Here is a 68,217-nt window from a genome sequence, read left to right on the forward strand (position 1 = left end):
TTGACCCGAAGGTCAACTTATTAGCAAAATAATAACGGCCTTCCCACTTAATGCCGTGCCACTGCCATAAGTCTGGCTGTAAGGGAAGTAATTTAAAGGCGTCTGTGATGTCTGCTTTCGAAAACCATGTGCCTTGACCTAAAAGAAGTATCACCTGGATAGCCAGGTCAATGGAAGCGTACTTCATAGAGAACTCCTCCGATGGTATCAAGGAGTTCAGGGTAGAGATAGGCAAGGAATGTGGTGCTGACCGATCATAAATAAATTAATCTTTTTTTATGGGAGAATTTTCCGGTTACTACACCCACCCCCAACAGTCGAAGGGGGGCTGACCAAATAACCCTTCTCCAATTCTGACTGTATCAGTTCAGAGACTGACACCGGGTCTTTGAAGGCTGAGAGCATGTTCCTACACTCATAGGAGCCCTGAGGTAGTGCCACCAGCCCCGTATGGAAACCATTAACCATACCGTTCACCACATATTTAACCCAGCCTAGCTCTGGATGATCTCTTAAATAATAATCAAGCAGTTCTGCGTCTACCACGCCTAGTCATGCCGTATGGTTATTCCTCTGAGGACAAGTCACACGGGGATGAGCCCTAAAACAAATCGAACATAAGTGTAGCAACCTACACTGGCTGTAGTGACATGCCGAGAAATTAAAGTGGTTACACACCTGTGACCTGCCCAGATATTTAATTGGTCGTCCTAATTTGTCCACCCCTGACACAACCCTGCCACTGCTGGTCGATGGACACGGAATGTTCCTAATCTGTGAGGCCTCTGTTGGTATGCTAAGACTGGAACACCAATCCGTAGTGTGTGAGTAGGAACTACACGTGGCACACGTCGGGGCTCTGAGACCCGCAAAGTGGCGGCAGAATAGTTCCGTGTCGACGACTGACCAGTCAACATGTTGGCTCTGCGCCAGGGTTGCCGCTGCCTTGGCCGAAAACGAACGGTGGTAGTCATTGAATGCTGTACCAATGTATTTATAACCTAAATCCACCACCTTGTTCAAGTAAAGATCCAACTCCTCCCTCCTCTATGGGCTGACAGACGCAACCACGTCCCGAAAAAAACTAAAGGAGAGGACAAATTCTGCCACACTTAGCTTTCTGTTGAGCCTGGCATCTTTGGGACTTAAGGACAATGGACACTTCCCCACAGGCTATCGTCTAATTATCGGGCACTTCATGCGTAGCTATAAGCAACGACGCTAAATTAACTTCCTTACCCCGCAAGGATGTCCTGGTGAATGTTGGCTGGGATGAAATGTGATGGCGCCACAGAGGGAAGATTAACTACCCCAGTAGCCACACTGGTCTGTGATGTTGAGACCCTTGAAGGTCCCTGCATCGCTAACCCAGCTGCCACCTCCCTACTTTCCACCATCTCCCGCCTAGCCTGGACGTCCGAAATAGACGTAGCCATCGAATTGATGACTGCATGCAGCTGAGTCAAGGAAGTCTGTATCGTGCCCATGGACACTACGTCCTGACCAGGACCTGCTGACTCTGAAGAGAGTAGACGGTACAGTTCCGCTTTCCTGGCTGTTGCTGGGAAAGGAATTCCTCTCTTCAGTAATTCCACTGTCAGCTTGGGGATGGTCCAGAATCTTAACGAAGGTACGGTGGTCCGTACAGACTGCCGATCTATGCTCCCATGCAATGAAGACGTGCCCTCGATGTCCGCGTTATGAGACATCGTGCAACTAAAACGAGACAGATGACAATATGACCAACCGAAACCGCCGCCTAGTGCCGACACCTGTAACTGACCCAGCCACCTATTGCTTATGACGTGACAAGCTTCATGCACGGTTAGTGCCTATTGAATGTGATGTGACCGTTCCGTAACATGCCTATGCTCTGCCAACTGCTAGTGAACGACGTGATCGGACTGTTGTATCCAGTGCCTGTTAATCGTGGTTAACCTTGTAACGTCGTAACAGACTTCGTAATCTCGCGCCTGCAGTCATGACAGACTTCGTAATCTCGCGCCTGTAGTCGTGACAGACTTCGTAACCTTGCGCCTGTAGTCGTGACAGGACTTAAACATAGTGTCTGTAGTCGTGACAGACTTATAGTAACGTGCCTGTAGTCGTGGCGGACACTGTAATACCGTGCCTATGGCCGTGATGGATTAGAGCAACCCTAGTGCATCCGGGTGCCACCTAGTGCCCCCAATAGACCTGAACCCTCCGGACCATACCTACCCACTGATCAGCCGTATGCTAAGACGACACTGGACTGCCCGAGCCCGGTGTCCATGGGCCTAACTGAACTATGGACAAACAACCAAAAACAAAAAACTTTATTATCCCCCTTTTTTTTTTTATTTATAAACTTTTTTTATTATATATATATATATATATATATATACACACACACACACCTAAAGAATTATTAGGAACACCTGTTCTATTTCTCATTAATGCAATTATCTAGTCAACCAATCACATGGCAGTTGCTTCAATACATTTAGGGGGGTGCTCCTGGTCAAGACAATCTCCTGAACTCCAAACTAAATGTCAGAATGGGAAAGAAAGGTGATTTAAGCAATTTTGAGCGTGGCATGGTTGTTGGTGCCAGACGGGCCGGTCTGAGTATTTCACAATCTGCTCAGTTACTGGGATTTTCACGCACAACCATTTCTAGGGTTTACAAAGAATGGTGTGAAAAGGGAAAAACATCCAGTATGCGGCAGTCCTGTGGGCAAAAATGCCTTGTGGATGCTAGAGGTCAGAGGAGAATGGGCCGACTGATTCAAGCAGATAGAAGAGCAACGTTGACTGAAATAACCACTCGTTACAACCAAGGTATGCAGCAAAGCATTTGTGAAGCCACAACACGCACAACCTTGAGGCGGATGGGCTACAACAGCAGAAGACCCCACCGGGTACCACTCATCTCCACTACAAATAGGAAAAAGAGGCTACAATTTGCACGAGCTCACCAAAATTGGACTGTTGAAGACTGGAAAAATGTTGCCTGGTCTGATGAGTCTCGATTTCTGTTGAGACATTCAAATGGTAGAGTCCGAATTTGGCGTAAACAGAATGAGAACATGTATCCATCCTCTGATGGCTACTTCCAGCAGGATAATGCACCATGTCACAAAGCTCAAATCATTTCAAATTGGTTTCTTGAACATGACAATGAGTTCACTGTACTAAAATGGCCCCACAGTCACCAGATCTCAACCCAATAGAGCATCTTTGGGATGTGGTGGAACGGGAGCTTCGTGCCCTGGATGTGCATCCCTCAAATCTCCATCAACTGCAAGATGCTATCCTATCAATATGGGCCAACATTTCTAAAGAATGCTATCAGCACCTTGTGGAATCAATGCCACGTAGAATTAAGGCAGTTCTGAAGGCAAAAGGGGGTCCAACACCGTATTAGTATGGTGTTCCTAATAATTCTTTAGGTGAATGTATGTATATATACAGGTCCTTCTCAAAAAATTAGCATATTGTGATAAAGTTCATTATTTTCTGTAATGTACTGATAAACATTAGACTTTCATATATTTTAGATTCATTACACACAACTGAAGTAGTTCAAGCCTTTTCTTGTTTTAATATTGATGATTTTGGCATACAGCTCATGAAAACCCAAAATTCCTATCTCAAAAAATTATCATATTTCATCCGACCAATAAAAGAAAAGTGTTTTTAATACAAAAAAAGTCAACCTTCAAATAATTAAGTTCAGTTATGCACTCAATACTTGGTCGGGAATCCTTTTCGATAGCGGCCTTAAGCTCATCCAGAGTGTTGGGTCTTGCGTCTCTCAACTTTCTCTTCCCAATATCCCACAGATTCTCTATGGGGTTCAGGTCAGGAGAGTTGGCAGGCCAATTGAGCACAGTAATACCATGGTCAGTAAACCATTTACCAGTGGTTTTGGCACTGTGAGCAGGTGCCAGGTCGTGCTGAAAAATGAAATCTTCATCTCCATAAAGCTTTTCAGCAGATGGAAGCATGAAGTGCTCCAAAATCTCCTGATAGCTAGCTGCATTGACCCTGCCCTTGATAAAACACAGTGGACCAACACCAGCAGCTGACATGGCACCCCAGACCATCACTGACTGTGGGTACTTGACACTGGACTTCAGGCATTTTGGCATTTCCCTCTCCCCAGTCTTCCTCCAGACTCTGGCACCTTGATTTCCGAATGACATGCAAAATTTGCTTTCATCCGAAAAAAGTACTTTGGACCACTGAGCAACAGTCCAGTGCTGCTTCTCTGTAGCCCAGGTCAGGCGCTTCTGCCGCTGTTTCTGGTTCAAAAGTGGCTTGACCTGGGGAATGCGGCACCTGTAGCCCATTTCCTGCACACGCCTGTACACGGTGGCTCTGGATGTTTCTACTCCAGACTCAGTCCACTGCTTCCGCAGGTCCCCCAAGGTCTGGAATCGGTCCTTCTCCACAATCTTCCTCAGGGTCCGGTCACCTCTTCTCGTTGTGCAGCGTTTTCTGCCACACTTTTTCCTTCCCACTGAGGTGCCTTGATACAGCACTCTGGGAACAGCCTATTCGTTCAGAAATTTCTTTCTGTGTCTTACCCTCTTGCTTGAGGGTGTCAATGATGGCCTTCTGGACAGCAGTCAGGTCGGCAGTCTTACCCATGATTGCGGTTTTGAGTAATGAACCATGCTGGGAGTTTTTAAAAGCCTCAGGAATCTTTTGCAGGTGTTTAGAGTTAATTAGTTGATTCAGATGATTAGGTTAATAGCTCGTTTAGAGAACCTTTTCATGATATGCTAATTTTTTGAGATAGGAATTTGGGGTTTTCATGAGCTGTATGCCAAAATCATCATTATTAAAACAAGAGAAGGCTTGAACTACTTCAGTTGTGTGTAATGAATCTAAAATATATGAAAGTCTAATGGTTATCAGTACATTACAGAAAATAATGAACTTTATCACAATATGCCAATTGTTTGAGAAGGACCTATAAATATATATATATATATATATATAAATAATTCTTTAGGTGAGTGTATATATATATATATATTTATTTATTTTATCTTTTTTTTTTTTTTTTTAACGTTAAGTGCGTAGGGCCCGCAACACCCACCCGCTTAACGTGACTCCAAATGCTGCTGCCTTGTCCTGGCAGACCGACCAACTCTTACTCTGTCAGAAGCCGAAAAAAAGCGAAGCGTCTCCCTGTCGAAGTCAGACCAACTGCCGATACGCCCTGTGAATTTGAGACATCGTCCGGAATGTGTATTGGGCCGAGGGATAGGGCTCACCACACGACCGTAACTTATATAGCGTTGCATGATTTCTACTCAATTCCCCCTGCACCGTTCCTCCGTGCACCTTGTTTCTACTTATTTATTTATATTTCACATATGTATTAATTTATTTATGTTTTCCCTTCCTATTTCATGCCCCATCGCTCCCTCTGCGCATGCGCTGCGTGATGTCGTGCAGCGCAGAGCCTCAGAACCGGAGCGCTTGCTCTAAACACCAGCACCCCCCCCCCCCCCAGTGTGCATGTTCTGCGCAGTGCCCAGCTGTGCGTACACTTAGAAGCCGGCCCATTGGACCCCCCCCCCCCCCCTGTGCAATGATCGCCACAAGAACCCCTCCTCCCTCGCCCACCCGGATCCTACCTCACCGACCGTGGCACCCGATTCGACTGCTGCTTCCTCCGCTGCACCCTCCGTAACCGAAATAAAACACTGCACGCTGCTGCCTGAAATCCCGGAAAGAAGATTACCGAGCTGACGTCAGCCTGAGGACGCAGGTGAGGCTAAATAGGGTCGTCAGTCAGCCTCCCCTCCCACAAATCCGGCAAACACCTTTGCTTAACACATGCGCTACTATATTTCGCAGCGCTTTACAGACATTAGAATCCAGCTGTCCCCAATAGGGCTCCATTGCATAACACTACTTTTCTCATTTTTATTTCAGAGCAATAAGAATCTAAAATAATAGCACAAGTGTACACATCTTTTAAGGGGGTTATCCAGCTTTGGGGGGGCCTTTCCACCAGACCTTACTCCCCCAGCCTCGCCAGACTGAATGAGCAAAGCATACTTACCTGCTCCCTGCCTTCTGACTCCTTTGGTCCCCCACTGATTGATGCGTTCCAATGCCCGCTAGCAAAAAAAATCTGGTTTGAAGGGGGTCACGTATGCCGCTACAGCGGTGGCATCTCCCCTCCATGTGTAGTGACTGGGTCACTGTTGCAGCCAATGACCATCCATCAAACCGGATCTTTTAGAAGCAGGGACTTCAGCGGGGGATTGAAGAAGCCAGAACCCAGCAGCAGGAAGAATTTAGGCATTCTTCGCTCCTTAGGTCCGGTGGGGTGCGTCTAGCAGAAAGACTCCCCAAAGCTGGACAACCCCTTTAATATGTCCGTTATACTTCACATTTATACTTTGCCTTGCCTCATAGAATAAATGATGCAAAGTCATTGGCTTTCAAAAGAGCAGCATAAATAAGATTTATTGAGTTTTTACAATCAGACGTCTGCATGGAGCAGTCAAAGTGTCTTCCGAAGGACAGACAGGGCATCACACACACATTGTTCCCTTGCTCTTCATACAAGGGGGTTAGTTTCGCAATGAGGGTCATGTCAGTGCCGACCATGCTCAGCTGTGCTTACAGAGCACATACATTCACTTCAGCCTTTGGAAGCTAAAGTGTTAACTATTACTCCCTAGATGACATTCCTTAAAGCTCCTGGTCCCTCCATCTGGGCTTTCAGTAGAGCTAGAAGGAAATGCAGGAGTAGGGCTACCAGTCCATGTGATGTAAAGGCAGCGGTCACAACGACAAGCCCATGGTTTAGTAATAATAATTCCCTTCTCTATTGAAATCCCTTTAAGCCTTAGTGTCCGATTCTAACAAAAAAAATAAAAAATTGCATTGTTTCAAATCAACATAGTGCTCAACATAATTTCCATTCCAGCAGTAGAACAATTAGGGCAATATTACAAATCATCATGTAGTAGATCCCCGCTGTGCCTCGTACAAGTTTTAGTGTGCAGTTGTCAGTGGTAGATCTTGATTTCAGTGCAGTCACTCCCAGGGTAGAATGACGGAAGTAATCCCAGAAGGCGGGACGGGTTAATGGTGGGCATCGACGGTTAGACAGTGGAGGAGACTGGTCATCGGCACGGGATAAGCTGGTTATAAAAGTCCTGCCAAGAAGGGATTGAACGGGCGGATAATTCTCACACTGAAATGGTTAGACAGATGTAGACGTTGGTTCTTCTGCTAAGGAAAGTGCAAGTCTGGGCTAGACACCAAAAGTAGAAGTCACAGACGGAAAAATTGGTCAGGAGGGCAAACTGTGCATGGATGGACAGGGGACATCACAGGACAAAAGACATCTGAGAATGCAGGCAGTGTCTGCAGTCTGTGGAGAGGTCTCACAGCAAACTGTGTGATGCTTAAAAGGACGGCTTGTCTCATCTCAGACACTGATAAACCATTAATTTTAGACACCTCCAGAACGGTGCCCCCAAAGTGAACAGCCAGCATCGCCACCCTCCATTCACCACTATGGGAGTTCTGAAAATAGCCGAGTGCCAGCTCTGCTACTTTCGGCAGTGCAATAGCGGTGAATGGAGTGGTGGTCACGCTTACACCGACTGCGCTCGCTCGGCTCTTTCCTGAGCTCCCATAGCAGTGAATGGAGAGAAATACACGCAGGCATGGTGGGCTCTCCTTTACTTATGGAGCAGAGTTCTAGAGAAAGAAGTGGGTCCCATCTGATTTTGTCGGCATATCCAAACCATATGCCTTCAATTTCTGCGACGGGTCTACCACTGTATGTTCTTCTATACTACGACCTCTTCTGGTGTCTGCTGGAAATGACTGAAGCTCAGGAAGACTTGCTCCAGCGAGATCTGACTCACGCAGTAATCTTCAAGATCAAATTTCTCTTTGGCTTTTTCTAAAGTTCCAAACACCTGAAAAAGATGAAAAAAAAAGGATCATTAATCTGAAAGTGTGGAGTAGATAAAACACAAAAACACCAAAATCAAGTTAGAAAACCGTTCCATAATCCACCATAGCTTCTCATGGATGTCTCATTACTATAGAGAAGTTAACATTGGACTGGTGGGGGGATACAGAAGGACCACAGTGGTCATACTTCTAGTGGAGACTTCTATCTTTGTAGTGCGTCCACACTGCAAGGGTCTGAATGTTGGAAAACCACTTTAATACATTATTCTGGGCAACAAACTGGAAGTTTGGCTTTTGGCCAGAGCTTTGGAGTTCTATATGCTCAAAGTCCCTTGCAAGATGTTAAGGGTGTTAGTAGGTGACTGGGTGTATGCAGACTGTAAGATTATGGATAGCATACATAAGAACAAGAAGATATGATTATGACCCTCTTCTTACCTGTGGCCAACTCAGGTCCTGGTTTGTTATGTGGTAATGGACCATACCCTGGTGCTCGTGCTTCAGCTGGCTGCCTGCATGAGACAAAACATACCACTGCTTACAGAACAACATGTTACCGGCAGTGCCACCATCAGGGAACTACAGAAGGTCCTCAGATACCCGCCCAAACCATGAGCCCACCTGCCAGCTCATTAACGGGAGTGGCAGCCATAGGACCCATGCACACAACTGTATGTATTTGGCGGATCCGTAAAACATAGATACCGTCCGTGTTGCATCCACATTTTTTGTGGACCTATTGACTTCAATGGGTCCATGGTCTGCATTTTTAGGCCAAGTATAGGACATGTCCTTTGTGAAACTGGCATACGGATGTGGACCACAAACCCATTGAAATCAATGGGTCTGCAAAACAGAAACGGTTGTGTCCATAAGGCCATACAGCCAGAGTAAGAGGAATAAATAATTTGGCAATACACCACCGGAGGGGCTCACCACATAAGAATTTTTGGAACTCTGCAGGAGTGGTGTCCGCCGTCATACTAACCTGGGAAGACTGTCTCCACAAAATCTTTGAAAGCAACCAGATCGTCTCCACCTCTAGAAGTCTTGGCTAGCAGTGTGTATCCACTACCAAATTTGCATTTCAGGTGCTGAGGACTGCCGAGGCACTTGAGCTGACCGTTCACCATGATGGCGAGCCGTGTGCAAAGAGCTTCGCACTCCTCCATGCTGGAAGACATTATGTAGTTAGAGACAAAAACTTCTTCATAAGAACGTGCCTTCCGTCCTCCTCACACTTCATGGTTTACAATAGTGTCTAACCTGTGAGAAGTGATTATTACAGCCTTTCCATTCTCTCGTGTTCTGGTCACTGCGTCCCACAGTAATCTCCGAGCCACTGGGTCCATTCCAGTGGAAGGTTCATCCATGAAGATGACTGGTGGACCACCAATCAGAGCAATGCCAGCACTCAGCTTCCTTTTGTTTCCACCGCTGGATACATGGGAGATAAATAGCCATCATAATAGGGAAGAAACTAAACAAGACTACAAGACTACCCAGCAGTGCGACCTACTCACCTGTATGCCCTGACTAGTTTATTAGCGTGTGGTTCCAGGAGAAGCCCCCGCAGCATGTTCTCTACACAGCTATTAATGTACATCTCAGGGACGCCCCGTAGACGGGCATACATGCACAGGGTTTCTCTGCCAGTCATATGATCCAGTAAGGGGTCAAACTGTGGGCAATAGCCAATCCGCTGCTGGGCCTTAATAATGCAAGGAAATTATCATAAGACAAGGAGATGTTTATAAGAAATTAAAAGGAGACAAATGAAAGAAGAAAGGTTTGGCCCGTGCATTGGCCCAGTTACCTTCTTGGTGTTGTTCAGGATGCTGTACCCGTCGATGTAGGCATCCCCCGAACTGATGCTTTCATCTCCCGTCAGCATTCGGAATGTGGTCGTCTTACCAGCTCCGTTGAAACCAAGCAACCCAAAGCATTCTCCACGGCTCACAGCCAGAGACATGCGGTCGACGGCAAGAAGTAGAGCGCGGTGGCCATAAACCTTCAGGATGAAAGCAATATTATTTATTTGAAAGCGGCATTAAATCCATGGTGCTGTACATCAAGATGGGAATACACATATATAATATAAAATGCAATAAACAAGGAACCATTAACTGGTACAGAGGACCCTCACAATCTACAAGGGAAGGGGGGGGGGGGGGAAGAGCACACAGTAGGCGAGGGTCAATGCTGCTCATTTGGCCATGTGGTAGCAGCATACTTTTTGCAGGTGGTAGGCTTTCCAGGTTACTTTTGAATGTTTGGATGTTGGGGGAGCGAGTTACAAAAGTAGGGGAGAGGCACGTCAGAAATCTTGTAGTCGACTGTGTGAAGAATAGATGAGAGGAGAACAGAGGAGGAGGAGGTCCTGTGAGGATCGGAGATTACGTGTGGGCAATGGGGACCCAGTGAACAGTTTGGTAGAAGGGGGGTGGGCAGAGGAGAAAGAGTTGAGAATAGATTGGAGGGGAGCAAAAGTGCTAGATGAAAGGCCACAGAGGAGAATGTTGCAGTAGTCAAGGCGGGAGATGATGAGGGCATGCACTAGCATTTTAGGCTACTTTCACACTCGTGTTTTTTGTGGATCCGTTCAGAACGGATCCGTTTGCATTATCTTTGACATAGCCAAGACGGATCAGTCTTGAACACCATTGAAAGTCAATGGAGGATGGATACTTTTTCTATTGTGTCCGTGAAAACGGATCCGTCCTCCATTGGCTTTCAGTGGTGTTCAAAACGGATCCCTAGTATAATACTCCCCCTCAATTATGGATGCATATGTCCCCTAGTAAGTGCCAACCACGGACTGCAGATTCCCCGGACGGACCCCAAATAGCCTCAAATTTCAAGAGGCGGTTTCGCTTGAGATAGACCGACCCCCCCCCCTTCCAGTCTTATAACAACATCCAGTCCTGCTATGTACTCTGCTATAACAGGAGGCAGTATCCACTTGGCTGCCAGGGTTTTACGTGCCTGGTACAACATCCTATTTATTCCTATAATAGACGTCTGTAGTTGATAAGATTCAAAAATGCCGAGTGGGCACATTTTAGGATCAAGAGGGAAATCTGCACTATACACTTTGATAAGCTGTATTACCTCACTCCAATATTCTCTACCATATCCATAACCTATGTAACAGATCAGCCTCTGACTTGCTGCATTTTGGACAACAGGAGTCTCCTCTATATCCAATCTTAAACAGGAATAGCGGGGTTTTATACACCCTATGGATCAAAACCAGCTGGGACAGTCTAGCAGCTTCACTCAGGGATAGGCTCGGGGTCAATGCCAACGTCTCCTCCCACTAAGTATCAGTAATACTCCCAACATCTTTTTCCCATTGTGCCTTTACCCTAAGAGGAAAGGCCTTCAGAAACTCCCCTATGCAGTCGATTTTATCTTTGAAATATAAGGCAAAGTCTTCAGCTGAGAAGAGGGTTGGGATTCCAGGACCCAACGTATATCACTTTTCCACGGCTGTTTGTGTAACCCTCATAGAGATGGCAAGCAGACTCGGCCACTGCTCCTTACAACTCAGCTCCCCACTGTGGTCATCTGAGATTTTCATATTGATGGCCTATCCTTAGTTTAGGTCATCAGTAGGAGAACAACGAGGAACCGACTCCAGACGCCCTAGACGTTTGAGAAAGACGCAATGCTCACCTGAGCTCTGGCGAGTGCCACAGCCTCCTTGCATCTCACCAAGCACAACTCTGTACATTGGATCCTGGTTGCGCTTGCTATTGTAGCTCAGCCCCATTAATTTGAATGGGCCTAGGTCGTGTGGCCAATGAACGGGACATCATATGGCTTAAGCGTCGTGGCCTCTTCATACAGCTAATTGGCATCAGACTCCCTGCTGAACTGATATTGATGACCTATCCTGAGGATAGGCCATCAATATCAAAACCCAGATGATGGCTGAGATACCTCCTTCCCTCATGCTTATATGAAGATAAACCCCATTTCTAGTCTTGACCTTTAAATCCAGCTCTGACTTGACAGGCCATAGGTCAGGGACCCCCCCACCATTAACCAAGTACCCTTTTCCCGCTAAAAAAAAGGCGGTGCTCTAGCAGCCACTCTCCACAGAAATGAATCAGCACCAACTAGAAATTAAGGTTTGGGCCCTTTCCTTCATGGTAATATTGGGGCCCCCACCTATTCATTAGATGACCTGTCGTAGCCACTATAACCGACCTTGCTGAGTTCCCGGATAACCAGTGGGCTGCAAAGTGCCGAGAGCTGCTCCGCTGGAGACTCCAACACCTTCTTCCTCTCATCTGCCACATCCCGGTCCTCTGAGGGAGGCACAGGAGAACGAGGACGTGAAGACTGCAAAGATGAAGATAGATAGCAAACATTACATACAGGGTAAACCCAATGACTCCCTCACATCACTGATGAGGGTCAAACTAAGACTAGCGGATCAATCATAGCATAAGCTGAACACCATTATATTGCCTTCAACCCTTCCCAAATTCCGTACCCAGTGTTTGCGCCTGAATCTGCAAAGCTGGCAGAGGACTTGGCTCTCAATAATGAAGAGAAGGCAAAGGAAGGCGAGTCCCTGACCAGCCATGGATGTCAAGTAGCGCCCCACACCCGGCGAGGAGAAAGAGTAATAGTTGGTTTGATAGGTGATATCTGGAAAGGAAAAATATGGGTGAACTTCATAGACGACTTCATCTTCAGTGGTAGAACATGTGATAATTAACAATTATTTAATAACTGTAATGTTCAGAGGTGATCCTATAAGTGACAACCCCCTTTAAGAAGTTATCACTGGAGGATACTATGGCCGGTAACAGTCATGACCTCAAGCAATTTATTATTATCAAGGTTTTAGTTATAAAGGGTCTGTCAAGGATTAGAAAAAAAAAAGGAGATTTTTGTAAAACTTACCAGTAAAATCTCTCTCGCTCTTCATTGGGGGACACAGAGACCGTGGGTATAGCTATGTCCTCTAGGAGGCGCTGACACTAGATAAAGCTCCCCTGGCAGCTATACCCCCTCCAGCCTGGAGAGAGAGCTTCAGTTTGTGTACAAGTAGTAGGAGAAGCAAGCCAACCAAGAAAAAACATGGAACACCAACCATGCCAAAAGACCCAACAGGGTTCTAACCAGCAACAGCCCCAACTGTGGCCGAACAACAATACTGGGTGGGTGCTGTGTCCCCCAAAGAAGAGCGAGAAAGAGATTTTACTGTTAAGTTATACAAAAATCTCCTTTTCTCGCCCTCCCCTGGGGTACAGGGAGGGAAAAACCACAGGCCCATGGAAGCAAGCGTCTCCGCTGGTATCTAAGAAACTGCCGCCTGCAAGACCATGCGGCCTAAGCAGCGTCGGCCGATACATAAGTATGCACCTGGTAAAATTTTGTGAATGTGTGTAAGGAGGATCGGTAGCCGCGTTACACAACTGCTCAGTCGAAGCGCGATGCCTCAGAGCCCAAGAAGCGCCCACCGCTCAGTGGAGCGAGCCGTGACACTTAAGGGCGGAACCCCGCACCGGGTGCGGATGGTACAGCATTTGCAGACCGAATCCATCGTGCAATTGCCACCTTGGAGGCCGCCAATCCCTTGCGTGGAACCTCCGGATGACAAAAAGGGGTTCCGTACGCCAGAAGGGACTGGAGGCCGCCAATAATGATCAGAGCCGGGGGCGTGGCCAACTGCCGGCATGAGCACACGCACTTGAGAGAGGCTCCGGTCCCTGGAATTAATCCTGACTAATCCTGTCAAGCTGCATTCCTCAGATACAGAGTGGCAAGTGCAGAGGAGAAGGAGGAAGCCCAGGCACCAAGATATGGGTCCCAGCAAGGCACAGTCCGCGGCTGATAAACTCAAAGAATATGCCCGCCAGGAAAACCAACATGGCGCCGCAGCTCCCGCTACTCCACGTGCAGCGGTGACGCGTGGGCAGGCCGCACAGTAGATGGAGACCGACGATGCTGGGGAACCTGAGATAACGCTGAAAGTGGTCTCAGAGCAGCGCCTTACAGCAATATCCTCCTGTCAATCCTCGCTTACCTGTAAGATTGAAGAGGTGCGAGTCGACCTGGGACTGCTGAGACAGGACGTGCATCAGCTGAGAGAGAGGGTCAAGCAAACAGAAGTCCGGGTATCGGAGCTGGAGGACTACACTAGGCCGCTGGATTCGAGACTGACGGAGGTGGAGAGAGCTGTAGGTCTATGGCGGCAGAAGTGCGACGACCTGGAGAATTGGGCCCGGCGCAACAACGTGAGGATCTTGGGGATGCCAGAGAGAGCGGAGGGGAGAGATCCTGCCGGTTTCCTGGAGTTGTGGTTTAAGGCCCAGTTCCCTGATGCCACATTCTCCATGGCCTATGCAGTGGAAAGGGCGCACAGAGTCCCAGCTAGGCCACCACCTCCAGGCGCACCACCAAGACCCCTGCTAGCCCGCCTATTAAACTGGAAGGATCGGGACCTAATACTCAGCCAAGCAAGGAGCAAGGGTGCATTGATGCATGAAAATACCAACGTGTCGCTTTTTCCAGATTTCTCTGCGGATCTGCAGAAGAAAAGAGCCACCTTTATTTTGGTCAAGAGGCGCCTTAGGGAGCTAAATCTGCAGTACTCGATGGCTTATCCTGCGCGACTTCGGGTTGTGGATGGTGAACGGCCTATATTTTTCACTGACCCAAAAGAAGCTGAAGACTGGATCGCCAGACGTCCCAGGCCGTGCTAACCAGAGACATCGGGACTGAGCCGCAAGTATTGCTGAGTTTATGGACCGGCATGTTATGGGTGCCTTGCCACTGAGTTAATGTTCTTCCTCTTTGTCTTACGGTGCAAACCATACCTTACCTGCTAGCAATGCAATAGTATGGGGTTTTCAGATCAGTGGAGTTATTAAGCTAACTAGGATGTAGACGTGGTTTAATGAAGGTCTGAAAGGCATATCTACTTCTAGAGAGGTTTGGTTGTACCTGCAGCTGTATCGTTTACATTAAACAGGGTGAGACCGGCTACCGGTACGGGCATAACACCTTATTTGCCGCACTGGTCCCCGATTAAGCCTGCCATGTTACTAACACTATAACGCATACATTAAATGTCTGTATTGATGTGTTAGATGTTCAACTGTTATGTTACATGTTTATGAGGTTACTGAAAGCATGGTTGCATCAATTCAGCAGGGGGAGTGTAGCTGGGAGGAGAACTACTATACTGAGCGAGGCTTATATCCACTTGTTGGATGTGGCCCTGCACTATTGGAAGGATATCCCTATACCTGAATTATGGGTTCGCTGGTGGTGATGTCCTGGAACGTGAGAGGCTTGGGGAATCCAAATAAAAGAATAGCGGTATTTTCTCATATACGACGCTTTTGCCCTCACGTTCTGGGACTTCAAGAAACGCATTTGACGCCTGAAACTGGACACAGAATTGTTAAACAATGGGTGCAGTGGTCGCTGCAATCATATGGCACATCAAATTCTAGAGGTACGGCTATACTGGTGCGTAAGGGACTCCTGTGGGAGCCACAGCAGTCAGCTGCGGATCCGGAGGGACAATACTTACTAGTATATGGCTTTATTAATCATATCCCTTATGTGCTAATTAATATATATAACCCCCCCCCCCCGGCTAGTCTTTCAATCCTCCATGTTATTCTGGGGTTCGCGGCACAATACCCCTCGGCCAGGTTGATCTGTATGGGAGATTTCAATATGGTCATGCAGGTGGAGGTAGACAGATATAGACCACCTGAGGGAAGGGGGAATGGGACCCACTCGACGACCACGCTGTTCAGAATTGCTGCAGAAATGGGCTGGGTGGATTTATGGAGACTTAGGAATCCGCAGCTGAGGGAATACTCCTGTTTTACTCCCGCTAGGGGGGCACTTTCGAGGATCGACTATGTTCTGGGCAATGCCGCTATATATACAGATTTGATAGCAATAACTTATGAACCACAGGGCCCATCAGATCATGCTGCGGTTGTAGCGCGTTTTGGTATTCCTGGGGCTACCTCTGGAGGGGGGGGGGAAGATGAGAATCCATCCTTTTTGGCTCTCCCTATTGACACAGAATGATAGGATTCCTGACCAGCTGAGAGTATTTTTAGAGGTACAGGGAGATGAGACGGAAGGGTTACTACTATGGGACACCCTGAAGGCCTACCTGAGGGGATGTTTGAAGTCCTCAATATCTTATGTAAAAAGGGAGGCATCTCGCCAGGAATCAGACCTGCATAACAAGTGTAGGGAGGCCGAGGCCTCTTTTTGTTCTGATCCAACAGAAGGGAATAGGTTAGAATGGATGGCTAGGGGCAGGGCGTATATGCTATACCTTAAGGAGAAAAGTGAACGTAAGTTATTCTTCATGAAGCAACAATCATTTGAATCGGGAGACAGAGCAGGTAGGTTACTGGCTCAGATTGCTAGAACCAATCAATCGTCCCCCCCGGTACTACGTATTCTGAACCCGGAGGGACAGTTGGTAGAGTCCTGTGTTGGAATACTTGACGGATTCAAGCGGTTCTACCAGTCACTGTATAGCTCAGATGCTCAATACTCGGATAGGGATCTGAATGACTACATTTCAGAGGTGGACCATCCCAGGTTGAATGGGGCGGATAGAGCTCTCCTAGATAAGGACATAACCCTGGAAGAAATCCAGTTGGCTATCCATGATATACCAGCTGGGAAGGCGCCGGGCCCAGACGGGATCCCAATAGAAGTTTATTCAAAGTACAGTGAGAGTCTTAGCCCTCAACTCCTTAAAATGTTTTTAACATCATTAAGGCGGCATCAGCTACCTGAGACCATGTATGATGCCACTATTGTGGTCTTATTAAAGCCGGATAAAGACCCAACTGTGTGTGGCTCCTACAGGCCAATATCATTGCTAAACTTAGACTACAAAATCCTGACTAGGTTACTAGCCTCCCGATTAAATAAAGTGATTACGTCTATAATACATCAGGATCAGGCAGGGTTCATGCCGGGGAGGACCACCTCTGACAATATCAGGAGAGCACAGGTTATTGCTCAGATAGGAGTAGCGGAGGGTCGTGAATGGGCCCTGGCGTCACTTGATACGGCCAAGGCCTTTGACTCTGTGGAGTGGCCATTCTTGTTACGGATCCTGAAGGAATTTGGCTTTGGACAGGGGTTCATGAGATGGGTAGAGATCCTGTACCAGAGACCTAAGGCAAATATATTAGTGAATGGAACCCAGTCAGACTCATTTACCTTACATAGAGGTACAAGACAGGGATGCCCCCTCTCCCCCCTCCTGTTTGCGGTGGTGATCGAGCACTTAGCCTTGCGTATTAGACAGGATGGCTCCATCAAAGGGATATCTAAAGGTAGAAGGTTGGCCTGTACGCGGATGATCTCCTCCTGTTTATGGATGAGCCTGAACGGACCCTTCCCAGGGCAATTGAGGTAATAGAGAGGTTTGGCACATACTCGGGCTTGCACATAAATTGGATGAAATCAGCTATTATGCCTCTTTGGGATCATGGCTGGCCAGAGTGTATAAATAATCTACAAGTAGTGGATCAGTTTAAGTACCTTGGCATAGTGGTCACAAAAGACCCATGCGCGTCGGTGGAAAAAAATATAACCCCGATTGAATCCCTATTTATTGATAAATTTAAAACTTGGAAGGCATTACCGATCTCTGTAATGGGAAGACTGAATCTAGTTAAAATGATTCTGCTTCCCAAAGGTCTGTATCTTTTGTCGCACGCATGTGCCCCGGTACCCAAGACATTCTTTGACAGATTGCATTCCCTGACTACGGCTTTTGTTTGGGGCAAGGCTAGGAGGAAGCTGTCACAAAAAGTGCTACAGAGATCCAAGACAAGGGGTGGGGCAGCCTTACCTGACTTTTTCCTTTATTATCTGGCCAGTCAGCTGAAGTATATAGCGGCTTGGGTTGGGCAGGGAGATCTACCTGGGCCGGAATACTGGTTGAGGGAACATCTTAGTTTGTCTACTCTGTGGCCGGTGTTGGAATCTCCAAGCACTGTTTCTACGAGGCTACTTCTCGCTCACAGACTAGCTAATCAGGTCTGGAAAGCGGCTAAATTCAACTCCTATGTAGATTTACCAGATGTGGTCCCACTCTGGGATAATCCCATGTTTTCACACTTGATGACGCTGGAGGGCTCGATGATATGGAAGGGGTGTGGGGTGAGGACATTAGCTGAGCTTTATGATGGAGGTGTATTGCGGACTATGCAACAACTACAGGAAAAGTTTGAGATTCCCCACTCTCTATTCTATAGGTATCTTCAATTAAGACATGCCCTGAATGCGCAGTTTAAAGGCATGAATCGCAGTATCTCCAAGTATCCATTAGTAGGGGTGTTGAGATCGCAGGGTCCTAGGGGTATCATTTCTATATTGTACACATACTTGCTGGGTGATCGCATGATTCTACAACCACTGGAGGTTGAGGCGAAATGGAAAGCTAACATTCCAAATCTTGAAGCTGAAGAGTGGGAGGAGGCTATGTTAGTTCCCAATAAGGTTTCCCCATCGGTAAATAATAGGTTGACACAATTGTTCATATTGCATAGGAGCTATTTGTCCCCCCTTCGACTATATAAGATGGGAAGATCGCCTAGCAGCGGGTGTCATAGATGTCAAGAAGAGAGTGCTGATTTCTGGCATTTGATGTGGGGGTGTAGATACCTACAGGTTTTCTGGAGTAAAGTGGTGGAAATCCTCTCTACAATATTACCTGTCTCGATAGGGGTCTGCCCAAAGATATGTATCCTTGGGATATTAGAGGAGGAGCAGTGGACACATTATCAGAGAGTATTTTTGGGGGAGGCTCTATTTCTGGCCAGAAAGGCGGTAGCTTTGAGGTGGATGGCGGAAAGAACTCCCACAGTGGGCCAATGGAAGACCTTAATGAATCATGCCATGTCGATGGAAAAAGTGGTATACATTCACAGAAAATGCCCAGGGAAATTTCAGAAGGTATGGGGGGAGTGGTGCTCTTCTACTCATTCTTTGCAATCTGTGCACTTGCACTCTGTATCGGAGGACCCCACTGCGTTGGGTGTCTGAATGCTACTATGTAGGTATATGCTGCTTCTTGTTGTCGGGTGGTTGAATAATACGATAACTTACCCACTACACTATGTAATGTCATTATCTGATGTGGAGTTAGTGGCTCTCCTGCGTGGGTTGCCATTGCTCCAGACTGTGATGCACCATGCTGTTGTTAATACTTCAATAAAACTAGTTTAAAAAAAATAATGATCAGAGCCCTGACGTCATGACGTAACTCCCTTCCCTAGGGAGTGAAGGAGAGGGACAGTGAGGGAAGGACAATTTCTACATTGATGTGGAAGACAGAGACCACCTTCGGGAGAAAAAGAAATGGGCCGGAGAACGGCCTTATCCTTGTGAAGACCCAGGAAGGGTTCTCTGCAAGAGAGCACCCCCAACTTAGACACCCGTCTGATGGAGGTGATAGCCACAAGAAAAAAAAAAAGAAAAAAAACTACCTTCTAGGACAGGAGCCGGAGAGAACTCTCCCCAAGGGCTCAAAGGGAGAAGACTGGAACGCTGAGAGAACTATATTCAGATCCCAAGGCGGTAAAGGATGGTACGGAGGAACTGAATGTGCCACTCCCTGAAGGAAAGTTTTCCATGGGCACCAGAGGACGCTGGAAGCTGCCCCAGGATAGAAGCGCCAAAACCTGACCCATCAAGAAAACTAAAGGGCTAAACCAAGGTCCAACCCTGATTGTAGAAAGGATAGGATCGTGGAGAGAGGAAAAAAAACGGAGTGAGGGAATGTCCCGGCTTTCACAGAATCCCAGGAGGACCGCCAGGTCCTATAATAGATCTTGCGCGGTGCAGGCTTCCCGACCTGAATCATAGTGCAGATGACGTCCGCCGAAAAATCTTCTCCACATCAGGATGACTATTTCAATAGCCACGCCGTCAACCAAGACCCTAAATGCTGATGCAAGACCGGACCCTGAAAGAAGGTAGTCTCTGAGTGGCAGTGACCAAGGGAGGGAGAACTCCCGCCGAGGAGATGTCAGGGCGTCCATGCCGTATGCTTCCGGAACTCCTGCTCAGGAGAGAAGGTGGGGAGCTTTCGTGTAGATACTGTTAGCACTCCTAGACCAATGGAAGGAGTCCCCATAGGAGGAGGGATGTGGAGGGCGCCACAGCCCACCAGTCGGGACCGGAGCGTGTCTGGAATGGAAGGCCACCAAAAGAATACCCCGTGCAAATGCAGATGAGGGAAGGTAGCAACATAGGAACTACCAAGGCATGCGGGGTGTCTATGAACCATGATCCAGAGGAGGAAAAGGACAAGGGAAGAATAGGCTAGGTCCTGTCTGAGACTGGCGCTACACAGAAGTAGCCAAGGATTAAGTGGCTGCGCAAAAAAACAAAAAAAAAAAAAAAACACCTCTGCCTGAGGAGGAAGCCAGGCAAGGGGAGTCACAATGTATTGCTAGCCCCATCCCCAGCATAGGAGGGGGTCACCCGCAAAGGCCACCGAACACCGTGCTAGAAGAATCCATCACCTGATGAAAGAGCTGAACGACAGAACCCAAGTATGTAGTGGCAACGCAATACCACTCCTACAGTAGTAGCCAGCGCTTACCCCGTCAGCGCAAAACTGAGGGGGAGGCCTGAGACTATCCGTAGAAGCCACGTACTGTACTGCCCCAGTTTAGGTAGAGCAACCTTAAAAACTCTACCTGCAACAGCACTGAACAGGAGCAACTGCCAAGCTAGTGCCAGGGTAGGGCCCCTACCTGAGGGGATGTCACACTGCAGCGACCACGAACTCGAGCATTAGCGAAAGGCTGCACCTGTGGAGGAGAACACGCTGCAGCTGCTACCAGAGGGCCAGCATAACCACTTTCCCAGAGAAGGAGGAGGGGTGGATAGAGAATACAATCAGTGAAGCACTTGACTCGCTGGGACGTACTCACCACGTACTCACCATATATGTGCAATGGTGTACGCACTACTACTGATGCAGACAATATCATGACCGACTGGAACAATGGAGGCCCATGGAGATGGGAGTCTCTAGGACACAAGTGATGCTAGTAAACCTCCTGAGAAGACAGAGGAGTTATAATCATGCCCAAAAACAGCACCAAAAGAACACAATGAACACAATGAGGAATATCCACTGGCGGCACTCATAGCACTAGAGTAAGAGTACTGGGCACCGCCGAGTACCGACTGTTGCCACGCCCCCTTGTGAAATAAGCGAAGGCCGTGGCGCAGTTGAATTGCCGTATATGAAGATGTTCAGTTATTCCCCCGCTAGTGGATCACTTGCGAAGGGGGTAAGGCAGGCAGGAAGCACAGTGATGTGCAACACTCCGCCTATGGAAGGATAACGCAACAGTCGGACCGTATCCAATGGTGGTGCAATTACCCTACCTATGGAAGGTGGAATGCGTACGGAGTACTTAACCAGTGGTAGGGAAAAATATCCAACCTAAGAAAGGGGGTTAATGCCCACGGCAAGAACTAGTGCATATGGCGAGTCCTGTACACTGTGGGAGTGCAATTAGCACCTGAGTAAGGGGGTAATGCACACAGCACACCTTGTAACTAGCGAGAATGTCATCGCGCCACCTATGGAAGGAGCTAAAGAATACGGCAGGTACTGAACCCAATGGAGTTGCAAGAATTTGCACCAGAACCAAGCCCCTGTGCACAGCCGATTAGGGCATTGCTAGCCCCTGCATCGGCCGACAGAGACCAGAGCAGCGCGCGAAATGCGCCCGCCCGGCAACGGATGTGGGCTGCACCCCGCGGGCTGGGCGGACACCAGTACGGGCTGGGCAAACATCGCGGCCGGAACACCGTTGCGGTGCCGGCTGAACACATGGCAGTTAGCCCCCTCCGGAGCAGAACGCCCGGTGTCCGCTCCGAAAGGGGTGCATAATGGCGGAAGATGACGGCCCCAGGAAGAGATCGGGAGCAACATAGGAACTACCAAGGAACTACACCTCATCTTCTGACTTGCCGCCATCTTCACCCCTCCTCTGGTCCAGCAGGGTCACCCCTTCAGCTACTGGCACCGTAGTGGCAGGACGCTGGAAAAGGGGGGCTTGGATGGGTGACCCCTTGGCTGGCGGGATGCAGGGGAGCGAGGCTGCCCTGGTCCACCTTGTCTTCTGTGGGGGCACGCCGCAGTGCGGGTGACTGGCACTGGTCCAACTCGACCCTGGGAGAACAGGGAGGCGAGGCGGCCACTGTTTTCCCATCTGAAAAAGAAGGAAAAAAATAAACTAAAATAAGAAATCTTCAGGAGATCCCTGCAGAGCAGGGAGGTCTTGCCTCCTATTGACACTAGAAAAAAACGGAAGCTCTCTCTCCAGGCTGGAGGGGGTATAGCTGCCAGGAGAGGAGCTAACAGCTTTTACTAGTGTCAGCGCCTCCTAGAGGACATAGCTATACCCATGGTCTCTGTGTCCCCCAATGAATATGGGCGAGAAACATAGCCGCTTTCTTCCAAAAACAGCGCCACATCTGTCAATTACTTCAACAGAGCAAGATCCTCTTATCTCTGGAAGATATGTGGTACCAAGTGTCTGGATACCCCTTATCCTATGACAATAAACCTGACCAGACATGGACAGGAGAGGATGGCGCATGGGTTACATGTCAACTCAACCTCATTCACTTCAATGAAGAGCTGCAATCCTAGACACAACCCCTGGACATGCGAAGCCTGATGAAGGAAAGCAGCCATGTTTTTCCAATCCTGAACAACCCCCTTTAAAAAGGGGTTATCCGAGACTAACAAGTGCCCCTACATATACCGGGCCCCTCACACTGAATCTACTTACCTGACTCCCCGCTCCTGGGCCCCGCACCGCCACAGCTGCTTCTCCCCGTGCGCGGGTGAAAACATCCGGTGTCAGGGAGAGCAGCCAATGGCAGACGGGGACTAACCCCCCCCCCCCAGCATCGCGGGTGACGCTAGGGAGGCTCATGCCCATCACCGCGGATGTTGTCATCTGCGCACGGGAGAAGCAAAAGTGGTGGGTGCAGGGACCAGGAGCGATGCAGGGAGCCAGGTAAGTAGATTCAGTGCGAGGGGCCAAGCTTATGGGGGGGGGAAGGGAATTTGTTAGTCTCGGATAACCCCTTCAAGGTCATGAATAAGGACTAATGCAGTCCAAAACTTGTCGACCATAGAGTCTCTCCTGTTCACACGTGCCTCTGTTGCACCCCATTTATGCGATTTGAATACTGCTTGAAGTCGGGTTGAACATTTGGAATAAAAGCTGTAAGTTTTATGAAGGATTTTGTGCTGGTTCTCATACACATGTGCTCCTACTGGAGATATGAAAATCCATGCACAGCTAGGTGAGCGGATCAGCTGGAAGGTCACTGCTATGTGGGTATTATTACTGTGCTGAAACTGCATGGTCAGGTGTGGGCACACAGCGCTGGGCATGGGGTGGAGTGTGGAGCCAGCAAGCCACTAAAATGGTAGAACTGCAAGTTACTTACTCAGCTTCTGGCAGATAATTTCAGATATTGGTACAAACGAAGTGCAGGTTTGCAGAAACTGGTAGTTCTGGTAGAAGTCACTTAATGATCGCCCCAGGCAATAGTTGGGTAGCACTAAAAATATGAGGTCCAGGGTGTGAGAAAGCTCCACCAAGCCAAGGGCTGCAAAAACAGAGATGTAAATGGTGAGACACAAACATACCAACCTGTTCTCAAAAGGTAAGTCATTCCTGCGATCAGATGATCATTACTGGTCAGATTGATGACCCATCCATAGGAGATGAGTGCAGGTCCGGTCTCTAGCACTGCAGCACAGCTTCCATTCACCTGGATTGGAGGTGTTCTAGCGCCAGTTACTTCCAGAACCTGCAGCTACCGCCAACTGTGGATGGGCAGAATGCCGGCTGACTGAACCCCACAGATCATATAGGTCATCAATATGTTGGTCCCCACAAAAGCCGCTTTAACATTATAGCCAATTAAAATGGGGGAGACATCGGCAGGTAAGGAAATCTGCTGGATGGTGCCCGATGCCTCTGGACTTACCTGGAATGCTCATGATAGTGACACATAGGAAGGTGGCAGTGCCCGACAAAATGTTGAAGATACTGAGCCGGACGTAGGCGGTGGCAGGGGACGTGAAGAGAAAGCTGAACAGGTACATAAGAGGAATGCTGGCCCAGCCGTACAGGAGAAATATCAGCATCACGTCTGCAAGGTGGTGGTCATCTATATACGCACGCACGCCAAAGGCATAGAAGACCACCTGTAAGTATAAAGAGGGCATGGTTATAGGAGTCTATACCGAGTAGAAGGAGGACATTTAATGGCTTCACATTCTGGGGGGGGGGGGCAGCAAACAGCAGTCCGCGACGGGAACAAGCCTACCTAGAGTCACCCGCAATGCTAGGGAGGCTCGTTCCCGTCGCGGTCTGTTTTGATCCACGCGACGGGAAGATGCAGCGGCGGCCGTGCAGGCATCACGCTCGTGCCGGGGTAAATATGACCAGTATGAGAAGCCTGGGCATTTTGAAAGGCATTATATTACCCCTTTAAGGAGGCCCCAATATACAGGATCCTTTCTTACAAGGATTCTTGTGAATTTTTGTTGTTTGTATATTGCACTGCAATTATTATAATTTTTTGGTCAGAGGCAGATCTAACACAGATGTACAAATCCCCTGCAGGGAGAACGTCCTGCTCTACAGGGTGGGCCATTTATATGGATACACCTTAATAAAATGGGAATGGTTGGTGATATTAACTTCCTGTTTGTGGCACATTAGCATATGTGAGGGGGGAAACTTTTCAAGATGGGTGGTGACCATGGCGGCCATTTTGAATCCAACTTTTATTTTTTCAATAGGAAGAGGGTCATTTGACACATCAAACTTATTGGGAATTTCACACGAAAAACAATGGTGTGCTTGGTTTTAACGTAACTTTATTCTTTCATGAGTTATTTACAAGTTTCTGACCACTTATAAAATGTGTTCAATGTGCTGCCCATTGTGTTGGATTGTCAATGCAACCCTCTTCTCCCACTCTTCACACACTGATAGCAACACCGCAGGAGAAATGCTAGCACAGGCTTCCAGTATCCGTAGTTTCAGGTGCTGCATATCTCGTATCTTCACAGCATAGACGATTGCCTTCAGATGATACGAGATGTGCAGCACCTGAAACTACGGATACTGGAAGCCTGTGCTAGCATTTCTCCTGCGGTGTTGCTATCAGTGTGTGAAGAGTGGGAGAAGAGGGTTGCATTGACAATCCAACACAATGGGCAGCACATTGAACACATTTTATAAGTGGTCAGAAACTTGTAAATAACTCATGAAAGAATAAAGTTACGTTAAAACCAAGCACACCATTGTTTTTCGTGTGAAATTCCCAATAAGTTTGATGTGTCAAATGACCCTCTTCCTATTGAAAAAACAAAAGTTGGATTCAAAATGGCCGACTTCAAAATGGCCGCCATGGTCACCACCCATCTTGAAAAGTTTCCCTCCCTCACATATACTAATGTGCCACAAACAGGAAGTTAATATCACCAACCATTCCCATTTTATTAAGGTGTATCCATATAAATGGCCCACCCTGTACATTACAGGACATGCTGACTATCTTCGCCTTTTGTTTCTGCAGTCTGGAGGGGGGCCTGCCTCCATTTTGGTTGTGCACTCCCAACAAAACCATCTTTTCCACAGGCCGCCTTTAATAAGTGCAAATTATAGCTGTAGTCTGCTTTTATTAGAGGCGGCTGGCACAAACAGCAAATTCAGTATGCATAAGGAATCAGCTTTCCCAGAATTAATTTGGGGCCTATTGGCACAGAGAGTGGTATCATATAGAGAAGGAGAGGGGGGGGGGGGGGGGGGGGGGGGGGTGTCATTAACGACCAGAAATATGCTTATATTAAGTGCATTTCTGGCGCAAACTGCAGCGCAAAGATTATTTACGCCGTAATCTACGACTTCTCCCTGCTCACGCCAGGTCTAAAAAAAGTGGCCGTGGAACGGGACGGGTTGGCAGGATTCATCATAGAAAATGGTCTAAATGTAAGACAGCAATGGCGCTAGCTTACATTTAGACTGGCGTTTGATGCGCCAAGGTATGTAGAGGCCGGCCCCTCTAGATAACTTCAGCTGATCCACCGCCAGCGCAGGGGCTTGTTAACACCGGCGTCTAAAAGGCTGATCCTAATAAATGACCCCCTAGGTTCCCATCCAAAAAGAGGTCAACTTGCGGTGGTGTACGAGCACAAATAATTTTGATAAAAATATATTCGCCAAGTACCCGATTTTAAATAGCGAGTATGGCATTAATTGATATAGTCCATGTTTGCAGAGTGCTGCTGCATTGGGTTTGCTTGTACTTCTGTAGTTTCAACCATGGCAACATGCACTTACGCATTGACTTCATTTTACAGGATGTGCCGACTAAACTTTTGGGGAGATTTATCAAACTGAAGGAGAACTGGCTTAGTTGCCCATAGCAACTATATTCCACCTTTCATTTTCCAAAGGAGCTGTGAAAAATTAAAGGTGGAATCCGATTGGTTGCTATAAGCAATTAAAACTAGTTCTACCCCTTTGTCTTTTGTTTTTGCAGAACATTCTGGATGTCTGCAGCAACCACTAGAGGGCGCTCACTGCATGGTTCCCACTAGTGGGTCAAGGTAGCTCGAATTTTATTATTTATGCACAGAAGGTTAGACCTCAAAATGACACGTTTAATAGTGGCGATTACCTTAAGTGTTTTGAGTGAAGGAGACGAATGGAAAATAAAGATGTAAAATGAAAAAGATGCAATACATGGGTCACTTACAAGCATGAGAGCACATGGGATTAGGAAATTCAGCAGGTCCCACGTCAGTGCAGACAGCCAGTAACTGAAGGAGGATGCTCCGCTCACAAACTGCACGTGTTTAGACTTTACCGCCCTCTCACCGACAAGCAGAAGGGAGAACGTACTAGCCAAAGATGCCATTCCGTACAGCAGATTAATGGCTATGGTAAAACCCATCTGACTCCTGCAGCAAGCAATAAACAGTAATTCTGTCAGCACTTAGTACATGGTATACCTTATAACAATCCCTTAAACTCCCATACATCCCCTTAGCGAAAGCTGCATGGACAAAGTGGCTACCTGCAGCCACCACTAGGGGGAGCTCACTGCAAACAGATTTATACCATTTGAAGTATAAGTTCCTCTTATTGTTGGCTGTAGGCATACTGGAGAGTGGTGAAGCACAGCTTGACTTCCACTAGTTCAAGAACACCGAATTATAATAATTTTAATAGTAAACTTGAATAAAATCAGATAATTTAACTAAATTAAATAAGCTTACACGACAAGCTGATCCTGGGCAGTCTCTGTGGTGTTTCGTGGTTGAGGGTAGTTTGTTACTGAAAGAGAAGCGTTGGCGCCAGCCGCCAATCTGAACAGAGCGTTATCAGCCAGTGCCAGTGCGACAGCCACCACATGGAAGGCCTGGTTATTGAAACGGGCAACGATATTGTAACGGGAGCCGACACGAAGGAGCTCTGCGGCACAGAGGCAGTGTTCGGCAAACAGAGCGCCTTCCTCAGTTGCCTTTGCCAAAAGGTAGTCATCAAGGTTACCTGAAGACAGAAAAAGAACAATCACATACAGGGATGAGGCGCTCTATAGACCTGGTATGCAGCATCATTTGGGGAGGATGAACCTTTTAAATATTTAATGACTCAGACGGCCATATTTTTCAGCCGTGGACCGCACATCGGAGATATCGGCACAATGCACACCTTCATTATTGTGCCCTCAGCAAATACACTACTTTGGTCCACGTCTCAGAACATGGACCAGGAGACAACCGTCTCTGGTGGTCGCCATGTCAGTGTTCTACAAAGGACATACGGACCACACTGTAGTAGTTTCTGTTTTAGTGAGTATTACATTCAGCAGAAGACTTATTTTATATTTCTATGCAGGTTTATATTAAAGTTTTTAGCCATAATATATCTACATATATTATATATTCTAAATATATAATATATTATAATATATGTAAATATATTATGGCTAAAAACATCAGTAGTAGTTTCCCACATATTATCCATTCATATATAGCAGAAGTATGATTTTATCTAAATATAAATAATATTATACATTTAATTTTGTGCTATACATTTAAAAAATAAATTATAATATATATATATATTATATCTCTATTTCTAAAATGTTTCTGCCGGGATTCGAACTTCCAAGCTTGTACATTAGAGGCAAGGACGTTAACCACTAAACTATACAGCTACATGTTAACCTGCACAAAAATATAAAATAAGTCTTCTGCTGAATAGAAATACTCACTACATCAGAAACTATGAGTTTTTTCTGACACGGTTTAGCATTCAGCTTTATAGCTGAGTGGAGAAGGTCCTTGCGAGTTCAAATCCTGGCAGAAACTTTTCAGAAATAGATGCTAAATTACATTTAAATACACTCGAGAATTGCGCTCGAGCACACGTGGTGTTCGGCCGAGCATGCTCACTCAACACTAAGACTTCAACCTTCAACAATCTGGACCGTGGTTGGTTTCTTGCACCGCGGGAGAATCTGTTACTTTGGAAAGTTTGCATCTCCTTGGGGATTTCAGGCATCTCTGATAAGACCTCCATCCATGGCTGCAGACCAACCGCTATCTGGGATTCCAGTACACATCTTGATGAGCCCTATCTAGAGTTGTGCCTACAGGTAGCACAACCTTTCAAGGGGAGCCTTATTCTGGAATCATTACTTACCTGATTTGAACGTCATCACCCTATAGTGCGCCTTTTTGTTCAACAGCATAAATAATGCCTGTGTATCTGACACTGACAAACGTTGTCAGTGCTACACATAAGGGGAAAAAAAAATGTCCTGTGAAGCCATAAATACCTATCACTTCCTGGGGCTCAGCGTGCCTCGTGTCCAGCTGGTCTCTGAAGCTGTCCGCCAGGGTCTGCAGCAGGAGGGAGGCATTAGGAGGCAGCGAGTATGGTACTGCTGTGTATCCATAAGGTGCCAAACTCAGCTCCAGCGGAGGAGAGTCTTGAGGTCCAGGGAACATCAGTTCTGCGGTCAGGCCCATTGTGGTGAACACCAAGGGAACCAAGAACTGTCCCACAACGATCTTCCAGTTTCTCCAGCTGTAAGACGCTCGCTTTACAAAGAGGGCATAGAACTGCTGGCACCAGAGCGAACACTGGGAGGGAAATACGGAAGGTGTAACGTACATAAAGATATAAAATGTGAGATGATATCTCATTAAGTTCACATTATTATTTAAAAGCTATTTTATTACCTCTTATACTATAATTCTAATGTATCTAAAATGGAATATAAATCCTGGAGACCAGACGCCAAGGGTCATTGTGGCTAACGTATGCCCAGCTGAGATCATTCGTACGTAGCTTATTTAACCAAAAGCAGTGTTCTGACATGACGGACTTTGACAGTCTATATGTAAAACCTGATACACATTATAGAACACTGTCTCAATTATACAAGATCCTACTGGACTTGAGTAATCCAGATGTAGCTCCTTACTTCCAAAAACAGGAAGCAGACTTAAAAAAGCGCACTTTTTCAACAGAAGATGTCCTCAAGATGTGTATGTTCTCTCATGGATTATCTATAGCAGCTCATGCCAAGGAAAAGAATTTCAAGATCCTATCTCGGTGGTATTATTGTCCTTCGACTCTCCATAAAATGTTTCCAACCTTTGTTGGAGATGTGGAAAAGAGGAGGGATCCGTTATACATATCTGGTGGTCCTGTCCGATTATAAAAAGATTCTGGGATCATGTATTCTAAGTATATGGCAAATTTACTGGGAGAACCATCCCTAACTCACCTAAACCATCTCTGCTATCACTAATACCAGGATCCATTGCTAAACTTAAGAACAACGCACTAAGGTTCTTCCTTACAGCAGCGCAACTGGTAATCCCGAGGCACTGGAAATCGTCAGAGGCACCCTCTTCTCTGAATGGGCAACCGAACTCAGACTTCTACTGAGAATGGAAGAATTGATTGCACAATCTCATGACCAAGAGGTTAGGTTCTATGCTAGGTGGAACTCTCTTTTAGAGAGTTCCTTCACTCTACAGAACTCTCCATTGCTGCTCACGAGGTAACAACGGAAGTAAACTAAGACTCAACCACACACACTCTACCCTTTCCCTTCTACCCTTTTTCTTTACCTTTGTATTTTTTATTCCACTTTCTGCTATATGTGGAAAGTATAGAATTACTATTATTGGCTCGACAAGTCATACACGTATGCTATGTGACATCAGACACCAAGAATATGTTCTTAAGGCTACATTCACACGTCCGCAAATGAGTCCGCACACGTTCTGCAATTTTGCGGAACGGGTGTGGGCCCATTCATTCTCTATGGGGACAGAATGGATGTGGAGAGCACACCATGTGCTCTCCGCATCCGCATTTCCGGAGTGCGCCCCCGATCTTCCAGTCCGCAGCTCCGAAAAAAATAAATAAATATAGAACATGTCCAGAGAATAGGCATTTCTATGGGGGTGCCTGCCGGGTGCATTGAGGATCCGCAATGCACTACGGACGTGTGAATGGACCCTTAGCTTGTACACCAGTTTATTGAAAGCTTTGTTCCTAATTACAATACTGCTTAATAAAATGAGAGTAAACATAAAAGGGACTATAAAGCAGTTCTGCAAACAGTCAATTAAAAAAAACAGGTTTGTATCTGCAGCTCCTGCGCAGACCTTTGTGTCTCCATGGTAACAGACTACAAACCCGAAATGTTGCTGTATGACATGTGTGAATAAATAGCACATTTTTTCACCTTTAAGGAGTGCCGTGGATTTTTGTAACTTTTCTACCACCCAGAATCAAGGGGTTACCGCTGGCACCCACTTTACAGTTGGCAAAGGAGTGCTGCCCTACTTTTGAGAGATTATATATATATATATATATATATATATATATATATATATATATATATATAGCGAACGTGGAGCTTCCCTTTAAAATTTCAGAGTCACACTGCCCAAGAACCATATACAGTATATAACACACATGGAAGACATCGCTCTCTACTGCAGTGCAATCTACTAACGCCTCCACTTCTTCACTCACCCCTCCATTGAGCTTGATGTTGGAGCAGTCCTCGGTAATCAGGGTCCCGCTGTCGTCGGTGCAGTCACTCATGGAGCTAGATTCGTCCACCGACCAGTCATTGGCCCGGCGCTCATGCTGATACTGGAGAGCAGGTAGCTGTATGGCCTGTAGGTCCAGGCTACTGTCCACTAGTTTCCCAACCCTGCAATGTAGAACAGGTCAAATCAGGAGATAAGACGCAAACCACTGCATGTGGAGTTGTGAAGACGTAAGGCAAAAAATCCTCACCGTAGAAATACTTCCTCCATAGTGGTGACCGACGCTCCGTAACTAGCGATACCCAGCTCATCACGACGAAGCTCCAGCTCGGAGAACAGCGGCTCAAACCTGAGGAAGAGGAGGAGGGGAGCACAGGGTGGATGGTATGCAAAAAAAGCCTGGCATAGAAACAATGGTGATATACATGTCATTGACGTGAGGCTTACCTGTGGGTACTCTCCTTAGGCAAGATGTAAGATAGTTCTGCCCCAGCATTGCTCTCCATAGTGGCAAGAGGGACGTAGCTGGTAACGAGGTCTGTGATTTCTTCTACTTGGCAGTGCGGATGCTTCACTATTACCATATGGTACCCAGCACCTGCAGAGCAAGACCAGAAAATAGGATGCACAACTGTTAGCTAGCGGGGTAAGGTGGGCTACGCAATTCTAATATATGTACAGTTTACAGGGGTATTCCCGTCAGAGTGCTATGGCATAACTCCACTGATGAAGAGAACAAAAGGTCGCTTTGAAATTTTCTCCTACACAGCAAGACTATTGGCAACCCACTAGGCCGTAAAATGCAATCAAGCCCCCTTCAAAAGGGGGTATCCAACGAATAATATTCTACCGTTTTCAAACCACCCCCTGGATCTGAATTATTTTATAATAATTGCATGTAATTAAACATTTATTATAGCTACTGAGTTATTCAATGAAATCCATCTGTACAGCGCCACCTGCTGTTTGATCTTTTTCCAATTTCTCTGTCCTGCTCACTTCGTTGGGAGCACATGCTCAGTTCGATCCTTCGACTGCCACCAGCTGCAGCAGACAGGACATGCCCCCTGAGAAAGGACACGACTCCTAAGCTGCCAGGTTGAAATAAATCTAGCAGAACAATTCGAGCAATGGGTGGGGAGATCTCTGGATCCATGTGAGGTACAGGGCTGGTTCTGGCTTTGTTAGAAAGAGATTGTCATGTACTAGAGTCAAAGGTTCCTTGCTGGGAGTGTGGCTATGCAAGATCTGCAGAACTTAGGCTCTGTTCACATTTCCTTCCCAGCCAACATGGGAGGAGGTCCAGTCATATATTTCCAATGGAAGGCTGCGACATATCCCTCTGTACAAACATACAGTGCAATACATAGCCAATGGGCTCCCATTTTAAACAACAGTATACCACGCAGTGTACTGTTTCTTACTTGGTCTTCTGCATAGGAAAGTGCAGTAGACTACGCCTTTACATATATAAAAAAAAAAAACAAGATTCCTCTCCCCCTCTCTCACCATATTTGCTTTTGAGGAAGAGCGGTGAACCGCAGCATTGCAGTTGGCCCTGAGCAAGTATGGCAACTCGATCGCCTAGGATATCGGCTTCGTCCATGAAATGCGTGGTGAGGAGGAGGGTGCGGTCATGTTTGTGCTGCTGTAAAAGCTCCCACATGTCCCTGCGAGATGCTGGGTCCATTCCTGAAGTAGGTTCATCCAGCATGACCACCTGCAAGGGATCACAATGTATGCAAGACCAGGTAAATACCGTACAATACGGCGTATGGAATGCTGCATGCAGGTGGTGTACAGTTATTATTACCTTAGACCCTCCTATCAAGGCGATGCCAATGGACAGCTTTCGGCAGGTTCCACCTGACAACTTAGTGATGAGAACTTTACGTTTCTCCTCAATTCTTAGGATCTGCAAAATCTTTTCCACCTCCTCGGGGCAGCGCCATCGGGGACATCCTTTCAGCTGCACATAAACATGCAGATCAGTATGTTTTAGGCACAGGGGGTTCATACAAGGATACGTTGTCTGCTTATTGTGTTATATGACCCTTACTGCTGCGTAAAAATATAGGTGCTCCTCCACAGTAAGACCCTGGAATAAGACATCATGTTGGGGGCAGAGCCCCAGATTGCGTCTGATAAGTGCAGTGTCTCTGGAGATCTCATACCCTCCAATGTAGCATTCACCAGAGGATGGGGGAAAAAGCCCTGAAAAAAAATAAAAATAAAGTAAAAAATAAATAAAATGAAATTAGCAATTATTAAAATGTTTTTTAGTTTAAATGTCAGAAAGCTAAAAATTGGTGGCAGCAAAGGGAAGACATCCAATGCATGGCAAATGTGACAAATCATGCAATGATAGAGCCCAAATTTTTGCACAGCTAAGCACATCCAGTATGTCATTCAGGGGTCTGGGAAAGCTAGGTGACCATTTTGATTGCCCCATAAAACAGATTTGAAAGGGTTCTCCAACATATGTGGCCACAAATGTCAAATAGCAGTGGGTCCCACGCCTATCTGCAAAACAGGGCCCCTGAAGTGAAGGGAGAGCAGCAGCGCACGCGCAGTGACCCTCTGCAACTTTCAGCAGTCCCATAGCACTTGATGGAGAAGATGCTGCACATGCATGGTTTGCTCTCCTTCTCTTCAGGGGCCCCTTTCTGACGATACGATCCCAGAGGTGGGATCTGCACTTATCGAAGGGGTGGACAGGCCTAATAGGAAAATTTCCCACGAGTCTAATGCCCAGGGGGCCACCAGAGCCCTTCTCATGGCCACCAGCTGGGCACCTAATGATCTGGTGCTCTTGGTAGTAATTAATGCTAGGGGCATCAGGCACTTATGCGCCTGGCCGGTGGCTGCAGGTTCCCTCCTGAATTGAGCAGTATCGCCATCCTCAGGACAGCGATACAGTTTAATACTGAAGTGGGAGGGCAGAATTTAGTGCTGCACTGCGGTATTTGGTTCTGCTGGAGTGGCGTTTTGCGCACCACTATGGCGTTGCTGGCCCTGACTAATTGTCAATTGGGACCCACCTACAACACAGGGCCACTTTTAGTTTTTAGGTTTTTTTTCCAGGGCCACTTTAAGCTTCCAGTCTGCCCCTGCACCAATCTGACATTTGCAGCATATCCTAACAATATACCACAAATGAAGAGGTGGGAAAAACTCTTGAATTAACACATAGCTGATTGGGATGTTCCAGGGGCATTTCGGTTTCAAGCAAGGCCTGCGTACAATGAAGTGGCCTCGCTTGCTGAGCTCAGAATACCTGTTCTATAACAATGCGACAGAAAACAAAGACTTGAAGTAAAAGCTCCTCAGGGCATACCTGTCAGCATAGACAGAGTTGTACTCTTGCCAGCTCCATTATGTCCCAAAAGTACAGTAATTTGTCCTTCATACATGTTAAGCGAGAGATCCTGCACAGCAACGCGCCTCTTACCGTTCACCGGGAATGCCTGAGGAACGAAGAACAGAAAATAAAAATAAAAAAAAATGGAGTGCTTAAAGGGCTTCTGTCACCCCACTAAAGTGATTTTTTTTTTTGGGCTAGTTAAATTAGTTATATTGCGATATATGAAAATATAATGGTGTTACTTACTTGGATTCTGCAGTTTCTTCCAAAAACGAAGTTTTATAATATGTAAATTTGGTCTCTACCAGCAAGTAGGGCGGCTACTTGCTGGTAGCTGCTGCAGAAAACCGCCCCTCGTCGTGTTGATTGACAGGGCCAGCCGGGATCTCCTCCTCCGGCCAGCCCTGTCGGCATTTCAAAAATCGCGCGCCTGTGTTCATTCGGCGCAGGCGCTCTGAGATGAGGAGGCTCGTCTCCTCAGCACTCCCTCAGTGCGCCTGCACCGATGACGTCTTCTATTTCGGTGATGTCATCGGCTGCGCCGAATGAACACAGGCGCGCGATTTTTGAAATGCCGACAGGGCTGGCCGGAGGAGGAGATCCCGGCTGGCCCTGTCAATCAACACGACGAGGGGCGGTTTTCTGCAGCAGCTACCAGCAAGTAGCCGCCCTACTTGCTGGTAGAGACCGAATTTACATATTATAAAACTTTGTTTTTGGAAGAAACTGCTGGATCAAAGTAAGTAACACCATTATATTTTCATATATCGCAATATAACTAATTTAACTAGCCCAAAAAAAAATAAAAAATCACTTTAGTGGGGTGACAGAAGCCCTTTAATCCCAATCTGCAGTCTAAGGACTTGAATTTGAACTTGTTCTATATTTTTTTTGCGGTGTGGACGGATCACGGACCCCTTCAAGTTGAATGTGTCTGGATCCGTCACGGAAGCCGCACAGATGTTGCCCCTGCATTAGGGACCGCATTGCGTTTCCCAATGCACGGAACGGCCGAATAACAGCCGTATACAAGAGCCTTAATGGAGTAGATTGCACAGTACATGTGGTATAATTAGCTTCACTACGTAAAATACAGGAAAAGAAAATGTGCATATGTCAGATATTTAAACTAGGACATAAGACAAGAAGTTATAGACAGAACTTAAAGGGGTTTAATATATGACCCATCCTCAGGATAAGTCATAAATATCTAAGTGGTGGGGGTCCCACTCTCGGGACCCCTGTTGATCAGCTGTCTAGGTAGAAACTGCTCAGAGAAGAGTGCTGCGGCCTCTTCCTAGGCCATCACGTTCATCGGTCACATGGCCTATGTGCAGCTTAGTCCCATTCAAGTGAATGGGCCTGGGCTGCAATACCAAACACAGCCACTATACAATGGATGGCGCTGTGTGATGAGGCCAGAGCGCCACTGCCTTTTCAAATATCTGGTCGGCAGTGGTGCCGGAAGTTTTTAATTTTTTTTCGCAACCAATCAGATATTGATGACCGGAGGAGAGGCCGTCAATATTGAACTACTGGTAAACCCCTTTAAAAGGATTAGAAAACTCACGGCCACTTGCTGCCAGTAACAGCACCTCACCTTTCTAAGGTTGCATCTGGTATTGCAGCCTGGCACCACTGAAGTGAATGGGGCAGAACTGCAATAACATACACATATCAGTGGAAAGGTGTGGCTGTGTTTTTCAAAGAAAGCAGCCATGTTGTTCTGAACCTGCACAACCCCTTTAAGAGAGAAAGAAGGAGACCGGTTTAGACAGCTCTCATATGGCTGTGTGAGATCCTGAGATCCGTAAAAACACAATCCGTGTGATGGAAGAATTTCCCGAACCAACCGGTGCTCTTCTGAGCCGAACTCATTGCATCAATTGAGTACGGGACATCAGACCCGCATTCAGGCTGGAACTCACAGCATCTCAGATCATTATGATGCCCGGCGTTCAGCTCAGATGAGCAGCAGTCGGTCCAGGAAATGCGTCTGTCACACGGACTGTGCTTCAGTTCACAGACTAAATACAGCCAGGTGAAAGCAGCCAAATATCATGTGGACAATGAGGTGTACCACAGTGACATCTAGTGGCCACAAGACAGAACTTCACCTTTGTTAAATGTTTAATACGAATGCCTGGTATTAGATCTGCTGGTTCTTCCTCCAAGTATTCCACTTTCAGGGCTTTTACAGGATCTTCATCGTCTTCCTTCTCTACGAATTCTGCATCTCTGGGAGTCCCACACCAATATGAAGGCTGCAAAGACACCCATAGGAGGTATCGCTTTAAGCAATGTAAATAAAGGACACCAAAATCCATTTTCACTTTAATGCTTCCAAGGTTAGACTTTAAGGGGGTAAAGGCTATGTCCACATTGTAACCAAATGCATGTAAAATTAAAAATAAAGCAACTTTGCAATAATTCTAAATAAATAAAAAAGTTTCTACAATTTAATTTCCGCAGCTGCTATGCAGACAATGTGTCTCCATGGTAACAGACAACAAGTGTAGTCATAGATCCCTCCATTTGCCTCGTAGTGTAGTCACCTCACCCCACTAAAATGCAAACAGTGAGTGGGGGAGCCTGGACTCCTTCTCTGGTTCCTGATTTTAAATTTGCTGAACTTTCTTGCAGCCACCACTATGGGTTGCTTAGTGCAAAGACATTTTACAGCTTCCATTGCGTTCAATGCTAATTGTATACATTTCTATGCAATGGGCTCCCAGGTAGCCATTTTTCTAATATACAATGGAAAGGGTAAAGGTGAGGCAGAGCACTTTATTTAAAAAATAAATTTGGCACAAATTGCATGGGAGTGGGGGTGGTGCATATCAAGTTATATTTGGTAGGTTCCCAAAAAGTAAAGGAAAGTTGGAAGGGAGGATGGTTGCAAGATCAGACAGCACAGAGTTTGTTGTCTGTTACCATGGAAACACATTGCCTGCATAGGAGCTGTTGAAGCCATACGAACTTTAATTCTAACCTGTTACAAAATTTCTTCATTTCTCATTCTAGATGCCTTGTGACTATAAAAATTGGTTGCAAAGGGTGGACAAAGATTTGGCAGACTGAGAAACTAAAGGTTTTTGAAAATGAAGTAGTAAGAGCAGAATGTGGTTCACTTGTGCAATGGGTTCTTACCAGAAAGCAGAAGTACCAAGGCTGGGGAACTCCATAGTCTCCTGGCATGACGGACTCCACATACCAGCCAATGATGGCGTACACCACAGAATCAAGGACCAGCATTCCCATGACTTGCCCCAGAGTGAAGTTGTCATCCACACTGACTGGGGTAAGCAAATTTGACCATTGAGCTCCGGTACCTAGAGAGGAACCAGCGACTTATTAAAATGGACTTCAGAGGCATCCTGCACAAGAAATGGAGAAGACGACGTACACCATAAAGGAAAAAGATGTGCTGGCTCATACTGACCTTTGCCCTCAAACATTCCGATAAGTTGGGCGCCCATGGCCATGCCCACGTTGGAAACGAGACAAGATGCCACTTTCTCGCCATGTGACATCATGTCGTAACGAGGGGAGATGAAAAAATAAGGGATGTAGGAGAAGAAATACAGGAAGCCGCTGGTAGCAGCTGCCACATTTGCTGTAGGAAATAAGAGAAGACCGGACAGAGGTCACCTTCACGTCCCTCCTCATCACTAATGGTTACAGAGGTGGACGGAGAAGGTCTTCCTACCTCGAGAAAAAAAGCTGCTGATCATAAAACTGAAGGAGATGGTGGACACAACAAATACCAGGAGATAGACGAAGATCACGGTGGGGTCACTTCGATTGAGTACTGCACCGTGGTCACTGGCCTGAAAGGAAAGGGAACGCTGATCAGGCAAAATCACACATCAGCCACCCAAAACCGTGATGCTCAAAGGGTCTTTTCAAGGGTGTAAGCAAGTGCAGGTTCCTTCCTGCAGGGTCAAGGAATTAAGGGTGCTGCTGCAAACTGGGAAGTCGCTGGGGGTCCGACGCCCGTCGTCCCTGCCCATAAGCTGTTGGGTGGGTTTGCAGCACCTGGACAGGCACAGTGGTCTCTTCCTTGGCTACGTGATTATTTTGTGATTGAAATGCAATACCAAGCACAGCCACAATACAACGTAAGGCACTGTGCTTGGTAGCCCCTTCAAACAGCTGATCGTTGGGCGTGCCAGGAGTCGGACCCCTATCTAGCAGATTAAATTTTTAATTTTATGCACTTCTATAGCGCTGACCTATTCAGCAGCGCTTTACAGACATCAGAATCATGCTGTCCCCAATGGGGCTCACAATCTAAGTTCTTGGAAACCGCAGTACCTGGAGGAAACCCACACAAACTCCATGCAGATGTTGTTCTTGTTCAGATTCAAACCCAGGACCCCAGCGCTGCAGAGCCACCGTGCTGCCTTTGAGATCAATATTCAATTCCCGGACTATACTTTTAATCTCATAAATGACAGATTTAGGTAACAGTCATACAAACGTATCCATTTTGCAGTCCGCAAATTGTGGATCGTGGTCCGTGTGCATCCTGCACTTTTTTTGTGGGCCCCATTGTAAAAAATGCCTATTCTTGTCGGCAAAACGGACATGAATATGGCATGTTCTATAATATGCAGCAGGGCCACGGACAGCACAAGGACGACACTTTTTTGCGGCCCTATAGAAATGAACGGGTCCGCGTGCGATCTGCACCGAAAATAAGGTAGTGTGAATGCAGGCTTACTCCGAGCCTTAAGGTATTACTGACCTGAATGCACAGAAGCAGAGTGACTAAAGAGATGGACACCAAGAGCAACAAGAAGAAATGGATGAACCAGGCAGTCGAGTGAAGCCAGGACTTCAATCCCATCACACGCATGTACTCCTGTAAGACATGTCACATGCAGGTCATTAAATACATATTTCCCAGCTAGAAAATTGTGTGACAATTCAGGCCTCCAAGAAGGGACCCGCCAGGTAATCCGTGCCCGCACCTTAAGCTTCCGCTCTTTCTCCAGGACCAGGGCACGCACAATGCTCAGGGAGGTATAGGTCAAGCTGAACATAAGTAGCAAAGGAAGCTGGTTCTGGATAGCCAGGATGAAGAGGTCATTGACGTAGGGTGGGAAGGGAAAGCGCTGGACGAAGACGTCAATCTTATCCAGGAGGGCCCGTCCCGTCTCGTTGGCGTGGTAGTAAATGATTGCCCGGTCCACAAAGTGCTGCAGAGCCAAAAAGCACTCTCTATAGTATCCTGGAGGGTGAAAATAAAATTAATACAATGAAGAGCCGTGGTAAAAGAGCTGTTAGGCTCGGTTGAATTAGGAGCGTCCATCGAGGGTTCCTTCAACCGTTCCGGCCTTTTTCATGGCGAGAACAGCAGAGTCTACAAAGCTATTCTTCCAGTTAAAAAAAACGGAAGGCTGATGGACCCTCGTTAACCCCTTTAACGCAAAATGCTGTACATTCACGGTACAGGCGCTAGGTAGTTGTATGTAAATATATGGCGCAGGAATTGGGCAGGAGCTGTACCTGCACCCTCCACAGTAGCCGTCAGCCGGCATCTAAGTGGTTAGACAGAGGGGGGGTGGGGGGGTTCCTTTGTCAACCCTCTGGCACCCTGTGATGCGATTACATGGAGTCAATGGGTTGCAGTGGGAGCCGGGGAAAAAAAAAAAAAAAGGCCCCCAGGTCTGCTATGTGTGCATATCCATTAGGCCCCACCAGAGGCAGTGAAGACCTTCAGAATAGATTTATCGCCATTTATACTGAATGGTGAACGCCAAGGCCAAAAAAAAAACAATGGTGTTTTTTTATTTTTTGTTTTTTTTAATTTAATTCAGTCTAAAAATTATTTTTAAGAGTTCTTCAGTGCGTTATATGAGCCCTATAATACAAGAATCTCACCTGGGTTGCCACCAGTGGCATCTCCTCGCTCACGAGGCCCCGGAAGCTGGAAGAGGGGATATAAGAATCTTGTGTGCCAGTTCCGATCCACATTCGGGTTAAGTGCAGATAGTTCACTCAGTGGAACGTTACGAGGGCTGTACTTTAACCGCAACTTGTAGCGGACCTGGGCAAAGTATAGATTACAGGGGTTATGCCATGATTGACATTTAAAATCATATAGTCCAGGACAATCTCTTTCTAACAAAGCTAGAACCAGCCCTGCACCTCACATGGATCCAGAGATCTCCTCATTCATTGCTCCATGTGGGAGGGGGAGTGTCCTTCCTGCTGCAGCTCTTTCCCTATCACAGCTCAGGGGGGCATATATTTTCTGCTGCAGCTTGGGGGGGTGGGGGCCCATGTGCTTTCTTTCTATAGTTACACTTCAAGGTTTAAACTGAGCGCGTGGAGAAATAAGGAAAACAACAAACAGCAGGTGGCGCCGTACAGATACAGTGGCTATAAAAAAAATGTTTTATTACAGGTGCTGGTTTGAAAAATGGTGAGTATTTTTCGTGGGACAAGCTTTAAGTTATTCTAGTCGGTGTGTGACTCCATACAACGAATAAACGATTTACCACCCTGCCTCCCAGGGCATGAAAATATGTCCCGCTATATGATACAATTGCTTTACAAAGCAAGTTGTCCAAACCAGAACAACTAGGTAACCCCTATGACTGCGGACAAGACTGCACACCCAATGAAGGCTCAAGGACAGACGCTTTAGCAGCGGTCCCATAGAGATACATTGAGGATGCACCGCAGTCACCCCACATTTTTACTGCGACCCTCGCACGACTAATGGAATATCATCCTCCTCCTCCCATACCATCTGTTACCTGCAGTGGTAATGGATCATCGCTGCGATTGAAAGCATGTTCGAAGACCAAAGCTGCCAGCACTTTGCCCGACTGGTTGCCACGTCTTACAAAGTTCTCAAACTCTCCTTCTGTGCGAAATCCCTGAGCTGCGGACCAACGAGAATATAAATGGTGAACCCGACCATGTCAATGTCCTAATGCATTTAAAATAGAACGAGCTTTGCAAATAGCCTCAACTAAAAGTCTACTAGAGGTGGGTATATACAGCTCCTAGGCAGACCTAGGTGTCTCCATGGTAACAGACTACAAACAAATCCAGTGTAGTCGTCAGTTTTGTTTTATACCACTCGCTCTGCCCCATACGTCATGGGCAGGACACATACGTCTGCATAAGAGCTGCATACACAATAACATTTTAATCAAGGCCGTCAGCAAAGAAGTTGCCTTACCATTTTATTTTTTATTCTAGATGGATTAGAGCAATTAAAATTGCAAAAAAAATAAAAAGAATCCATAATTTTACTACTTTAAAGGGCATCTGTCAGCAGTTTTGTACCTATGAAACTGGCTGACCTGTTACATGTGCACTTGGCAGCTGAAGGCATCTGTGTTGGTCCCATGTTCATATGTGTCGACATAATAAAATAATGTTTTAAAATATGCAAATGAGCATTTAGGAGCAATGGGGGCGTTGCCGTAACACCTAGAGGCTCTGCTCTCTCTGCAACTGCCGCGCCCTCTACACTTTGATTGACAGGACCAGGTGTGATGATGTTTTCATTGCCTGGTCCTGTCAAGGTGGAGAGGGCGGGACAGCTGAAGAGAGATCAGAGCCTCTAGGTGTAATGACAACGCCCCCGTTGCTCCTAGATGCTCATTTGCATATATTAAAACATCATTTTTCTCAGCAATGCGGGCACATATGTACATGGGACCAACACAGATGCCTTCAGCTGCCAAGTGTAACAGGTCAGCCAGTGTCATAGAGACAAAACTGCTGATGGATGCCCTTTAAAGGCATTTTGGAACAATCCGGACTTAATAGGTTGTGGAGACGATCGGCGTCTGCAGAGATTAAGCTTGAAGATAAGGGATCAACAGGGGCTGGTCGCCTTACCTCGGATATCGATCCCCAGATTCTTCTCGACTGTGCTCACAATTTCCTGCACGGCAACACTATTGGAAGGAACATACGCCAGCTGCCAAGGTCCTCCAGTGTAAAAGACGCTGGGCAAGGCGAGAAAGTCCACCCTCTGGTACGTAGTGGAGTTAGGGTAGTTCTCCGAATTGACCCTGTGCCTCAGTGCAATAAGGATGGCAGAAAACAGGAGCGGCAGCAGCAACTCGATCAGCGTCACCAGCACTTGACGTTTCTATGAAAGGATACAAAAACATTGTTTTAAGGGGTTTTTCAAGATTTTGTAACTGATCACCCATATTCTGGATAAGTCATCAGCATCTGATCGGTGGGGGTCCGACACACTGGACCACTGCTGATCAGCTGCTTGAGAAGGAACCTAGCGCTGCAGCCTTCTCCCAGCTCACCAAGCACAGCGCCGTACAGTGGCCGCGCTTGGTATCGCAGCTCGTTCCCATTCACTTCTATGGGGCTGATCTTCTCCTAGGCCACGTGACATCACATGGCCTAGGGAAAGCTGCAGAGAACCCCTTTAATATAAACATAAAGGGACAGGCATTTATCTGTATATCTCCAATGCAACCTGGTGGGTGGGTCGGGGGAACAGATTAATATATAGGCACCTTCCTGAGTCTCATTCAGGCTAATATTTCCTTTTCGGTGCCATACATGTACATAATGCATACCACCACCCCCATAGCACCTTCATACCCTTCCCCGGTATTCTTCTGTGTTACCTGTAAGACGTAATTCTTCCACAGAAGGAGCAGAAGCTGCCGTAACACCGCCATGGTGGTTCACCCCAGCAGACGACGGTCACTCAGGAGCTGTAGAGAACAAATACAGCGTCAGCCAAGGAGGAAACGTAAGGAAGTCCTCATATATGTCAGAGAGCCTCTTTCTTAACCTATCAGCTCCTTACATGCCTAGGACCTCTCTAATATAGCGCTAAGACCGATGATGACTTTTCCAAGGACACCCAAGAAACATCTGCTGCAGATTTCCGTCAAGCCCTGCCGTGTTCTGCACCGTATTGTGTAATGCACTTCACGCCGACCCATCCTCCTGCTGGGGCCCCCTCTATGAACACGTAGCACTTGTCGCCCTTAAGTGCCCTCGATTTTAACCTATTGGGGAGAGTGGAATACTTCTGCGGGGGGGAAAGGATCGCTCAGTGACGCAGAGTATTGCGACACGTTGTGGCGTAACACTAGGCAAAGTTTGCACACCTCAAGTGGAGCACTTGGAGGCTGCATTCCAGGAGAGAACTGAATGGAGCAATGCTCTGCGGGTCCTGGTTCATTTAGTATGTGGTGCAATGCTCTGCAGACGCGTGTAACCTGCGAGTTGTACAGCGCTGCAATGCACTTCACATTACAATGGCAGAGGTCTCTTACACAAAGCTCGGCCGCAGCTCAGTACGTCCCCGGAGATAAAACCGAAACGTGTACCTAGGACAAGAAGCAGGAGTTTTCCTGCACCGACTGCCGGGGTGTGGATAGTAAATAACCCCATAACTAGGATTGTCCTGCGGCCTTACAATGTCATCATTAACAGTCACCGTCTTGTTTCCGTTTACACAGCTGCCATCTTTATTTCCTCTGTATTTGTTATGGGGTCACATGACACACATACAGTTGCAAGAAAAAGTATGTGAACCCTTTGGAATGATATGGATTTCTGCACAAATTGGTCATAAAATGTGATCTGATCTTCATCTAAGTCACAACAATAGACAATCACAGTCTGCTTAAACTAATAACACACAAAGAATTAAATGTTACCATGTTTTTATTGAACACACCATGTAAACATTCACAGTGCAGGTGGAAAAAGTATGTGAACCCCTAGACTAATGACATCTCCAAGAGCTAATTGGAGTGAGGTGTCGGCCAACTGGAGTCCAATCAATGAGATGAGATTGGAGGTGTTGGTTACAGCTGCCCTATAAAAAACACACACCAGTTCTGGGTTTGCTTTTCACAAGAAGCATTGCCTGATGTGAATGATGCCTCGCACAAAAGAGCTCTCAGAAGACCTACGATTAAGAATTGTTGACTTGCATAAAGCTGGAAAGGGTTATAAAAGTATCTCCAAAAGCCTTGCTGTTCATCAGTCCACGGTAAGGCAAATTGTCTATAAATGGAGAAAGTTCAGCACTGCTGCTACTCACCCTAGGAGTGGCCGTCCTGTAAAGATGACTGCAAGAGCACAGCGCAGACTGCTCAATGAGGTGAAGAAGAATCCTAGAGTGTCAGCTAAAGACTTACAAAAGTCTCTGGCATATGCTAACATCCCTGTTAGTGAATCTACAATATGTAAAACACTAAACAAGAATGGATTTCCTGGGAGGACACCACAGAGGAAGCCACTGCTGTCCAAAGAAAACATTGCTGCATGTTTACAGTTTGCACAAGTACCTGGATGTTCCACAGCAGTACTGGCAAAATATTCTGTGGACAGATGAAACCAAAGTTGAGTTGTTTGGAAGAAACACACAACACTATGTGTGGAGAAAAAGAGGCACAGAACACCAACATCAAAACCTCATCCCAACTGTGAAGTATGGTGGTGGGGGCATCATGGTTTGGGGCTGCTTTGCTGCGTCAATGCCTGGACGGATTGCTATCATCAAAGGAAAAATGAATTCCCAAGTTTATCAAGACATTTTGCAGGAGAACTTAAGGCCATCTGTCCACCAGCTGAAGCTCCACAGAAGATGGGTGTTGCAACAGGACAACGACCCAAAGCATAGAAGTAAATCAACAACAGAATGGCTTAAACAGAAGAAAATACGCCTTCTGGAGTGGTCCAGTCAGAGTCCTGACCTCAACCCGATTGAGATGCTGTGGCATGACCTCAAGAAAGCGATTCACACCAGACATCCCAAGAATATTGCTGAACTGAAACAGTTCTGTAAAGAGGAATGGTCAAGAATTACTCCTGACCGTTGTGCACGTCTGATCTGCAACTACAGGAAACGTTTGGTTGAAGTTATTGCTGCCAAAGGAGGTTCAACCAGTTATTAAATCCAAGGGTTCACATACTTTTTCCACCTGCACTGTGAATGTTTACATGGTGTGTTCAATAAAAACATGGTCACATTTAATTCTTTGTGTGTTATTAGTTTAAGCAGACTGTGATTGTCTATTGTTGTGACTTAGATGAAGATCAGATCACATTTTATGACCAATTTGTGCAGAAATCCATATCATTCCAAAGGGTTCACATACTTGTATTGGCCCCTGTTTATTACATATACATAGTCATGAATGCGGCTGATTACACATACAGGAAGATATAGGAACAAAACCATCTAGGGCAAGTGTGAGGGAGCAAGGTAACGGATCCCAGGAACGGTCCTCTCATCCCCAGACACATAGAAATAAAATAAAATAAAACGATATACTCCCCTCTCCCTCATCCCTGTTCCCCCTCATCCCTGTTCCCCCTCATCCCTGTTCCCCCTCATCCCTGTTCCCCCTCATCTCTGTTCCCCGTTCCCCCTCATCTCTGTTCCCCCTCTCCCTCATCTCTGTTCCCCCTCTCCCTCATCTCTGTTCCCCCTCTCCCTCATCTCTGTTCCCCCTCTCCCTCATCTCTGTTCCCCCTCTCCCTCATCTCTGTTCCCCCTCTCCCTCATCTCTGTTCCCCCTCTCCCTCATCTCTGTTCCCCCTCTCCCTCATCTCTGTTCCCCCTCTCCCTCATCTCTGTTCCCCCTCTCCCTCATCTCTGTTCCCCCTCTCCCTCATCCCTGTTCCCCCTCTCCCTCATCCCTGTTCCCCCTCTCCCTCATCCCTGTTCCCCCTCTCCCTCATCCCTGTTCCCCCTCTCCCTCATCCCTGTTCCCCCTCTCCCTCATCCCTGTTCCCCCTCTCCCTCATCCCTGTTCCCCCTCTCCCTCATCCCTGTTCCCCCTCTCCCTCATCCCTGTTCCCCCTCTCCCTCATCCCTGTTCCCCCTCTCCCTCATCCCTGTTCCCCCTCTCCCTCATCCAACCCATCATTTTTCCTCACCATTCCACATAAATGTCCACGGTTATATATATTCTTCTATATGTCAGCATTACAGGGGCTGAGCCATAAACACCACATCTCCTATCCACAGGAAAGGCGATAAATGTAATCCCTGGGGTCTGAACGCTGGGACCATCACCGATCACTTAAATGGGGGGGGGGGGGGGGGATGTCCCCGATTCCTCCATGTGAATGGACCAGTATTGTCCATCAGTGACCTCTGCTCTATTCACTTCTATGGGACTGCGGCGCTCACTATCATAGGAGTGCATGGATCAGAGGTCTCCCGTCCCTCACCCCTCCGCTCACACGGGGGACCCTCATTCTCGTGATTACTGGGGGGTCCAGGCTGTCAGACCCCGATACTTGGAATGCAGTTCTTATGATGCTTTTGGTAAAGCATTGAATGGAAGCAGAGTCGCTCATCCTGCCAGATCAGCAGAGGATCCCCATGGGGACAATGCCGACTACTACTACTCAGGACCTCCCCAAAGCTTTCTTTACAGTTGTCACCAACCCTACCATCCTCTCCTCAGCAATTCTATAAGAAGATGTCAAGTACGGGACAAATACCAACCCCCTCTCCTCCGGCTGCTCTACTAACGGTAAGCTCTGTGGTCAAGAAAGCACATACCAAGCGCATAGGCACGGTACACTTTATTACTGCAGCTTACGCTGCTATGTTGTCAGACAGTCGGCGGTGCACACCTCCCTTGAGTTGGCGGATCCGGGCGGCTAATTGTACACGTGTGATCATCTCAAGAGACCGCGCCCGAGACAAGGCTCAATTATAAAATCCTCCATATAATGCAAAACAAGCCAGACCCGGAGAGGTCACATACAGCCGGCAGAACATGCTGGGGGTTATAGTTCTACAGTCAGGATGCCACAATTGCCAGCATTTTAATTTTCAAAAATGGGCATATAAATCAGGACAAGCCTGAATCGTAAGTCCTATCGGAGGAGTTGTCTATGGTGAGAATCCCTTTAGGACTACACAGCCGCACTGGGGGTTCTCCATGTAACTGGGGGCACCATGTCAGCCCCAGATACAAGAGATATCAGCAGATATCTCTGCTGCAAAAAAAAAAAAAAAAAAAGAAAAGGTAATGTTAAATGTCCCCGGAAGGTCTTGTATGACAAAATAAAAAAGGGCTTTTACAAAAATAAAAAGTTACAAGTGTATAAAATCAATTATTGTAAATAGAAAAAAAATAAAAAATAAAATAGTTACAAAAAAAATATTTGGTATTGCTGCATCCGTAACAGCAAGCTCTATAAGAAAGGTGTACGCCATAAAGATTAAAATAAATTATAATATATATATATATATCTCCAAAACTTCACTCCAAAAAAGTGTTATGTAGCCCAAAACAATGCCCATGAAAACGTTATCTCATCCCACAAAATAAAAATTAGACCTCACGAGCCGGGAAAAATGTAAAAAATATATGGTTCTCAGAAAATGGCGACACAAAAACATGATTTGATTTTTATTTATTTTTTAAATGCTTTTACTGTGCAATACTGAAAAAAAAAAAAAAAAAAGGAAAAATAGACATATTTGGTATCGTAGCGTCCGTCATGATCTGCTCTATAAAAATATCACATGATCTACCCCATCAGGTATACGGGCTGAAAAAAAAAAAAAAAATAAAGAAATAAATGAGATGCATCTGTGCCAGAACAGCTATTCAAGAACTTAAAAATGGGTTATTCCCATCTTACATTGCTAGGATATTTCATGATCAGTGAGTGGTCTGACATCTGGGACCCCCATCATCCTGACAATGAAGGTGTAGCGCTGGATGCCCACTGAGCAGGGCCCGCAGCTGACCCCATTCTGCATATCTAGGAGTGCTGCTGTGCAGGGAGACCGTAGAAAGGGCTGCGGCACTACACCAACATTGCAACCCCGTCATTCTCATGGGGGAGGGGGGGGTAACACTGGGCAGCCATTCAGATTACAGAAGGGACAATACATTCCACCCATACATATCCTTTTACAAAGCCCGTAACTGATCTATAGAGTCTGTCAGTGAATACACGGACCATCTGGCCCGCTGGCCACCTGTTGGACGGCTCTTCCAGATCAATAGCCCCCCCCATCCCCCCACCACCTGCCGGACCAGATCATTGCATCTCTGAACAAAGGTCAGAGACAACCATCACCTGAACCGGTCATCGCCGGCTACGAGCTCTTATCTCAGCTGCTGTGCAAACATCAGATCTTACACCCCAACCAGACGGATTGGAAGTCAGCGGCTGAGCATGCATGTCTCTGGAGGTCAGGAGGAAGAGCAGACTGGATAAAGCTTACTGTCAAAGAACCCATATTTCCACAAATGGGGGGGGGGGGGATGGAAATTAACAAATGAGTGCCCATTAGAGAGGAGCATTTACACGGCTGCATTATTGCTGGGTGTAAGAGGCTTAAAGGGGTTTTCCAGCCTTATGGCAGCAGCAGCTTGGGATCACTGCTGAGGCCAGACATTGGCTGCAGTGGTGCATGTGACCCCTGTCCAGAAAATTACAAGCCAAGGACAGATGTCAGGAAAAAAAATTAAAAAAAAATGGTGGGGGGCAGTTGCGGCTACTTACAAACAACTATAAGTCTGGACAACCCCCTTTAGGTGGCAGAACAATCATTCTGCCAACAGGAACCATACACAAGCACACTGGGCCTGGCCGAGCATGCATGAGCTCTCAATAGGGAGGAGAACAAGGCGCCGCCATCTCCTCTGAGAACAAAGGGATCGGACATTTTGACATCAAGCAGCCCGATTACCCCCCACAACATCCGCTGCTGGGGGAAGACTCGGGAGGCCCCCCTATACAGATTAGATCACTGATCTCCAACCAGTGTCTTTCCAGCGGTTTAAAAACTACAACTCCCTTCATGCCCTGGCAGCAGCAGGCTGTCAGGACATGATGGGAGTCGTAGTTTTGCAATAGCTGAGGAGCCATGGGTTGGGAAATATTACATTAGACCAGGGATCGGCAACCTTCGGCACTCCAGCTTGTTGTGAAACTACAATTCCCAGCATGCTCTGTTTATTTCTATGAGAGTTCTGAGAAGAGTAGAGGAAGGATGCCTGCTGGGAGTTGTAGTTTCACAAGAGCTGGAGTGCAGGAGGTTGCCTACCGCTGCATTAGAGACAGTCAAGACGGGGAATGCCTTTTCGGAGCCCGGCGCCGGTCCTGTATCTAGTAGACGTGTCTTGTGTGTACGCTATAAATGTGGAAGCTAAGATGGAGATGCCCCTATTAGAGATCTGTAATTCACAACGCGTGATGAGGCCTTTGGTTGGGAAATCTTATTACATGCCTCCGTCCTGTGAATCACGCAGCATTAGTATGGCTTCCTGTACTCTGCCTATAGTGAGCAGACACAAGCCGCCATACAACAGCCCAATCTGCAGAAACGTCATGCTGTGTTATCGGAAAGCTCAAGTGCAATTCCTACTTTTGCAAAGTGCAACTTCACCTTGCTTCTGCAATGCAAACAGTGCATGAAGAACGTCAGCAGACTATGTGACCTACCGAACACTTGATTTACCGGATTCCTATGCCGAAGAGAACTATCTCCACAACATGCGGCTGCCTATAAACTGGTATGAAGGCCATTCTCCTCTGTGAAACAAATCTGCAGGTAAAGCCCTGTTCACACTGACCTTTAAAGAGAATCTGTCACCGGCGACCTCCCTATCCAGCTGGTTGCATAGACACGAAGCTGTGGTTCCCCTGAATAAAACGCTGTTTTTTGCTTTTCTTGATCCGAGGCTCCGTTTCCGAGTTATGATACTTTTTTCTCAATAGGCAAATTAGACATTCGGTGCAAAGAGGGGATCAAAATTGCTCCCAAGCTCGGCTCCTTTCTGTGGTCGGCCCCTCCCCAGCTGCTTTGATTGACAGGGCCAGGCAGTGGCAAAGCAGCCAGGGAGGGGCTGGCCACAGAAAGAAGCAGACCTTGGGTGCAACAAGAGCAATGGTGACACCCACGTTGCACCTAAGGCCTCATTTGCACATTAAGAAAAAGTGTCGTAGCTCAGGAACGGAGCCCGAGATCAGCTGAAGAAAAACAGTGTTCTAATCAGGAGGACCACAGCTACGTGGCTATGCACACAGCTGGACGGGGAGGTCGCTTTTGTCAGGGAAGAATTGCAAGAACACACAGCAAATCAAAGCCAATGGCGTCCATCCAAATTTGTCAATATTCAGAGTGGCCGTCTTAGGTCATTATAAATGGAAGCCGTGATGCTAGTGTGAACAAAGCCTGACGGGGGTCTATGAGTCATTTCAGAGCTCTGGCTCTGCCACCACTGACTGGAAAGCTAATCCTACCCTCTTCCAGGATATGATGGGAGTATTGTTAACACCGCTGGGATATTTGCATCTTATGTAAATGACCCCCCGGGGTAAAGAGAAGGAGGATTTCTGTTTGTCAGAAGCAAACACATATGGCGGATATGTGGGGCTGGTTGTAAAGGGACTCGCTAACTAATGAAAGAATAGGGCAGCACTATCAGGGTTTGGGTCCCCTGGAGCCCCATGTTGTAGTGACGTCCTACTGACACCTGATAACAAAGGGCGCCGATACACTGTCACGAACCCTGCAACTGTCTTACAAGCAGGATAGATTTTCACCCCTCGGATGGTAAACAACGAATCTTTTCATTCACTGACAGCAATCATAGAACTTGAAAATGTTGAATCCCCTGAAGCATTTATCGAGGCCCCTGTCCTAGTCACATCCTATTGACACCTTATAAGGGGTCCCGCACACGACCGTACGTATTTTTGCGGTCCGCAAACAAATATGGATGACGTCCGTGTTCATTCCGTATTTTGTGGAACTGAACAGCCGGCCCCTAACAGAGCAGTCCTGTCTGTGTCCGATAGGCGGACAATGATAGGACATGTTCTATTTTTTTGCAGAACGAAAATATGGAGCAACTTCCTTTTTTTTTTTTTTTTTTTTTTTTTGTAGATCCATTGAAATGAACGGTGCCACAAAAAAATAAATAAAATTATGGACTGGACACAGAAAGTAAATACGTTTGTGTGCATGAGCCCTAACAGAGAGCTCCGATACAGTCATGAACTGTGCACCTGTCTCACAACCTGGATAGATTGTCAGCCCTTGGATGGAAACAATAAGATGTTTCCATTCACTGACAGCAATCCTAGAAACTGAAAACGGTAAGAAAATGACACACAAAGCATATTGGAAAAATGCATAATGATTCCAATGTTGGGGAAAAGGGGATCCCCTGACCCTGACACCCCCCAAAGAGCACATCGTCCCCTGAGCTTGAACCCCCCCTGAATAAGCGCATCGTCCCCTGAGCCTGGACCCCCCGATGAGCACATTGTGGGGCCCCTATAACTCATATACACCACTGAACCCCTGCCTATATAACTTAGGGACCCCCAAATGGGCACAGCGCTCAAAAGACCACTGCGAAGGCCTTTGTTCTATAGATTGGGAAGGGGGGGTTGACAGAATACTTCATATTATAGCAAATAAAACAAAACAATAAAAAAAAACATCTGAGCGTCTACACCGCACTGGTCACTTACTCCTGGACGGTAGGTGTGCACAGGGAATGTCAGGGCTCTGCTGCTCCGGATGATACGGTGTAGTCGCCGGCTCAGCTCTGCTGGGTGCTGTCTTTGTGTCAGCTGAGGCCTCAGGCACGGGGGCTGACCCTGCACTCCCGGTCCAGCAGCGGCGGCTGCAGCCTCCCTCTGGTCATGATGGAGCAGAGGAGCAGCTCGGGGAGGCGGGCGCAGTGTCACAGGTGCAGCAGGACGAGCGCTCCACAGGAAAAATCAGCCAGCCGGTGACGTCACCACCCAGAGACAGAACGCAAACACCAGCCCGCCACTTCCGGGTTAGGTCACATGACTGCCCCGCCACACAGCTCGTCACGTGATCGACAGAGCGCACGGAAGGCGACCGCGGCAGCCCATTGGTCTTTAAATCCCGTGCGCCGCGTAGGGCGCCGCGTCACGTCACGCTGGGTGGTCACGTGACACAGGAAAGGCACCGCAGGTCTGAGTGTCACGTGACCATTCTAATAGAGAGTTGTTGTTTTGCTTTGTTTTCCCTCAGCTGTTATCCATTGGGAGTTGTTTTATTTTGCACTAAGTTACGCCCAGTCCCCTCTGTGCCCCCCCCCCCCCCCCCCCCCCCACACACAGTAGTTGAACCCCTGGAGTCCCGGAGGATTTTTATTTTTTTGGGGTTATTTTTGCATTTCTGTTTTTCACTTCCTGACTTCCCGGATCCATTACCTTTTTTATTTTTCCATTCACATAGCGGTGAGGGCTTGTTTTGTTTGCAGAATAAGGGCTCATGCACACGACCGTATGTATTTTGCGGTCTGCAAAACACGGATCCACAAAAAGTATGGATGACGTCTGTGTGCATCCGGTCTTTAGTGGAAAGGAACGGCTGGTCCCTAATAGAACAGTCCTATCCATGCCCGTTATGTGAACAATAAGAGGACATGTTCTATTTTTTTGCGGAACGGTCAAGCAGACATACGGAAACGGAATGCACATGGAGTAGCTTCCATTTTTTTGGAGGGCCAATTGAAATGAATGGTCCGTAAAAAAAAAAAAAAACGAGCGGACACGGAAAGCAAATACGTTCGTGTGCATAAACCCTACTTTTTTTTTTAAAATTAAGTCTTTTTTATTAACATTTTGATAAATTAACAAAACATAAACCCCCCATAACCCCCTCCCCTCCCCCTCAAAGTGTCCAAAAGATGCTCTCCATTCGCCACAATCCCAACTTATACTTTCTAATGGCAACATTTAATATGGCATACAATGGAGTGGGAAGCGGGAAATACATTCAAAACAGGGTGGGATTGGGAATTTATTTTTTTATTTCGCCACAATTTCAAGGCTTTTGTTTTACGGCGTTCCCTATGCGTTAAAACAGACCTGTGCCCTTCATTCTCTGGGCCCGCATACACGGCACCGGCCGTGTGCACCCCGCATCACTTGAATGGGTCCGCAATCCGGGTGATGAGGTGCGGAACGGAAGCATGGATCGGAAGTCCACGGAAGCACTACAGAGTGCTTCTGTGGGTTTTTTGTACGTGCTTCCGCATCTCAAAAAATAAGGGCATGCACCACGGATCGTCGGCTGTGGATCGCGGCCCCTATTCAAGTGAATGGGTCCGCATTCCGAATGCAGCGGCCCCACGGTCGGTGCCCGTACATTGCGGACCGCAATTTGCAAGTATTTTTACAGCAATACCACATTTACATAGTTTCTCTTTGTGTTTATAAAAAAATAAAAATAATTTTTTTTTTTTCATTTTCGTTTTATCTCCATATTCTGACCCCCATAACCTTTTATAGTTACGTCTATGGAGCTGTGCAAGAGCTTTTTTTTTTGCAGGGTGATCTGTACTTTTTACTGATGGCATTTTGGCATGCGTATGACTTTTTGATAACTTTTTATTCATTTTTGTGGGAGGGGAAGCGATGAAAAAAAAAATGGCGAATCGGCCATGTTGATGTATTTTTCTACCCGTTGCTCAGTATGGGATAAGAATTTTTATTTTTATATGAATTTTGGGGAAAGCCCCTCTTTCAAACTGATTTACAGTTTTATATTAAAAAAAAGTTGTTGTTTTTTTTTTTTTTTATCCTTTTTTAAAAGTTCCCCTTCAGGAACTTGCACATGTGATCAAATCTCTTCTCTCGTAGACTCCAATGCATCAGACTCTACAGGCAGGGTTTCCAAAAGAACATAGCTGCAGCAGCCTCAAATCATTCAGGGAATGAGCTATTATTATTATTATTTATTATTAAAGCGCCATTCATTCCATAGCGCTGTACATATGATAAGCGGTGCACATACATAATACAGACAATTGCACTAAGCATGAACAAGACGAGTTACAGACTGGTACAGAAGGAGAGAGGGCCCTGCCCATGAGGGCTTACAATCTACATGGTGTGGGAGAAGGACACAGTAGGTGCGGGTGAAGCTGGTCATGGCGGTATAGAGGCAGCAGGGTCACTGGTTGTAGGCTTGTCTGAAGAGGTGGCTTTTCAGGTTTCTTTTGAAGGATTCCACTGTAGGAGAGAGTCTGATATGTTGGGGTAGCGAGTTCCAGAGTATGGGGGATGCACGGGAGAAATCTCAGAGGTGATTGTGGTAAGAGGCGATAAGAGGAGAGGAGAGAAGGAGGTCTTGTGTGTGGGGGTGTATCGGGAAAGAAGCTCAGAGATGTAGGGAGGGGACAGGTTATGGACGGCCTTGTATGTATTTGTTAGTACTTAGAAGTAAATTCGCTGGGCAATGGGGAGCCAGTGAAGGGACTGGCAGAGGGGAGAGGCAGAGGAGTAACAGGGTGAGAGGTGGATCAGTCGGGCAGCAGAGTTGAGGATAGATTGGAGGGGTGCGAGAGTGCTAGATGGAAGGCCACAGAGGAGAATGTTGCAGTAGTCTAGGCGGGAGATGATGAGGGCATGTACAAGCATTTTCGCAGATTCAAAGTTAAGGAAAGCGCGGATGCCGGAGATGTTTTTGAGTTGGAGGCGGCAGGTGGTGGAAAGGGCTTGGATGTGCGATGAAGATTCTTCATTCAGCAGGACCTGCGCTGACGTCATGGTGAGCGCGATTACATCATCAAAGGTCCTTTGGCAGGTCCTGAAAGAAGAAGAGAGAAGAAGATGCCGACTGCGCTAACAAGTGGATAAGGTGAGTTCATTTTATTTTAACCCCTCATGCCACATTTTAGTAAGCATTCTGTATTAAGAATGCTATTGTTTTCCCTTATAACCATGTTGTAAGTGAAAATAATAAAATCTACAGAACACCTAACCCAAACCCGAACTTCAGTGAAGAAGTCCGGGTTCGGGTCTGGGTACAACAAAAAAAAAAAAAATTCTCACGCGCGTGCAAAACGCATTGAAAAAACTGAGCAACGCAATCGCAGTAAAAACTGACTGAAATCGCGTACGCACTCGCACAATTTTCCCTGATCGCAGACGCAAAGCATCCGGACCTAATCCGGACACGCTCATCTGCAAGGGGCCTTTTAGGTTTTTAGCCTTCAGATGCTATGGTCATATTTGACTACAGAATCTGAAGGGTTAAATGTTTGCGATCGGTGTGTTGTGCCTTTTCATAAGTGTAAACAGTTATATCTACTTATTCTAATTATAATGGGTATTCATTGCCTTTAAGAGCAATGTTGATTTATATTCACTGTTTTGTATGGATTTTCATGTAGGCCGAAGTAAGTCCATGGGAAGATTACTGTGCCGTTCGAAAAGCTAGTGTTATTGTAACAATATATTATACATTTAGACAGTTAGAAGATACACGGCACCTGCAGATTTAAAGGCTTCGTTGTATTTTTTATCTGAACATGAATTCCACAGTGTGAGAATTGTCGAGATGTTCCTCAAAGTATACATTCATGTATCAAAGTTTGTCCCTCGGCTCTAAGACAAGGCCTCCAGATGTCAGAGGTGTGTAGTATTAAAAATATCAGGCATGTATGAGTTAACCCTTAATGGTATGATGCTTATAGCTTATACAACATTGCCACCTAGATATGAGCAGTTAATACTACACCAGTAGCAAAAGTGCACTCTGGGTAGTATTATGACGTCACGCTTCTTATCAATGCACACGCCCCTCCAACAATGATTGGAAAGTTCCAAACTAGGAGGGTGTGTTCATCTGATAAGTTTTGGGTTAAGAAACCATATTCCAAAAAGAATAAAAGAGGGAAAAAAGGAAAAAAGAGAGAGAAAGAAAAAACAAACAAAGAAATAAAGAAAGGGAGATCTCTGGAGAAAGATTTGGATTATCGGAAAAACTCTTGAATGCTGATTGCCCCAAGACTCTGCATATCACTTGACCCTTGGGTAATGTATATGTTTGTTTTATGTAGTATTGAACTAAATTAATTGGCTTGATACTTAGCCAGATACCCGCTCATTTGCGGACGTGTAACATTAGTTGCTACATCAATATTTTCTCTGATTTCAGTTACGATGCATATAACTGAATAAAGGGGATAATATTGGAGAAACTCTCTGTTGGGAATCTTTATATTCCCTAGTTTTATATCAAGCCAATAATTTACAAGTTTTGTTGCAATACTACCCCATATCTGAGATTGGTCATCATTTTGGGCATAGCAAGGGCTCGTATCTGTCATTTTCTTAATTGAGTTTTTTGCGCATAATCCATTGATTTTATATAAGCCGGATTGCATAATATTTTTGTGTTGGTTGAGTAGTGTTTTGTTGGCACCATATAGTGGCGAATTCTGGGTACTGCATGTCATTGTACACTGCTCAAAAAAATAAAGGGAACACAAAAATAACACATCCTAGATCTGAATTAATTAAATATTCTTCTGAAATACTTTGTTCTTTACATAGTTGAATGTGCTGACAACAAAATCACACAAAATAAAAAAATGGAAATCAAATTTTTTAACCCATGGAGGTCTGGATTTGGAGTCACCCTCAAAATTAAAGTGGAAAAACACACTACAGGCTGATCCAACTTTGATGTAATGTCCTTAAAACAAGTCAAAATGAGGCTCAGTAGTGTGTGTGGCCTCCACGTGCCTGTATGACCTCCCTACAACGCCTGTGCATGCTCCTGATGAGGTGGCAGACGGTCTCCTAAAGGGATCTCCTCCCAGACCTGGACTAAAGCATCTGCCAACTCCTGGACAGTCTGTGGTGCAACGTGACGTTGGTGGATAGAGCGAGACGTGATGTCCCAGATGTGCTCAATTGGATTCAGGTCTGGGGAACGGGCGGGCCAGTTCATAGCATCAATGCCTTCGTCTTGCAGGAACTGCTGACACACTCCAGCCACATGAGGTCTAGCATTGTCTTGCATTAGGAGGAACCCAGGGCCAACCGAACCAGTATATAGTCTCACAAGGGGTCTGAGGATCTCATCTCGGTACCTAATGGCAGTCAGGCTACCTCTGGAGTGCACATGGAGGGCTGTGCGGCCCTCCAAAGAAATGCCACCCCACACCATTACTGACCCAATGCTAAACCGGTCATGCTGGAGGATGTTGCAGGCAGCAGAACGTTCTCCACGGCGTCTCCAGACTCTGTCACGTCTGTCATATGTGCTCAGTGTGCACCTGCTTTCATCTGTGAAGAGCACAGGGCGCCAGTGGCGAATTTGCCAATCTTGGTGTTTTCTGGCAAATGCCAAACATCCTGCACGGTGTTGGGCTATAAGCACAACCCCCACCTGTGGACGTCGGGCCCTCATATCACCCTCATGGAGTCTGTTTCTGACCGTTTGAGCAGACACATGCACATTTGTGGCCTGCTGGAGGTCATTTTGCAGGGCTCTGGCAGTGCTCCTCCTGTTCCTCCTTGCACAAAGGCGGAGGTAGCGGTCCTGCTGCTGGGTTGTTGCCCTCCTACGGCCTCCTCCACGTCTCCTGATGTACTGGCCTGTCTCCTGGTAGCGCCTCCATGCTCTGGACACTACGCTGACAGACACAGCAAACCTTCTTGCCACAGCTCGCATTGATGTGCCATCCTGGATAAGCTGCACTACCTGAGCCACTTGTGTGTTTTGTAGACTCCGTCTCATGCTACCACTAGAGTGAAAGCACCGCCAGCATTCAAAAGTGACCAAAACATCAGCCAGGAAGCATAGGAACTGAGAAGTGGTCAGGTCACCACCTGCAGAACCACTCCTTTATTGGGGGTGTCTTGCTAATTGCCTATAATTTCCACCTGTTGTCTATCCCATTTGCACAACAGCATGTGAGATTGATTGTCACTCAGTGTTGCTTCCTAAGTGGACAGTTTGATTTCACAGAAGTGTGATTGACTTGGAGTCACATTGTGTTGTTTAAGTGTTCCCTTTATTTTTTTGAGCAGTGTATATGATTGAAATTTACATTGATTAATTTTTGATTGTATTTTAAACTATTGTATAATAAACCATTTATATTTTCACATAGACGCTTGTACCCTGTTTTGCTGATTGCACAAAATAATCTCCATTGAACTCTTTTTGAGATTTTTATGTCCATCTCGTGGGTCAATAATGTTTGCATAATTTTTCTTTTGATCCGTTTATTTTTATTTATTTATATATAAAGCATTTGCTTTATATACCCGACAGGCATTATTGCCAATTGTAGACATTAGTCATGGGACTCTGCCATTTTCATCCTGTGCGATGCACTTGATTGGGAGCTCAGTGGCAGTACTCCGGCACAGCTGCTACACAGCGGACGGAGCCTCCTGTTTCCGGAACCTGATGGGTGGGTCGGACGCCCATTAGTCTGATGATGACTTATCCTGAGATTGGCTGAATTAGCAATACTGGTGTTGATGAGTAAATGGGGGCGGCGATGGGATCAGTGAAGTGGGTGACCCCCCCCCCCCTTAAAAAAAAATATATATAAGTACATATGCAAGCCATGCAACACCTTTTGGGCCTCTTAGGGCTCACGCACACAAATATATTTTTCTTCCGTTTCCATATTTCAATAGGGCTTGAAAAAAGAAAAAAAAACACGGAAATAACTTGCATGCAAATTCCGCCAAAAAAATAAAAATCTTATTCTTGCTGTTTTGCGGACAAGGACAGGCATTGTTAAAACTGATCACCCTTCCCCCCCCAAAAAAAACGGATGCAATATGGACACCATCTTTTTTTTTTGCGGACCACCGCAAAATACATACGGTCGTGTGTATGAGCCCTTAGAATGAGCGATCAAAAACTTGTCTAGGGACCGTCCATGGCGTCTATGTGCTGTTTGTTTTTATTGCGGTGCGGAACCACGGAAAGAAACACCACGGAAGCACTCTGTAGTGCTTCCGGTGTTCCATTCCGTGACTCCATTTCCGCATCTCCGAAATTGCGGACCCATTCAAGTGACCGTGTGCATGAGGCCTTACACTGCAGACTGATTGGAAAATCACCAATGTGAATTGGCCCTTTGACTATAATGTGTAAGTGTTCAGTCCTTTCTGTACTTGGATAGCCAAGGGACATGAACATCGCTCATCCGAATGATCCGTTAATGTACTAGCTTTGGACTAGTATATTTTCTATGGCGGTATACATGTGATGTATTTTGTGATGTATTTTGCTTAAGTCCCCAGATTTCATGTCTGGCTCCTACGGTCCTGCTGGTGAGCTCAGCTTTCATGTAGCGTGAGGAGGAGGCTGCAAAATTCAATGAAAATTAGACAAAATCATTACATCTACAAAAAAAAACACAGCAACAGATGAAACGACACACAGAAGGCTTCATGCACATGGCTGCGTCCAGCTACCTTTACATTTTCCTCACTCTCATCCATAGAAAGGACTAGTCTTGTCCATAATGCAGACCAGAATAGGACACGTTCTATAATTTGCACAATGGATGCATAGATCCATTAAAAAAAAAACACAGATTTGCACATGGCTCCATCGAAATGAATAGGTCAGGGTGCTATCTGTAACATAGGTGGATTGCATAAGGGTGAAAAATACGGTCATGTGCATGAGGTCTCCGAGAAATATCCTACAAGGTGTAAAATTGTGCATCATAAGACCTCATGCACACGACCGTTGTTTGGGTCTGCATACTGTCCGGGATATAAAGCGAATGCTTTATATAAAAAAAACTGGATCAAAAGAAAAAATTTCAAAGGAAATTGATCCCAGAGGTGGACATATAAAACACCTCAAAAAGAGCTTGATCGGTAATATAATTATATTGTGCAATCAGTAAAACAAGGTACAAGCGTCTATGAAAAAATATAAATGATTTATTATACAATAATTTAAAATACAAAGATTAAGCAATATAAAATTAAATAATATGCACTAACACATAGTAATATGCAGTGCCCAAAACTCGTCACTAGATGGCACTAACAAAAATACCAAGGTATACACAGTACCTCTCAAACAGAAGAATGTAATACAACCGACTCGACCACAATTCTGGGATATAAAAATTCAATAATGATAAGGATAGATCCGAACCCTTGCTCTGCTCAAACTCTCACCAATCTCGGATATCGGGTGGTATTGCTACACAACTTATAAATTATCAAGCCTGATATTGACTATGGAATTGAATATTCCAATCAGAGATTTTAATATAGATCTTTTATTCACTAATATTCATCTTTACTGAATAGTGATGATATTGATGTAGCACTTTTTAACATTATACATCTGCCCTACAGCGGGGAGTTTACTAAATATCAGGCATCCAAGTTTGACTTTATCTCACATTCTATACACATGATATATGGAACCTTAACCCTTTCAGGTCTGGAGTTTATTTTTTTGGGGCGTTTTAGTTTTGTGCTCCCTGCGTTCCCAGAGCCATAACTTTTTTTATTTGTCTGTTCACATAGCCATATGAGGGCTTGTTTTTTGCGGGACAAGTTGTACTTTCCAACACCACCATTTAATATTGCATATGATGTAGTGGGAAGCGGGAAAAGTGATTCCACCACAGTTTTAATTTTTTTTTATTTATTACGACGTTCGATGAACGATAAAACTGACCAGTTACTTTTATTCTACAGATCAGTACGAATACAGCGATACCTTATATGTAAAGTATTTCTTGCGTTTTGATTAAATTAAAAAGTGGGGGGAAAAAAAATCTGTTTTATTTTTTTGTCGCCATATTTTGACGCCTATAACTTTTCTGTAATTATGTGTACGGAGCTGTATAGGGGCTCATTTTTGCAGAGTAATCTGAACTTTTCATTGATACCATTCTAAGTTGTGTATCACTTTTTGATCACTTTATTACATTTTTTGTAGAAAATGAAGTGACCAAAAATGGTGATTCGGCCATTTGAACGCTTTTTTCCGTTTTGCTGTTTGCCGTATGGGGAATATTTTTGTTATATTATGGGTGTTTTCGCACATTGCGACACCCATGATGTGTATTATTATTATTTTTTAGTTCTTTTATTGTTATTTTGGGAAAAGGGGGGTGATTAGAATTTTTATTTTTTTAAACATAAATATATACACTCACCTAAAGAATTATTAGGAACACCATACTAATACGGTGTTGGACCCCCTTTTGCCTTCAGAACTGCCTTAGTTCTACGTGGCATTGATTCCACAAGGTGCTGATAGCATTCTTTAGAAATGTTGGCCCATATTGATAGGATAGCATCTTGCAGTTGATGGAGATTTGAGGGATGCACATCCAGGGCACGAAGCTCCCGCTCCACCACATCCCAAAGATGCTCTATTGGGTTGAGATCTGGTGACTGTGGGGGCCATTTTAGTACAGTGAACTCATTGTCATGTTCAAGAAACCAATTTGAAATGATTGGAGCTTTGTGACATGGAGCATTATCCTGCTGGAAGTAGCCATCAGAGGATGGATACATGTTCTCATTCTGTTTACGCCAAATTCGGACTCTACCATTTGAATGTCTCAACAGAAATCGAGACTCATCAGACCAGGCAACATTTTTCCAGTCTTCAACAGTCCAATTTTGGTGAGCTCGTGTAAATTGTAGCCTCTTTTTCCTATTTGTAGTGGAGATGAGTGGTACCCGGTGGGGTCTTCTGCTGTTGTAGCCCATCCGCCTCAAGGTTGTGCGTGTTGTGGCTTCACAAATGCTTTGCTGCAGACCTCGGTTGTAACGAGTGGTTATTTCAGTCAACGTTGCTCTTCTATCAGCTTGAATCAGTCGGCCCATTCTCCTCTGACCTCTAGCATCCACAAGGCATTTTCGCCCACAGGACTGCCGCATACTGGATGTTTTTCCCTTTTCACACCATTCTTTGTAAACACTAGAAATGGTTGTGCGTGAAAATCCCAGTAACCGAGCAGATTGTGAAATACTCAGACCGGCCCGTCTGGCACCAACAACCATGCCACGCTCAAAATTGCTTAAATCACCTTTCTTTCCAATTCTGACATTCAGTTTGGAGTTCAGGAGATTGTCTTGACCAGGAGCACACCCCTAAATGCATTGAAGCCACTGCCATGTGATTGGTTGACTAGATAATTGCATTAATGAGAAATAGAACAGGTGTTCCTAATAATTCTTTAGGTGAGTGTATATATATATATATATATATATATATATATATATATATATATATATATTTTTTTTTTACACTTTTTTATAGTTCCTATATGCAATCATCTGACTGCTATTATCATAGACTCCAATGCACTTGCATTGAAGTCTATGATGATTTCACTACTTTCCTATGGAGCCCTATTACAGGCAAGGGCTCCATAGGATATACTATGCAGCAGCCTTGTGTCATTCATAAAGACACAGGCTGCTGCATACATGCTCCGGCTCCTCCGATCACCACACGGGGGAGCCGGAGCACAACCGAAAGTGCGCATTACTGCCAGTTGTGGACATGAGCCGTGGGTGTCTGCTAAAAGAAGCAGGCGGCCATCCGCGGCTATGGCGCCCGCAGAGGGCGCCATCTTTAAACACCCTCCCAGCGCCGTACATGTACGGTGCTGGGCGTGAAAGGGTTAAATTAGAACTCCAGGGATTAGTTCTGACACGTGTACCAATTAAGCACAGACTTTTAGGTACCAGTTGGATGTTTTCTTACACTGTTAATTTATGTTACAGATAATAATATAATGAACCTTGTTCTCTCACAGACACCTGTGCCTCCTCTGCTGCTCCAATGGGTGATTGATGGTTAGTTAAAATAACACATCTTTCCATAGACAGAAGCTCATTAGCAAGGTTCATACCTAAACTGTTTTCATCATACTCTAGGAATTCCTATTGAGAAATATATACAGTTGCAAGAAAAAGTATGTGAACCCTTTGGAATGATATGGATTTCTGCACAAACTGGTCATAAAATGTGATCCGATCTTCATCTAAGTCACAACAATAGACAATCACAGTCTGCTTAAACCAATAACACACAAAGAAATAAATGTTACCATGTTTTTATTGAACACGCCATGTAAACATTCATAGTGCAGGTGGAAAAAGTATGTGAACCCTTGGATTTAATAACTGGTTGAACCTCCTTTGGCAGCAATAACTTCAACCAAACGTTTCCTGTAGTTGCAGATCAGACGTGCACAACGGTCAGGAGTAATTCTAGACCATTCCTCTTTAGGCTACATTCACACGTCCGTGGTGTGTTGCGGACCCACAAATTGGGGGTCCGCAACACATCAGCCCGGCACCCCCATAGAAATGCCTATTCTTGTCCGCAAGCTGTGGACAAGAATAGGACATGCTCTATCTTTTTGCGGAGCTGCGGACCCAAAGATCGGGGCCGCGCACCGCAAATGCGGACAGCACACTGTGTGCTGTCCGCATCCATTCCCTCCCCATAGAAAATGAATGGGTCTGCACCCGTTCCGCAAAATTGCGGAACGGATGCGGACCCATTTTGCGGACGTGTGAATGGAGCCTTACAGAACTGTTTCAGTTCAGCAATATTCTTGGGATGTCTGGTGTGATTCGCTTTCTTGAGGTCATGCCACAGCATCTCAATCGGGTTGAGGTCAGGACTCTGACTGGGCCACTCCAGAAGGTGCATTTTCTTCTGTTTAAGCCATTCTGTTGTTGATTTACTTCTATGCTTTGGGTCGTTGTCCTGTTGCAACGCCCATCTTCTGTGGAGCTTCAGCTGGTGGACAGATGGCCTTAAGTTCTCCTGCAAAATGTCTGGATAAACTTGGGAATTCATTTTTCCTTTGATGATAGCAATCCGTCCAGGCCCTGATGCAGCAAAGCAGCCCCAAACCATGATTCCCCCACCACCATACTTCACAGTTGGGATGAGGTTTTGATGTTGGTGTGCTGTGCCTCTTTTTCTCCACACAGTGTTGTGTGTTTCTTCCAAACAACTCAACTTTGGTTTCATCTGTCCACAGAATATTTTCCCAGTACTGCTGTGGAACATCCAGGTGCTCTTGTGCAAACTGTAAACGTGCAGCAATGTGTTTTTTTTTGGACAGCAGTGGCTTCCTCTGTGGTATCCTCCCATGAAATCCATTCTTGTTTAGTGTTTTACGTATGGTAGATTCGTTAACAGGGATGTTAGCATATGCCAGAGACTTTTGTAAGTCTTTAGCTGACACTCTAGGATTCTTCTTCACCTCATTGAGAAGTCTGCGCTGTGCTCTTGCAGTCATCTTTACAGGACGGCCACTCCTAGGGAGAGTAGCAGCAGTGCTGAACTTTCTCCATTTATAGACAATTTGTCTTACCGTGGACTGATAAACAGCAAGGCTTTTGGAGATACTTTTATAACCCTTTCCAGCTTTATGCAAGTCAAAAATTCTTAATCGTAGGTCTTCTGAGAGCTCTTTTGTGCGAGGCATCATTCACATCAGGCAATGCTTCTTGTGAAAAGCGAACCCAGAACTGGTGTGTGTTTTTTATAGGGCAGGGCAGCTGTAACCAACACCTCCAATCTCATCTCATTGATTGGACTCCAGTTGGCTGACACCTCACTCCAATTAGCTCTTGGAGATGTCATTAGTCTAGGGGTTCACATACTTTTTCCATCTGCACTGTGAATGTTTACATGGTGTGTTCAATAAAAACATGGTAACATTTAATTCTTTGTGTGTTATTAGTATAAGCAGACTGTGATTGTCTATTGTTGTGACTTAGATGAAAATCAGATCACATTTTATGACCAATTTGTGCAGAAATCCATATAATTCCAAAGGGTTAACATACTTTTTCTTGCAACTATATATGATAACAGATACACAAACATCCTTTATAATATTCAATATAAAACAATACATAGTTTTGTTTGTATAAGAAAATCAATAGGACCTAAGGTTGATTATACGTGTGTGTATATAGTGTAGGAAGGCGCAAGGGGCTGTCGTTGCTGGAAGGTATGTGTCACTGAGATTTCTGGCCTTGTGAGGTAAGAGTCGGTAGTTTTAAGTCTCAGCGGCAGCTAGTGCTGACTTACACTGTTTTGTTGTTAGTATGACTATAAAGCTGATCCAGGCCGGCTCTTACTGGGAGTGGCCACAGTGCTGGGTGGGTGGCTGCTCCCCACGCTCCAGGCCAGGTCTTTTTTTGCCTATATAAAACCCAGCCAGCAGTCTCAGCTGGGTGTGGTTTTTCCTCCATCTGATGGAGAAGCTGGGGAGCTCTGTGTTTTGGGACCTGTGAATTTGTGCCATGCTAAAGGGCTGAGACCCACATGCTGGGAAACTGGCCCCTAAAGCCTGCTGTGGACTGCAAATGGAAAACTGCTAACCAGGTGAAGATTTTGTTCTATGGACATTGCATGGTGTGAACAAACACCAAGACTGTGAACGGTCATTTTGTTTTTCCTTATGTGTGAATAAACACCGAACATGTCCGCAGCTCTATAGCCCAAAACTTGGTGACAGAATCCCTTTAAGTTAAAGACTTTGTGATTGCCTCTATACTGCGTCCTCTGGCCTGTCTACCACTACCAGAGCAAAACACCACAATAGATATTACAGATTTTCTGCCTTATCAATAGACATTAAACCATAGGAATAATTAACACCAGATGCGTCTAGAAAATATCCTTATCTCAGTCATAAATCCAAAAGGAGACAAGGATGCCTCTTCTTAGACTGGTACATCCATGAGAAAATAAACCTTAGGAACAGTGTCCTTTCCATGAACCTCTCTCGTCCATCTTTAAAATACATAACATATAACAATATGGCCTCTTATAGGTCTAATCAAATCCACTATAATTAGGATATTTAGATATAAAAGTTATATACCTATGAAAAAGCACAATACGAGTCATATTTATTTATTTTTTTGTGGCTCGAATGCGGACCCGTTCATTTCAATGGGGGCGTAAAAGATGCGGACAACACTCTAAAGATTGATCATGTACGCAAATCGGACAAGAAAAGGCATTTCTATGATAGGCAGCCCGTGACGCAAATTGCAGAACGCACACGGCCGGCATCTATGTATTGCGGACCGCAAAACATGGCACGGTCGTGTGAATGTGGCCTAAGGCTGCTGTCACATAGTCAGCGTTTGATCAGGGATTTTGAGCATAAACCAGATACAAATCACAGACAAGAATTCAGTCCCGTGATCTATAAGGCCTAGTTCACACTTCAGTGATTGCGAGTCAAAAACACAGAACAGGTTTTGGCTCACAATCACTGACCTATGGTGACGTCCTGCTGGCTTTTAACATTTTGAGCTTGTTATCCTTTTTGTTTGAGCTTTTAGACCCCCAAGATAAGAGTTAATCTTACTTTAGAGTGACTCACCTCCCAAGATTTCTTTCCAGGGAGTAGGCCATCTCGAAAAAATAAATAAAATAAAAAGTTGCTTTAAAGGGGCACTCAGGTTATAGAAAGTTATCCCCTATCCACAGTGGTGCCGCCCCTGAAATGGACGGAGCAGCTGGTTAGAAATGCACGTAGTTGCTCCATTAATTTCTGTCGGAGCGCAATAGATAACAGAATAGAGCAACAAATATCTCAGGCGCTCCCAAAGAAATAATTAGAGCGGTGGAGTGCATTTCCGGCCTTTCGCTCCATTTCAGGGGGTCTCCATTCTTGTGACAGTTGGGGGTCTCAGCGATCTGAACTTGTTATAACTGGAAAACCCCTTTAATTCCATCTCTGAAAGCTTTTATCCATACGTTTACTCTACATGTTGAAAAATTCGGTTTGGCTGTAGCTCAACCCAAATCACCCTTACGGGGGTCGTGGAAGTTAAGATCTGGGCTACTGTTTGCAGGGTTCCTCAATCAAGATTGGCCCGTGCATCACAGAATACAAGACTTGACTTAAAGGGTGTCCATCTTGATATGTCTTCAAGGGTTTGTCCATGCTTAGGCCACATGCACACGACCGTGGTGTTTTGTGGTCCGCAAAACACTGATGGCATCCGTGCGCGTTCCACAAGGCACAGACAGCCTTTAATATAAGTGCGCAAAGAGCGGACATGTTATATTTTTTTTGCGGAGCAACGGATGCGGACAGCTGTCCGCATCTTTTGCGACCCCATTGAAGTGAATGGGTCCGCACCCGAGCCGCCAAAACTGGTGCTCGGATGTGGACCAAAACAACAGCCTTGTGCATGAGGCCTTATGTGGATATATGGGCGTCATTAGTCTTGCAAAAGAGACCGGCTTCAGTGGCTGCGGTGCAATACAACATTTCCCCTCTAACCAAATTTTTTAGCGGCCGCATCAGCTGTTCATTCAGGAGCCTGGACTCCACATCAATCAGGAAGGGCAGGTTATCAGATCGGCGGGGGTCTGACTCCTGACACCTCCGCCCATCAGCTGTTTTCATGAGCTGTGGTGCCAAAACTACACAGCCCCGCACACTGTATGGGCCGCGCCCGGTTACCGCACTACTGCTCCCATTCACATACCAAACAGAGGTGTGAACTGACTCCTTGTTCATCCAGATTTTGCTTTTAGACAGTATTGGTCATCTACCTGCCTGATACACACCTTCCTCAAGAAGAGAAGTGGACTTTGGAGTCCAAATCCAACTTTTGCAATTTCATAGGTATAAAGGTCAATGCTTTACGATTGTCTCAAGACAGATCAGGGGTCATGTTTGCCCCGCACCTTAGGCAATAACACAAAAAGTTAGAGACCAGAGGAACCATAAAGATTCAAGAACTGTCGGCCTCAAGCTGTCTGCGGACATTATTCCTCTTAGGCTAACACCCACATATGTCAGAGGAACAGAATACTGGAATTGCTGTTCTGCAGCGTTTTACTTTTAATAGGGCAGAATGCCAGCATTCATGCCCGAAACCCATAGGGCCCCATTATAGTGAATGGGAT

General features: G+C 46.0%; 1 protein-coding gene across 2 annotated transcripts; it reads right to left on the reverse strand.

The window, feature by feature from the left end:
* Positions 1–6,445: 6,445 nt before the first annotated feature.
* Positions 6,446–52,312, reverse strand: ABCA3 (ATP binding cassette subfamily A member 3). 2 transcript variants are annotated; one of them, XM_040441952.1, is made up of 31 exons: positions 51,984–52,312; positions 43,121–43,210; positions 42,363–42,618; positions 41,264–41,391; positions 40,383–40,548; positions 39,470–39,729; positions 39,244–39,360; positions 38,203–38,323; positions 37,936–38,109; positions 37,644–37,825; positions 36,611–36,757; positions 34,467–34,596; positions 33,189–33,343; positions 32,943–33,098; positions 32,639–32,849; positions 31,577–31,727; positions 31,380–31,478; positions 31,110–31,293; positions 28,888–29,194; positions 27,320–27,593; positions 26,797–27,001; positions 24,013–24,232; positions 23,467–23,628; positions 12,452–12,609; positions 12,163–12,297; positions 9,764–9,958; positions 9,471–9,658; positions 9,214–9,384; positions 8,936–9,120; positions 8,386–8,459; positions 6,446–7,949 (listed from the first exon to the last, which is right to left on the reverse strand). In XM_040441952.1, exons 2-31 carry the CDS (start codon positions 43,172–43,174, stop codon positions 7,818–7,820), a joined length of 5,097 nt encoding a protein of 1,698 aa, XP_040297886.1. In that variant the 5' UTR covers positions 43,175–43,210; positions 51,984–52,312; the 3' UTR covers positions 6,446–7,817. The 2 variants fall into 2 exon arrangements, with proteins under 2 accessions (XP_040297886.1, XP_040297887.1); XM_040441953.1 differs by lacking the exon at positions 51,984–52,312 and adding an exon at positions 43,306–43,440.
* Between the last annotated feature and the right edge of the window lie 15,905 nt (positions 52,313–68,217).

This window comes from Bufo bufo, chromosome 7, assembly GCF_905171765.1.
Source record: "Bufo bufo chromosome 7, aBufBuf1.1, whole genome shotgun sequence".
Taxonomy (NCBI): domain Eukaryota; kingdom Metazoa; phylum Chordata; class Amphibia; order Anura; family Bufonidae; genus Bufo; species Bufo bufo.

Coding starts and splice junctions, on each gene's coding strand:
- ABCA3 (XM_040441952.1), bottom strand. CDS start 43,174: ATGGCGGTGTTACGGCAGCTTCTGCTCCTTCTGTGGAAGAATTACGTC. Junction 37,826..37,935: donor CGGAATGTTTGAGGGCAAAG/GTCAGTATGAGC, acceptor GTTCCTCTCTAG/GTACCGGAGCTCAATGGTCA. Junction 9,121..9,213: donor GTAATAATCACTTCTCACAG/GTTAGACACTAT, acceptor AATGTCTTCCAG/CATGGAGGAGTGCGAAGCTC.